The 72,089-nt window shown below is 34.1% G+C and overlaps 5 protein-coding genes across 12 annotated transcripts in view; 1 reads left to right on the top strand and 4 right to left on the bottom strand.

The window, feature by feature from the left end:
* Positions 1 to 6,310: 6,310 nt before the first annotated feature.
* On the bottom strand, positions 6,311 to 24,066 carry LOC132269052 (uncharacterized). Of its 5 annotated transcripts, none has more exons than XM_059770055.1 (8): positions 23,235 to 24,066; positions 22,000 to 22,073; positions 15,595 to 15,675; positions 14,636 to 14,728; positions 14,249 to 14,368; positions 13,046 to 13,117; positions 10,366 to 10,443; positions 6,311 to 6,781 (listed from the first exon to the last, which is right to left on the bottom strand). In XM_059770055.1, the coding sequence occupies exons 1-8, from the start codon at positions 23,329 to 23,331 to the stop codon at positions 6,554 to 6,556; spliced, it is 843 nt and encodes a 280-aa protein (XP_059626038.1). In that variant the 5' UTR covers positions 23,332 to 24,066; the 3' UTR covers positions 6,311 to 6,553. The 5 variants fall into 5 exon arrangements, with proteins under 5 accessions (XP_059626038.1, XP_059626039.1, XP_059626042.1 ...); XM_059770056.1 differs by having other exon boundaries at positions 6,311 to 6,786; positions 23,235 to 23,618; XM_059770059.1 differs by lacking the exon at positions 14,249 to 14,368.
* A 153-nt stretch (positions 24,067 to 24,219) lies between these two features.
* LOC132269051 (dolichyl-diphosphooligosaccharide--protein glycosyltransferase subunit 2) lies at positions 24,220 to 35,650 on the bottom strand. 2 transcript variants are annotated; one of them, XM_059770054.1, is made up of 20 exons: positions 35,519 to 35,650; positions 35,285 to 35,426; positions 33,872 to 34,064; positions 33,667 to 33,756; positions 33,356 to 33,418; positions 33,157 to 33,226; positions 32,930 to 32,994; positions 30,612 to 30,666; positions 29,949 to 30,076; positions 29,735 to 29,850; positions 29,311 to 29,380; positions 27,868 to 27,972; positions 27,630 to 27,719; positions 27,381 to 27,529; positions 26,755 to 26,866; positions 26,572 to 26,655; positions 25,725 to 25,805; positions 25,418 to 25,642; positions 24,691 to 24,813; positions 24,220 to 24,494 (listed from the first exon to the last, which is right to left on the bottom strand). In XM_059770054.1, exons 2-20 carry the CDS (start codon positions 35,422 to 35,424, stop codon positions 24,378 to 24,380), a joined length of 2,076 nt encoding a protein of 691 aa, XP_059626037.1. In that variant the 5' UTR covers positions 35,425 to 35,426; positions 35,519 to 35,650; the 3' UTR covers positions 24,220 to 24,377. The 2 variants fall into 2 exon arrangements, with proteins under 2 accessions (XP_059626037.1, XP_059626036.1); XM_059770053.1 differs by having other exon boundaries at positions 29,735 to 29,868.
* Positions 35,651 to 38,558: 2,908 nt separating this feature from the next.
* On the bottom strand, positions 38,559 to 41,085 carry LOC132269053 (H/ACA ribonucleoprotein complex subunit 3-like protein). Its single transcript, XM_059770060.1, has 4 exons — positions 40,949 to 41,085; positions 40,594 to 40,664; positions 39,904 to 39,946; positions 38,559 to 38,920 (listed from the first exon to the last, which is right to left on the bottom strand). The coding sequence occupies exons 2-4, from the start codon at positions 40,645 to 40,647 to the stop codon at positions 38,823 to 38,825; spliced, it is 195 nt and encodes a 64-aa protein (XP_059626043.1). The 5' UTR covers positions 40,648 to 40,664; positions 40,949 to 41,085; the 3' UTR covers positions 38,559 to 38,822.
* Positions 41,086 to 67,148: 26,063 nt separating this feature from the next.
* LOC132269055 (uncharacterized protein At1g03900-like) lies at positions 67,149 to 70,156 on the top strand. Its single transcript, XM_059770064.1, has 3 exons — positions 67,149 to 68,004; positions 69,205 to 69,492; positions 69,956 to 70,156. The coding sequence occupies exons 1-3, from the start codon at positions 67,522 to 67,524 to the stop codon at positions 70,022 to 70,024; spliced, it is 840 nt and encodes a 279-aa protein (XP_059626047.1). The 5' UTR covers positions 67,149 to 67,521; the 3' UTR covers positions 70,025 to 70,156.
* A 344-nt stretch (positions 70,157 to 70,500) lies between these two features.
* The window catches only part of LOC132269054 (protein CHROMATIN REMODELING 8), a 9,293-nt gene continuing 7,704 nt past the window's right edge, over positions 70,501 to 72,089 (bottom strand). For all 3 annotated transcript variants that reach the window (XM_059770062.1, XM_059770061.1, XM_059770063.1), the window contains exon 8: positions 70,501 to 71,578. In XM_059770062.1, coding sequence (XP_059626045.1) covers positions 70,892 to 71,578 — 687 coding nt within the window. In that variant the 3' untranslated portion in view covers positions 70,501 to 70,891. The remainder of the gene's footprint in view (positions 71,579 to 72,089) is intronic.

The raw sequence follows: 72,089 nt of genomic DNA on the forward strand, positions 1-72,089 counted from the left end.
TTTTAATCAAATTTTACAAATTCGCAAATAAAATATAAAGCTCAATAAGGACACTCAAAGTGTTCACATTACCACCCAAGTTACATCAAAGAGGGCCGAAACTAAAAACAATCTCTCAGTACAGAAGTAAGGTGTATACATCAGACATACAATCCCCGTCTGTGCACTAGGTTGGCCAAATAAATAAAGCTCAATAAGAACACTGTTAAGTGGTCACATTACCCGATTTCATTACAAATAGGAAGTATACCCAACTTCCATCTTAAAGGGTCTCATTTTTTTTTTTTCTTTTCTTTTTTTTTTACATAAAGGGTTTCATTCAACAGGACAACATTATCTTAATAGCAATTAAATTTTATTTAGGTTATGATTGGCAACATGAAATTGGAGTTTTAAAATTGAAATTGGTAGAATTGAAGAAACACAACTTAGAAAAATTGAACAAAAAATTTCTCCAATTCCATCAATTCCAATTTTAAGCTCCAAATCCATGCCGCCAAACATAGAATGAAGGCGGCATTAAGCAATCCAGAGGTTTTCAAAATACAAATCAAGAAGTGTTGTCATGCTAACAGATGGGTCTATTGGTAAATAGAAGAAGATTCCACATGGCATGATGTGAATGAAGCTGGAATGTCCAGCTTATTGACAAGAAATACAGCAGAAATGGCCATATTCCATAATTTTTTGAACAAGTGAATAACTAGTGTGATACCCCCTAATTTTGGAACACGGATTGATTAAGTCCGCGCACAAAATCAAGGGATATCAAAACAATTTAAGTATTTAACAAGCATAGAATACAAAGATGAATAATAAAGAATAAATAAACCGCTGAAGAAAACTAATAAATAAATATTACTTAATGATTCTCCAACAATTACAATTCGGAAATCCCATAACTCAAGGACCCCTTAAAACATTATCCAATAATCCAATATTATTTAAAAGTACACAAGATGAATAGACGAATGACAGTCTCCCAGCTGCGGATCCTCAACCTCGAGACTGGAACCTCTAATAACCTGAAAAATAAATCGTGGGTTAAACCCTACGAGCAAGTTCACTCTACCAGGCCTCTGAAAACCAATAAGCAGATCATCTCTGATCAAAACCAAACCTAATAAAGTTTTAACTTTAATAAAGCACGATATACTTGTCTATATATAATTATATATACTATACTAATCACATCCATTAATAGGTTTATTAAATTTCCATACCTATTAAATAATTATTAAAATAATATTCATACCTAGACCAATCTACCATTTCATTTTATAAAAACTCATTTGACCTTAATCCCATCCTAGTCAGTTGTTTAATCATTTAAACAACAAATTATAATAAAAGAAATACTCTATTTAATCCCAACCCGATAATGATTTTAATTGTTTAAATCACATATCCAAAATCCAAGTTTTGACAAATCATCCACGTCTTCCCCAATATTATTTTATTAATGTAAAATAATACACTAACCAGTAAGTACTAAACTATTCTCATTTAAGAATATCTAACCCTAATCCAATCCATACATACAACAACCATAGATGATATTTTAATCATCTAACACATAACAACGTAATTATGCTTTGGCAAATCAACCATGCCATTGTAAATATTTTTATTTATATATTGGCAATTCAACCATGCCTCCATAAGTATATTTATTTATACATTGGCAATTCAACCATGCCTCCGTGTATGTATATTTATACATTGGCAATTCAACCATGCCTCCACAGGTATATTTATTCATACATTTAATTAGCAATTCATCCATGCTTTCCATATATGTATTCTATTCATACAAATATTTAGGTAATATATTTAATCATTTGACAATTCATCCATGCCCACACTTTAACCATGAATTAACTTTAAAATTAACAATACGCTAAATCATACATAGCCATCACATGCATATTATACGCATATCATTAATTTAACAACCAGCCTATTAAGATATGCCAAATAAGAATGATAATATTAATCATCTTAAATGATTTATATATATATATACCTACACATATGTTATTTAATGTATTTATGTGTTTAACACCTTCTTTAATAATCCTTGATTATTTAAAATCAATATACATACATACATACATATATCTATATTCATCCTTCCATACAACTCATAGACAAATTAAACTATATATACACATATATAAATAATTATATATATATATATATATATATATACACTTCCTTCCATAACAAATTATTAATTTATTATATTTACACAAATTAGTGCAACTAAATATGTCAGAAATAGTTTCCTTTAAATACTCCATATTGGTTTAAATAGTTTTCCAACACTTTCTCACTAAAACATAAATATCTCCTAGTAGGATAGGAATCTGATAATAAAATTGGTACCATTGGAAAGAAGACGAAAAATCCTTGAATTTGAGCTCAAGAATGACCCAATTTCGATTTAAAATGACTAAGTTATGACCGTTTTAATTTCTAGTGTCGAATTAGGCCAACATAGTTTCCCACGCGCGCCCACGTGCTTACTATGCACTTGCACGCGCTGGATTCAAGCCTCCTTGTGTGCTGGTATTGGCTAAGCTCTTTCAGCTACCGTGAGCTCACCACACTGAATCCATCACTTCCTTTATGACGCATCCAATGGTCATAAATGAGTGCGCAAATGAACACGCTCACACTAGATTATTTTCTATTAACTATAATAGATCTAAGGTCCAGATCAGCGAGTGCACCATCTTCTCATGGTCTGCAATACACCAAATAATCCCATAGTTGACCAGACCACTTCTATGGTCCAGATACACCTGCGCACCAAACTTTTATGCGCCGCGATGCACCATATCAATTCACATAAGTTTAATTAATCAAATGGTCCTAATTGACGTATACACCCTATTATCCTACACCGCGCTGCACTGGATCAATTCTTTATTGTGCCGCCGCTCCACATGCGCCAGTTACCTAGTATATATATATATATATATATATATATATATATATATATATATATATATATATATATATATATAATTATTTTCCTAACAAATAATAGGAAAATAAATCCTAATAAATTCCTAAAAATATCAGAAAAATTCCAGAAAATTACAGAACAATTCTAGAAAATAAAGAAACCATAATTAACTCTCTTGGGTCACAAATCCACCTATAGATTGATTTTAAAATATACATAACACCTATATATATCAATTAAAATCCAATAATCTAAAAATCAAATATAATAGTTTATACTTTTTAATTATTCCGATCTAACCATAATTTTTAAACAAATAAATTTAATTAAAGCCTTGATACTCAAGGTGAAATCCTTATGAGTTCTAAGAAGAAAGTTAGAGAAAACTCGCCTGAAGGTTTCGAAACGAAACCGACGCTTTAAGCTTTAATTATCTCTTCCAATTCCGACGTCCTCCTTTTCAGATCCGACCTCCTCCTTGTCAGCCCTTCTTCTTCCTCTCTCTCTGTCTGTTTTACTTTTCTAACGTGTAAAACCTTTAACCCTAAGCCTTATGTGTATTTTTATACACCTTAAATTCCAAATCCTATTCCAACTAGTATTATGAATTAAAATAATAATCTTTAAATAATTTATATCTATAAACATATATATATATAAATATATATTCCTTCCATAATTAACTCATTAGTTAATTAAATCATATATACTTATAAATATCAATAAATATATATCTATATATATATCTTTCCATAACAATTATTAATTAATTATATTTATATATAATTATATATATATATATATATATATATATATAAATATAATTGATACAAAAGTGATCATTTAAATAATTAAATAACCACGGACCTTCATTAATTAACCCAATAAGGTTTCATACAAGCCCAAGACCACATCTTTTGGTCCAACTTTCCTTAAGCCCAATCCAATTAATTTAAATAAATAAGATAATTAATTAAATACCGAAATTAAAATAACTAATTACATGAAGCACATAAACAAACAAGAATTTATAACTAAGTCATATAATACCAATAAAATCAACACACCAATAATTCAATCAATAATCAACCACACAAACAATCAATCATCATACATAATCACGAAATATAACTTAATTAAAATAAGATAATTAATCTAGCACTCAATAAAATAAAATAAATCATTGAAAAATAAAATAAAATAATTAATCCTAATTAATAAATCTTTTAAAATTATCGGGGTATTACAACTAGTTACGCATCAAGGGTTGTAAATCAGTGGTACCTCCTTGCCTCCCAAAGTATAAGGTCAGGGTACAAATCCTTTAGGGACAATTGGGTGTAAGTTTCTTACCAAAAAAAAAAAAACTAATTATGCATACCACCACATCCATAGGAACAGTAAGAATTAGGTGCATTCCAATACATTTTTAGGGTTTTATTTTCCTGAAAACCAAATAAAATTTATATTCAAAAGATGTAGAAACTTCTGCCAACATTTAGAGTAGAAATCGTATGGGTGGAAGTGCATAGCAGAAAAAGAAAACAGGATCAAACTCCTCCATCTAATTGCCTTGGTGCAATTTATGCTACAAGTAAAACTGAACCACTCAGTTGATGGTAACATGGCTCTTGACTATATAGTTTATGGAGCTTTTTACTCAAGAGTAGCTATACAGGGTCACGTGCTCATTTTTCAGTTTATCAGTGAGTAGAAGCAGACCTCATCCAGTAAATCTTTTTGAGGAACTTGTGTTTGATAAGCTAATTCTTTAAAGAAACGTCTTCCTAAATCAATTCTACACCATCCATATTTAATGATTTGATCAAATATCCCTAGTCCAAACCTTGAACCAAATCAACAATTTTTTCAACTTTTAGATGGTTCAACTTCTTTGACAAAAGTTTCTTAACCGCTTCACTATGTGTTTTATGAATTAAGTTCCTTCCTCAAGATCGAAACTTCTTGTGCTACCAGATTGATGCCACAAACACCAGGATTGTTCAAAACAAAATAATTGAAACAGAAGGTACAATTATCGAGAAAGATAGGAGGAGAAAGAGGTAGAATTCCAACAGGACTAAGGCAAGTTCCAAACCCTTTGATAATGAGAGAGGAACAGAAATAAAGAAAAGAAAAAATAAAATAAGACAGAAAGGACGAGAGAGACGAGCATAATTTTATAAATTCAAAATCCATCACTCCGTCGCAGCCCTAATTTAAGCCTTTATCTAAGGGTATATCCATTTCTAGACACCACAAAAGCCACCTAACCGAAACCCAAAACAGGTATAAAAGACCCAAAATATAACTCCCAGAACAAAACTATAGCACCCAATAAATTATTCAAACATTTTCCAGTAAAAAACATATATCTAAAGAACAGATGCATAGAACTCCAAGAATTACATAAAAAAATTACCTAAAAAACTTCATTCTAAAACTAAAAAGCTTTACATTAAGAGTGTGTTTGGCTGTATGGAATTGGAATTTGTGAAAACTTTGGCTCAATTTTCTTAGTTGTTTTTCTCAAATTCCAATTTCAAGACTCTAATTTCATGCAACCGAACACACCCTAACAGCAAACAAGAAGTCAGTACTTCATTTTATTGCCACTGTGTTTCCTTGTACGGTGTGTCAGCATTAGTAAGTGATAAGTCCACAAACTGAAAAATCGCAGGTCAAGCAACAATCACCATGAATAGGAAGAATGAGTCAATACCTCATAAATGGTGGGTGGTAACTCTTGAGCAAATGACAAGACAATTTCTAAAAACCAATAGATGAACAACTAACAAAGGGACCCTGAGAAGCACCCAACAAAATCACAATTCTGACATCACTCACCTTGCTTTAAGGTGGAAAATTCATACTCAATACTCACCAAGTCCTCAGTGTTATTTGCCAAATTGAATTAGAGCCATCTAAGGCAAATCTTTCAATTTAGATAACTATCATTTCAAGTTTTCATATTTCACTTACAGCTTCAGTCTTTGAGCTATAATACAATTACAAAGTCAACTCCCAATCACAGTTTTAAAAAGAGTTTGACAAATATTTTTACAGAGCTATTAGTCTAAACTGGATGGATGTACACAACCATTGCTTTGTTGGATTTATCATAACAATATGGCACTGAATTAGGGCTAATTTATTTCATTTTTTACTTTGGAGGGATCAAAAGACAGCTAATAAAACAAGATCCACAAATCAGTAAAGAATAAAAAATAATAGGCCCAATACATTGCAGTTACCTATAATTTCAAATTGCCATACTGATTTCAATTGATCATGAATGGTCACAAGACTCACAATGTAAGTACCATAACAGTGAGATGATAAATTTAAATGAACAAATTTTTTTATTATTATTTTAAGAAAGGCCCAGTGGAGCAGTCACATCACCTTGCATTAATTCATGTTGATGCAAGCAATTGCTGAAACTTCAAGTCCGTGATTCCAACAAGGAATTATATAATACAAGTTGTTAAAATATGGTAATACGAAAGAGCAAGTAAACATCTTCTTAAGCTTGACAAGCAGTAGAGCAGAGCATCATACTTGCTAAATTGCGATCGGCTAAATTGCGATCGGTTGAAGCTTGTGTATTTCCTGGGTTTTCAATCCTTTGAGACCCGGATAACTAAGCCACTGGGTGTCTGGGCAGTTCCGAGGTGACCTGAACCAACCAGATCTCGAATGTGAAATCTCATATCCAACTGAGAAAATCGGAGACGCTTCTTCTCTAAAACAGCCAACATCATCTCTTTGTATTTCCTTCGGTTTAGAAAGGAAAGGAGTTCCTTTCTGCCCTAAAATGAAAAGCCAAAAAGTAAACACATTATGAATGGTTCTAACAAGCCTTTGCATTCAGATAGACCAGGACAGACTCGTCAAGAAAAGTCTCCCCCTTGTAATGATAAAAAAAATTATAATTCCAAACTAAAAACATATTCTTTTACTTCAATGGAATTATTATCCTCATAAAATTTCTCAATTTCATGCCTTTGGGTTGCCCCTCAAATTTGATGGATAAAACTCAACTTCAAATGATATATAAAACTAGCCTCCAAAAAGTTAATACTTAAAACTGCTGATAGATAATCTCGTACTTGTCAAAATACACATTTCGAGTAAATTTCCAACCACTTTTGTTAATTGATAAAGAACACAAAAGTTTGTATCTTTGACAACAAAGTCCAATACCCATAATAAACTATTTCTAATCATAAAAACACCACCTGTGACTAGTATGGAATCAAACGAGGCATTTACAAAAGGCAAAAAAGCAAAAACCACCCTCAACTATTAAAAATCAGCATTTTACCCCCCTGAACTACAAAATCGAGCAAGTCAGTACCTCAACTATAAAAAATGAGCAGTTTGACCCCTGGCAGTCCTTTCCGGCTCATTGCCGGTCACCAGCATTGTACATTTACAAAAATGCCCATTATAATTAACATTTTAGAAAAAGCAAAAAAAATTAAAATTGTGAAATACCATCAATACCCTCACAGTTATTCTATAAGTGTAAAATTGAGTTTGACTAACCAAAAAAAAAAAGTATTATCCAGTTATGCTTAAAATCAATATATATATATTGAAGACAATAATTTTGAGGGGAAAACCTAAAAAAATATATATAGAAAGAAGCGCGCATTCTCGCTACCAGCGAGCGCATAAAGCGTTTAGAGGAGAGTCAGCAAGCGCTGCGGGCGGATCAGGAAGCCCTAATTGTTATATATATACACACACACACACACACACACACACACACACACACATTACATATATCAAGGAAGACTTTTACAAATAGTGCACAAGGAACCGACGACGACGACGAACTGTAGGGACTTACCGGCGAGCACGCAAGTCTAAACTGACCGTCGGTGAGTGAACCGGTGAGCACACGGGTCTAAACTACAGCCACGGAACTTACCGGTGAGGACGCAGGTCTGAACTGCTGCCATGGAATGAACAGGCAAGGCGCGGACTGAACGGACATGGAACTTACCGGCGAGCACGCGAATTGAATCAGCGATGAGAAACAGCTCAGTAGTGACGGAGTGCGAGCAAGCACCATTGGTTAAGTTTTGCAGATGGGTTGGGTGTTTGGGTTGCGATTGGTGTAAAGGTTTTGCAATTGGGTATTGCACATTATTTACGCGTTGAAGAAGATGAACAGTGACGGCATGAGGCTGTTTGTAAATTCAGAAATTCCAAATTTCAGGCAATTCTCTCATCTGGGTCTTTCTCAATCGCTCCAAAATCTTTAATTGGGGAAAATATGTGGTACTCACTCTGCAACTAAATGGTTCAACACACCATGGGTTGGGATTTTGGTGGCCACTTCGATCAAACTCTGTTTCGTTTATGAATTTCACGGACTTTATATCGTTGTCGAATTTCTTGTACAGTTTGGGGATGTTGTTGGAATTTGCATGGTATCTTTGCCCAAATCAGCCTCCGCTCCTTCCCGGTGCTTGACAGTGGTTGAGAGTTGATGTTGAGGCAATAAGGGATAGGCTCAATTGTGGTGACGCAATTCTGGCGACGTCGATGATCGTGGAGATGATGATGACGACGATGCCGATGACCTCTTTGTCATAATTGTATAACAAATTTTCAAGAAATTCGATATCAATCGATTATCTGTCCTAAAGTAAGAGATCGAAGCTTCAACGATTGATCAAATCAATGATTAGAGAGCTGAGAAAACATGAGTTGTGATATTGTTGTGGTAATCGGAGTCCCCGTCCAATGGTCGTCATTGGTTGGGGTTTTGCCGAAGGAAGATGTTGTACAGATTTTACCCAAAAATAAAAAAATAAAAAATAAAAATTGTTGCAGAGAGATTTGGTTCTTGGTTGCATAGTTGAGGTTTGGAGTCCATTTATAGAGACAGGGCTACAACGGTCATATTGTAAGGGCAGCTATGGAATTATATCAGAAAGTAACTTCACGCGCTCCATCTGTGCCGGAAATGAGCCGGAAAGGACAGCCAAGTGGTGAAACTGATCATTTCTGATAGTTGAGGGACTGACTTGCTCGAATTTGTAGTTCAGGGGGGTAAAATGCTGATTCCTAATACTTGAGGGGCATTTTATGCTTTTTTGCCTTTACAAAAAGCAAAATTGAGATGAGTGAACCAGGAACCATATGGGAGTTGAATAATTGGTCAATGACCGAGCATGAGAGGGCAGATGCCTTTGGTTTGAGTTCCCCTCCAACCCTCTTCCCCTAGAGGCTACTATTGGGGGATTCTTCCAAGATAAAATTAGCGCATGATATTAGGGCGTGATAAGTGTCCAGAGAAGATTACTTCCACCCAAACGGTGGAGACGCCCCTCTAGTCAACCAAAAAAAAGAAAGTGATGTAGTTTAGATTATTAGGATTATATAGCTTCCATTTTCTTTTATTTTATTATTGACAGTTAGCGATTGTTTGTTAATATTGGCTATTGATCATATATGACCTTGTAATTAAAGTCTTTTTGTGTATACATGAACTAATGATGTAGGGGTAGCAGGTGTCCACACCACTAAAGTAACCGGATGCTAGGCATACAATTACATTTTAGGCAAAGCAATACCAGAAATTAGAATCATATTTTTATTTATTTAAACACCTACCAGATGTTTTTTCACTTGTACACCTACTGAAAGAACATGACAAGATTACAGGCACAAGATATATATCAGAGACACGCTTAATAAGCTATTTTTTGCATCATTCTCATGGGAATGGAAATACCATTCGTCCAGTTGAGTAAAGGTATGGCTAATAATCAAACATTTGAAGGGACAACCATTATTTTAGAATGACCATTGCAGCCCTTTTTTTTACCAACCAAACATGGGAATGGAATGGTCAGAAATGACCACTCCACTTCACCGCTCATTCCTGTGTACCAAATGTAACCCATGGTAATAGAATTTTATGTCCCCTGCTATGAGATTACATAACTAGCTACTCTATAAATTGATCGATATAAAAAGATTATGTAAATTATGCAAATGAGGTTTTAAATGCCTTTAAATTTAAATAGAATAAAAATTGTCATGCTTTAGGTACGTACCATAACCATTACCATTGTGGCAACTAATAGATTTATTTACTAAAGAAGTAAAATACTTAAAACTTGTATGAACTGTATTGCAAACAGTTGTCAACTAACAAATCAACAGCCATCCTTAAGACTCAAAAAATGTATTATACAGATTAACAGACCAAATGACAAGCCCCCCTCCTTCTTGCCTAGTTTCCTAGCTTGTATGCATCCACTCATGGTAGTTATTTCAGTCTCACACCCTTTATTCATATAGGAAAATAACATCTATGGCATGTGTATCCTTGCCTTGTAAGGTATAGAAAATCCTCAAGCAAGTACCTGAGAGAGACCTTTGAGTACTGAACCAATATTTGGAATTGCAAACCAGTACATGTTTGGATCAATAAGTTGGCGAGTCTGAAAAAATGAAGTGACCGTTAGAAAGAAAAATAGCAGATGGAATGACCAACCCAAAAAAAAAAAAAAAAGGGAAACAAAATTGCATAAAAATCACAGAGAGAAATAAAGATAAATAAAGAGAATATGGAATACAGGAAAAGCAATATGATGAATATGAACTGTCAAAAGGGTCATCATGTTTGATAATGTTTTCATGTAACACTATTTCAGTATTTCACCCAATTAGGCTCGTTGACTACATAACCACAATGTCGGTATTTCCATTCGTGCACACACGCATAGGTACATAGTCAAGATTCTGTAGCACAATTTCTAGTGCACTCAAACATAAATATATCTCCAACAATTTAGAGTCGATATCCGGTAAAAGATTTTTCCCAACCAGCCTAAAAATGGGTGGAATGTATGAAGGGAAGGGTGACACAGAATCAATATTGAAGAATACTCTAGTGTTCATCAGAGAATATCACAAGAGGAAAATTCAGGATCAATTGATGGTGCAGATCACCTACGAAATTACAAGAGAAAAATCACTGTAAAGCAATCTGCTGATCTGAGATAATTTCATGGAATCACGACTGTCTATAATTTTTGATAAAATTTTATTTTATTTTTTTCCAACTCCAAAAACAATTAAATCTTGCTGCAAAACAATTCCATTCTCTTTTCTCTGCAAATCTAATTAAACCTTGCTGCAAAAACAAGCTCCATTTTACTCTCTTTCAAATTTCCAAGGTTTTCAGTCTTGTGGGTCTCTTATAGCCATCTCCTAGCAGTTGGGATTCAGGATTTGTAGTTGAAAGAATCTACCGTGCCTCTCGTCCACTAAAATTTTTTTAAGTTGCATGACACAATTTTATAAAAATTGTTTTCAACCCATGCTTAATAACCTGAAAGAAGCACCACATCCAACAACAATAACCCCTGTTCTAACAGAAAAACCAAATACCAGCTGAAAGATAACTGGGAACACTGGTCCATGCCAGTGTATCATGACAAAATCCGGCTTCTATTATAGAATATGAAGTTTTTCCTTGACAAGTTTATAGGAATTTTTTTTCAGTGGCTAGCATGTTAATTATCAAGGCAGACAACAACCAGTACTATACATCCCTAGTTTTTCTTGTCATTAATCGCATACAAGGCAACCACAAAAATTCCCTAGCTCTACATGATTGACAAACCAAGCAATACAGCATTTTTTTTTTCTTAGTTAGTACCCACACACACGCCTCCACTGAGACTCGAACCCCTAACCTTCCTCTGGGAAATAGAGACCTGGTACCGCCAGGCCATTAGCCTGTAAACTGTCATAAACAATGCATGACTGCAAACTGTCAAAACTTCGAACATCAATACTACAGAAGCAGGGTTCTTATTATGATTTTGGTCAATGGAATGGACTTGGAGCTTATCACAGGTGATCTGAATCTAGATCCGATAATCGAAAGGAACAACACAACTCTTATTAGAAGCAAAGACTTTTATATATTTAATATTTGATAATCCGACTATAAGAAATAATGAATGATTATTAACAATTAATTTTTTAAATTCTTTACCAGGAAAAAAGAAAAGAAATTACGAATAAATAAAATTTTGAGAACAAACTGAATTTATAATATTAAATACTTAACAATGTTGTAGTTCTTACTAATTAGTAACAATAATAGATAATTAATAATAACAAATAAAATAAAAAGATAGATAATGTAAATACTGTTATACTATATAATTCTAAGTTCAAATAAATTTTCAATTGGATTTTTTTTTTTTCATAAATTTCATTTTCGATTGGATTTGGACTATTACAATATTCGATCACCCTAAATCCAAGGTAGATCCAGTTGTTAATGGATCAATAGGGTGATTGTCACAATATTGGATCACCCTGCAAACTAAACCGTCACCAGCATGACAAACACCGATGCTGTGCAAAGTGAATTGACAAAAACACATCCCACAATAAAGCCCCTCTCAAGGCAGGGTCATCCGGGCTAACCCCTGACTCCAACCACTAAGTCAAAGAACCCCTGGATCACACGAAATTGACAACATGACAAAGAGATCACGCCACTAAGAACGTCAAACTCTTAAAACTCCTGAAGCTGTTCTCTAGCCTCAAGTAGATATCAATGTGTTAATGCCTATAAACTATGGTAGAGGTTTAAGGCTTCAGCAGTACCATATAAGTTATGACTACTTCTGTCACCAGTCTTTGATGTCAAGGTCCATGGCAAAGGCTCATGTCATGGTGATCTGATGGAGCTTGAGGACTACCTTTTTAATCTATTACTCATCTGGGGGAAGGAGATTGGGGTGGCTTTTCTATTACCATGTGCCTTACCTCTAAAGCATATTTTATATGCTGCATTTGTGAGAGGGTTTCATTGTGTGTGTTTTTCTTTGTTTGTAAGTCAACAGACATGTCCACAAACACCACTTTTAAAGTTGTGCCAAATTAGCACCTGCTAACAACGTTTGGATTCCAACATCCTCACCTGCATCACTAGAATATAGAGGACAAGATGCAATAAATCACAAGATTCGAACAACTGCACCGATTCCATTATTAATTAAGAATCCTAATCACACTTACAAGAAGGCCAGCATTAATTAAAAGAGAGACGTGTTCATCTTTAACCTTTCCACCAGTTGATAGAAGTGACAACTGCAATGCAGCAGAAAGTAGCAAATCTGTGAATATCAAATTGATAAATTGAAAAGAGTGCAAAAAGTTAAACATGAAAGCAAACATGTTTCCGCTATAATATTGAAGACACATTCAACAAATTAAAAAGAGCTTTCTAATGAATGCCATATAGATATAAGTTCAGAAAATGACTTGACTTTACTAAATCAATGACACCAAGTTGTCGTGTCATCGTCGTCGTCGTCATTCTTGCCTTTATCCCAGATGAAAGGGATCGGTCATACGAATTATCATTTTCGATTATTTCCTACTACACAACATGTCCCATCTTACATTTAATTTTTTAAAATGACTCTAAATAACTTGATTCCATGTAAGTTTTGGTCAGTTTCTTTGTTGCTTGCCTTCTAGGCAAATAACTCTTTCTGCACTTTCGGGTCTGCGTTGTATAGCCATACCGCATAAGTCTACTTTCTCTAGTTTTACCATTTATAGAAGTTATACCTAGTTTTCCCTCACACAGTCAGTGACACCAAGTACTAACTAAATATTCATTTGATAAGATGCACCACAAAATTACAAATCTAATTTTCATGCTGACAAGTATAGTTCAACAAAGGAAGAGTTACAAGCAAAATAAACAATAAGATACTACACTATCAGCAAAAAGGAAACATATGAGCAGACCCACTCAGGAAAGGGCACACTCAGAGAGCAGAACTGTTTAACATTTGTTGAGTGAATGAAATATTGACTATGATTTTTTTTTTTCTTTTCATGACAAGAATGTTAGATTAGAAGTTAGTGGGTACGAAGGCTCAAAGCCGGGATCCCTAGAGCAACGGGGAGCAACCCAATTGCTGGGCTACGAAGGCATTCGCAAATGTTGACTATGATAAATAAGTACCTTATGTCAACTAATAAGAACATTGCCCTATCAGGGAGGGGGAAAAGAGTAGACCATGTTAGAGGTGCACAGAAAGAGGATAGCAAATAAAACAACGTAATTATTTAATAATCAAGTGTACACAAATGCCATAGGTTTGTATACATATGCCAGTACTTGATGCATTCAAGGATATATCAGAATAAAAATAATCAGTCACATAGAGTTGAGCAAAAATACTGGTTCATGTTTGAGTCACTCACAAGTTCTTGATGTCCAATACTGGGGTCCAGCTTCGAATGGATAACATGTGTTCTAAACCACTCAAAAACTGCAAGATCAACTTGCTTTTTTGCTTCCATTCTTTTAACAATTCGATCTATCTAAAATAAAAGTAGGATAAAGAAAACATAGTTAATGCATTGCCAATTCGTCAAAGAGAAAATCTTGAACCACATATGCGGATACCTCATATCAAATGAAATAAACTATAGAAAAACTATTCATGATAAGCACAAACCTACGCATAATTACACACAAGTATATATTTACAAACTTTCATGAAGTATAGACATTCACACTCTAAACCAGCTTCTCAATAAAAGTTCAATATAAGAACAGTATATCTATAACAAATAAAAGCAACCAACCTGAACCAAATAGTCATCCAAAAACATTATGGCATGATCATCTTGTCCAGTATTTAATTTGAAAATGCGCAAAACTCTCTCCCTCCTCAAAGACTGCCAAAATGTACAAAATGATAATTTATAGAATAAAATGAGCCAATTGGAAGACACACACACACAAGATAAAATACTCCAATAAATGAATTCAAAAACAAAACCCAGTTTCCAATGCAAGATGCACAAAAATAATCAAAGTGAAGTAAATTTTTTGTCAGTGAGTCACCGTTAAGTAAATTTCCAACAAATAACTGCAGAAAAAGCGAGAGGAATATATACAATTTGATGAAGCCCTAACTTTTTTAGCACAAAGCCTAATACATCAATCCCTCCTATTCTAGTTCAGATTATGAACTGAAATTTTAAGAGGAAGTAAGTTTCACTGCAAACTTTGTCACCATGCCATTTTTTAGGGAAGCAATACACAAAGTTCAAGATAAATTTCATCAGGCTTATAACTGTAAGAACATTGTTGAAACACGTTTTAACTTTATCATTAACAACTTATATACTTCTATTTATTCAGAAGAGAGTTAGAATGAACCTATTTTACATGGACTCTTCAAAAGTAGGTGAAGGACCCGTGTCAGACATACAATAGTTAGACGGGTATAGATCACCACTTTTGGTTGGACATTCACCTAAAAAGTATATTCAATTATTCAATTTTATTATACTATTGCTTCAGAATCAATGGAATACCTATATAGAATGCTTTGTCATATAAAAAATTACTCTAGAAAATAAATAAAAATATTAAATATTATGAAATTTTAGCATAATTCCTGTGTCCTTCAGTTTAGGGATTTGACAAGCCCAACGCTATACATACCCACACCCAATACACAGATCCAAGTCCATGGAATATAGGAATGAACTGATATAATCAAAGAAATTTCAAAAAACATGCTGGATTACCAGACCTCTAGCTCCCTATCCACCTGGGTTCTGTCTTTCACACTGCTATACAACTGTGACTGCAAAATAAAAGGCTGAACTGAGACCTGAAAAAACAGAATCATTAATATAATGGAATATCACATTGAGGATAAAATTATCACTTCGTAAAATAACATACCAAGAAGATTCCACAAAGGTTCTTTATTTTAATACCTCTTCTTCTTTCTTTTTATTTTATTTTTATAATATAGCAACAAACTTTAATTATAAGGCAGGATTGCATGATTTTGCAATATCAAACTACCAAACCAACAAACAAGGCACTTGATTAGAAAAAGGAGCACAATGAACTTTTGTATAAGATCCTTAGCTCCCATTTCTCACACTAATACCAACAAAACCAGATGTCAACACAACATGAATAAAATTCTAGTGACTTGGCGCCCAAGACACAAACATAGGTATAAATGTAATAGATAGTCCTCAAAGTTATCAAAGCCTACAGATAACCAATTATCTCAGAAGTGCATTGACTATATTTTAAAGTCAAAATTTTTAACCACGTATTTAAATTTAAGAAAACAAGACAATGCTTAGGGACATGCACTGAAGCTTGGCACTATGAGAGAAATTGTTAAAAAAAAAAAAAAAAAAGAGGTGGCGATAATAATAAATATTACATGGACAGAGCCTTTTATGGCCAAGTGGCCTGAGGATTTTAATATAAATTATTTCATATATAAATTGGATTTTCCCACACAATGCATCATCATTGATAAACAAAAAATCATGAAAATTTTCTTCAAAAGTTTTACATCTAAGACCATGATATGATGTTAGGTAGAGTATTATGTATACAAAATGCTTTTTGTGCTAATAAATTAATAATTATGAAGGGGTTCATGGCGCTACCAACGTTTTGATTTGCGATTGCTACTAACAAAAATGAGATCATGGGTGTAACAAGGGTTTCGATCTTGCAACTTACACAAAAGGTACCAATATGCAACTTTTAACTTCAAAAGCCAATAAATATGGATTTTAAAGATCTTTAGTATATTTTGTTGAATACTTAAAAGGTAATTCAATATAATTAGTGACCCAAAAATTCATTACAATGCATCTAAAAAACATGAAGTCATGGAGAACCCAGTCACAAGAGAAAATTCATATCTGTAAACCAACTTAAGTTTCTCATACATGTCAAAATCGAAACAACACTAGTAGCTAACCTAACAGATTCCAAATTTAGGACATGTACAGAAAGTACAGATGAAACTCTAATACTAAAATTGACTATAACATCCTAAGCATCCTTAAAAAAGTCATCGTATAATCGTCTTAACATAAACTCCATGCGGTCAAGACGGTCGACAGTACTCTGCTTGAAGTCAACGAGAGATTGTTGCATCTCATCGAGTTTGCCCTCTAGCCTGGACAGCCTGGATGAGTTGGATGGTTGCTCTGGCTGTGATGAGGAAGACACGGAGCCATAGTCCCCTACGTTGGGTGCGCCGTGGAGGGGCTCCGGAAGGGGATGGCTCATCTGTTTGACTCTGACCTCTACCCTCTACAAGATATTTCAGCATTTGTTCCGTAACTTCCCCGCTCACATGGTGCAACATTACCCCTCTTGTGTGCCAAATGCTCCATCAACCGTGTAATACCACCGCAAATTTTTCTCCCACAAAATCTACAAGTAACTTTATGTCTGTCACCCTCAACAGGTGTACCAAATCTCCAACCTATGTCATCACTCATAACACCAGTGCCACTGCCCTCTCCACTTTGAGGTGGCATGTCCTGCAACAAATTACAGTACATATCTAAATCAAACATCTAAATGCTTGTAGTAGATCAGACTTCCAAGATCTAATCAAACATACAAACGCAATTGAACTATATGTTAGATTATTTGTAACCCTAATTTAGTATATATGAATTTGTCAAACTACCGAAATTCTATTAATTTGTAAATTAATTATACTTCATACAAAGTTTAACTTTTAAATTAGTCAAACTATTACATAAATAATCCATGTAACTAATACAACTTGCATCATAATAGAATACTCTAACATATAATTACTGCTAATTATAAATAGAGTGTAATTAGTGACAACTGATATACTAAACTAGTAAAATATAAAATAATATATTTATATTATTTGTATCATAGATTCCACGCAAATATGCATTATAGAATATGAATAACTTCACAAAAATATATATCAATACCTATGCTATAGAATAATCTATATTACATATTAATGCAATCTATCATTATGCTATTATGAATTATAGAATGTGAATATACTTCACAAAATTATATATCAATACCTATGCTATAGTTTAATATATATTATAAATTAATGCAATCTATCATTATGCTAAATAAGCATTATTATTATATGAAAAAATAATAATAAACTATTAAAAATACATTTATCAAATAAAAAATTCAGTGAGTACAATAATTAAACTTTGAAAAAGAAATATAAATAAAATATAAAGTCTAAGTGCAAAAAACTTACAAATCAGCAGATAAAATATGCAGTAAAAATTACAAAAATAAATAAATAAATAATAAATAAATAAAAATCCAGAAATAATAAAAATTATAATTTATAACTTGTCTAAGATGTGTAACACAAAATAAAATACAGTTTACATGATTGTATGAATGTTAATCACTTATCTCTCTGAAAAAATTCAAAAAAAGTAAAATAAAATAAAAAAAAGAGGTCGGGAGCTTTGGACCAAGACTCACGAACAAGGCTTATGAATATAGCATAGAACATTATCTTTATGTTAAATCTAAGTGAAAAGGGGGGAAATTTGAAAAGCAAATGAAAAATTTTCAATTATTTGAAGTATTGGAAAGCTCTAATTCAAGATGATACTCAAATCTTGTATTTTTTGAAGGATTGGAGGATAAATCTAATACTTTGGGAAGTGTCTGAAAGCAGTTCTGGATAAAAGTGAAAGAAAGTGAAAAAGAATATGAATAACTTCACAAAATTATATATCAATACCTATGCTATAGAATAATCTATATTACATATTAATGCAATCTATCATTATGCTATTATGAATTATAGAATGTGAATATACTTCACAAAATTATATATCAATACCCATCATATAGTTTAATATATATTACAAATTAATGCAATCTATCATTATGCTAAATAAGCATTATTATTATATGAAAATTTAATAATAAATTATTAAAAATACATTTATCAAATAAAAAATTCAGTGAGTATAATAATTAAACTTTGAAAAAGAAATATAAATAATATATAAAGTCTAAGTGCAAAAAACTTACAAATCAGCAGATAAAAGATTCAGTAAAAATTACAAAAAAAATTCCAGAAATAATAAAAATTATAATTTATAACTTGTATAAGATGTGTGACACAAAATAAAATACAGTTTACATGATTGTATGAATGTTAATCACTTATCTCTCTGAAAAATTTCCAAAAAAAAAAAAAAAATTAGAGAGATCGGGAGCTTTGGAACAAGACTCACAAACAAGGCTTATGAATATAACATAGAACATTATCTTTATGTTAAATCTAAGCCAAAATGGGGGAAATTTGAAAAACAAATGAAAAATTGCCGATTATTTGAAGTATTGGAAAGCTCTAATTCAAGATGATATTCAAATCTAGTATTTTTTGAAGGACTGGAGGATAAATCTATACTTTGGGAAGTGTCTGAAAGCAGTTCTGGTTAAAAGTGAAAGAAAGTGAAAAAGAATGCGGAATGAAGAAATTTTTATACCCAGGGAGCTAACAGGAGCTATAGCCATTACCGCTGCAAAATGAGTCCATTATAAAAACATAACATCTACTACCGTCCGTTACATCCAATACTCTTCCTGTAAAGAATGAGTTGCTCGTGAATTTTAATGACACTGATATATCGATAACGACTCAGATGCAGCGCCAGCCGAGTTAGTTAGAACAGCCAATACGATGCAACTTTGCCAAGCCTTGAAGCCTTGGGTGCCACAGACCATGCTTATTTGGTCTACTAGGCATCTTTACTATGCTTATACACTCAAAAACATAATAAACAAGATTAACGAATTAAATAATACATATTGTAAATTACTCTGAGACACCCTGAGGTTTGCTCATGTCACTCTCATATGAAACATTTTTAAAAAATGTGGTCAACCTCTCCTGAGGTTTGACAAAGTAATAAAAATGAATTACCAGAATTACCCTTATCAGAACTAAAAAAACAGAATTAACACATTTGTAAAATGAAATTACAATTTGAAGCAATATGTCTCTCCACCACCACCATCACCCTTACACCTCCAAACACCCCCAAATGCCGATCTCATTTTACCCATTACCAGCCACAGTTTCCTCCGGCTCCGTCCATCCCCATCGCCTTCCAAAATCCCCAATTAGGCTACTCTATCCTCTCACAAGTCCTAACAATTTAATGTAAATCCCAATTCCTATTCTTGGGTTTGGAGATATATACATATATTTTTTACAGATTGCGCTTCAATTATATATTTATATATAATTAATGTTCATCGCGTTACGAATAGGCAGTTTTGATTCCATTTGCATGGAGAAAGTGAGAGCAGCTATTATATATATGTGTGTGTATATACTACTCAAACTCATGGGTCATTTGTGTCATCTTCTACTTCGACACTGTACCTGCTATTTCTCTCTACTTTCACTCTATAGACATCCCATTCGGGACTATCACCATCAATTGGTATTATCAGGGAGTTGAGGGAGATAAAAGGCTAACCAGAGAAGGAGAGAGAGGAGTAATTACATAATCACGAATTGAAGAAATCTAAGTCCGTAAGCCGACTTCGGTTCGGAGGAGGTGGTGGAGGGAAGACGAACCAGAGAGGGCAAGATCAGAGGAGGTGGTGGAGGAAGGGAATTTTGGGTCCAAGATGTTTGGTGTGGAAATTGCTATGGTGGTAGAGAGAGAGAGAGAGATAGAGGGAGGGAGGGGGGGGAGGTGTGGAGGCGGCACCAGCCATTATCAGGTGGTGGTGGTGTTGCCGCAACGTTGGTGGAGATATATGTATATATGTGTATTGTATATTAATTTATATGTATATTAAATTTATGTATTTTTTTTTTTTTTGGTTTACATCATAAGTATTATGTTTATTAAAATCAAGGGCATTTTTGAACTTTTATACTAGACATTAACGGTCCTAACGGTAATATCTCAGACAAGGGGTGTCAAAGTGATGTTTTCAAAAGTTTCATCGGAGAGTGATTTGAGCAAACCTCAAGGGTTCTCAGAGTAATTTACCCTAATAAATATAAATAAATAACACGTTCAAAATGACCACAAAATGTTGTTAAATAATGACACAGTTTTGATTGACAATACTAGATAGATGCTAGTTCCAGGTCAGAACTATAGGCATCATCAAGAATGAAACTCTAAGATCAAAATGTCTTGGGGTGAACCTGTCACAGGCAGTAAAATGTATGCAATGAAAATTTAAGAAAGCTAGAAGTAACATTGAAGTGATAGGCAATCAAAATTGAACAACAATGAGGCAGCAACTACCATCTTTCACTGTACAGTCATGGAAAGCAATAAGAGCAGAGATTTAGGTACTATCACGCAAATTCTAATGGCCCACTTTAGCGGAGCTTGTGCCTTATTTCTGGTTACATTTTAGCTAAAACTCAGAAATAGCTAAAATGCATCTTATTCCATAAGCACATCAATTGGAACTTATAGATCATGGCATATGCTTATTCAATCCATACAATTATAGATCATGACATATGCTTAAAGAGTAGTGGTTTAATGCATCTAATTGGAGAAAAATACTGTTAATTTCAATCCCCAAAATATGTTTTGACTAATTCCTACACTGAATAAATTTGAAGGAAAAACTTCAAAGAGAGAAATACAGTTGAGAGTAAATTCAATCCCCAAAATATGTTTGACTAATTCCTACAAATAATAAATTTGAAGGAAAAACTTCAAAGACAAAAATCCTTATTTACAGAAACAGATAAAGGGAAAAGGAAAAGCTTCCAGCACAAGGTAGCAGCAGGTATATCTTATGGTAAAACCACATGATGTGGATCCACATGATTCTTGTTGTAAAGATTTTTTCTTATTTCTTTCCAATAGGTATTAAGAGTTTCATAATTTTCTAAATTAAGCTTTAATGTGTGTGCCAGTGTATCAACTTCTTTCTAAAAATCAAGTAATTCACCAAGGCACCAAAACTTCTGACATAACTGACCAATATCAATAACTTCTTTTAAGATGGATGCAAGCAAATTCATATTCATATTTACAAGTCCCAAATTCTACAGCTAGGCAGCCCTACACATACAAAAGCAATCACAGATACATACACACATGTACATGTGTATGAGTGTATCATAGATATTTACCTTGTCAATGCGAGGAAATTGAGCACGCATAATGCGAAGGGCCACCAACGTATCGCTAAATGTGAAATTTTCCTCTGCATTCAGATAGATGTGTCAAGGCAACAATACACAGATTTAACAAGAAAAAGAACAGAAAAAAAACATTATGCACCATTCCAAAACTCTTATTCATCATTAGCATCTACAATTACTGTATTAGTATTCCCATCATAATAAACTGACTGTTGACATTAACCTTAAACCAATTACACTAACATTATAGTCAACCACCTTATACAAAGGCCCTTCTGAATTTCAGAACATATTTAGCTCTTTATCAATCTCCATCGCATTTCGTAAAACATAGAATAAGGAGTGTAACAGTTCTAGAGTGTTTCTTCAATATGTTCCTCAACGATATCGGTATAAAAGATTTGCTAATACGCCTTTTAACCATCTTATTCAAAAGAAAAAAGTTGCTTCATTTTTATTTTTATTTTTTTATATTAAAAAATAAGTAATACAAGAAAGTAAGTCTAGCATTTAAAGGACCTCGTCAGACCCCAACTATTTAATCTATATAAGCCTACCTCGACTGTATTACATTCTTTAGAATGTGACATTTGCACCCCAATTTGATATACCTTTGCCTTAATTATTGTCTTCTATGGTTTAGTAATTGCCTGTAGTCCTCCCTAATTTTTATAGTAAATGATATTTTATCCTGCCTACTAACAAAACCAAATATTCCTTCATACGCTTTTCCCTCCCAAACAACAACGAGGTTATCGCCTCCTCTCTAATCTACTAAGCCTACATTCAGGACCGGAGGCAGGATGTAAGGTGGGGGGAAATGAATTTGGGGGGGCAATAATGCATTTTTTTAAGAATTTCAGGGGGGGCACAAGTAATATTTTAATAATTCAGGGCAATTGCCCTCCTCTGGCTTGCATGTAGCCGTGCCTGTATTCACTTCCTGTCTTTTCTCTCCACAAGAGATACATATCGTTTTTCTTTTCTTCTCTGTCAATGTAAAGCACCAACTCTAATCATACTTCGTTAAGAGATACTAGAGCATTAATTTAAATAATAAGAATAGCAGGACAAAAATTCAACAAAAACATTCTAAAAGAAACCAAATTAGGCAAACTAATTAAAAAAAAAACAGTGTTTAACAATTTGAGTCGTCAAATTCAGCCAAAAAAGAATTCAAGAACGGGATAAAGATTTAGAGAGAGTGTATGCAGCGAACTGACCGAGTGAAGGAGTTTGATCGATGTCTTCGCTTTTAGTTACAATATCTTCCTCTCTCGCGCGTTTTTTGCCCGTTGATGATCCTGATGTCTGGTCCATTCGTTGTCTGATCCAACTCCTTAGGCAGATTCGAAATGATCCAAAAACAACCCTAATTTCTTATTCGGTGATGGCATCAACTCAAATATTTTTTTATTTTCACCTACGAATACGGACCATTCTATTAGTTAAAACTTAAAACCCTTTGAAATTGAATCTAGAGACCGTTCTCAAATTCAAACCCTATTTCCGTCAATAAAAGCCGCGGTGTATCACAATAATACCTATAGCACCCTCATTATAAGTCGGTTTGGAATGCCAAAATGTATACCAAAAAAAAAAAAATTAAACAAAAATTCTTTTTTAACCTTGCAAAACACTCTACCTTTTATTATTATTATTATTATTTTTTTTTTTTTAAGGATAGAAACTCACAACCCCCCAGTTCAACAAAAAGTATATCAAGAACGCAATCCCCAATTTAATTCAATTCAATTCATAATCTAGTTTATTTTTACCACAATCAGTTGTTCCGGTTTGATAAACAACGAGAATGGAAGGGCCTTTTTTTTCTATTTTATTTATTTCTGTTAAGTGGTCTTCATTAATTACAACTACCACTAGTTTATCGAAGACTATCTTCCTCGAAGTTTCTCCAAGATGCACCTTAATTCTTGCCTTAGACCCGTCAAGGAAAGAAAAGACCAGAACAAAATTAGCTTAGCCTTTATTTTGAAATATTAGCGTGCTAAACACGTCCATCTTTTTAAAACGGATCTAGTACACTTGGTTACCCACAACAATAACCCCCCTCTTCCACGCACAAGTAAGCTTTATGCTTCCCAGATCTCAGCTTATCCAACTCGACAACCCTGTGCGGTAACTCTTCCATGAAGTTTCTCCCAAACACAACTTAACGCCTACAATAGCCTCATCAAGGAAAAGAAATAAGAGAACATGGATGCAGCTTTTCTTTAACAATTAGAGTACTAAAAACATTAACTGTTACATAGTTTACTCGAATTGTCCTACAACAAAATTGAATCAAAATGTTGTAAACCCACTATATGTCTCTTTAAGCAAGGTGTTTCCTCAATTCTCTTAAATCAGGCAGATTTCAACTTGGCTGATGTTGAGGCGAGGTGGGAAAGGGTCCTGTGTCCCACAAACATTAAGAAGATCCCCAATATTCCAAGTGCTTTCAATGTCGTAAATAGATCCAACTGCGTGCAAAGAAATAACAAATAATTACAGTCAAATAGCGGAGGTGGTGAGAGCAAGGGCTACAATGTCTTGAGAAGTCAACAATATATATTGACCAGGTAACAAAGATTTAACTTTTTAGTTGGAAACCTCGTGACAGACAGACAGGGCTCCGAAGTCCAACAAAAGAAGACGAAAGAAGTTAGTTTCACAGACCTTCAACCAGAAAAGAACGTATAGAGAGAGAACCGCTGCAATTCCAAAATGGAAAAGGATGGCAAATACGGCAGGGACTGTTGATGTGGGGAAGCTCTTCAGGTTCATGCCAAGACGCAATAGCTGTCAAAGAGATCAAAAAATATGCAATGTAAAACAATATCTGAAAAGCAGTTGGGAAGTTGGGTAGTCACTAGTAGTTAAAAACAAATATCTATCTCCATTAGGAAAGTATAGCATCACAATAATAATAATAATATAATATAATATAATTAATAAATAAAAGATCGAAAACCACCAATATGGGCAAAGCTCAAAAGATAAATATCAGCATGTTTTACATAGGAGAATTCAACCAACTTGTTCCAATTTACTACATACACGCACGCATGACATAAGTTTTCAAAATGGAACACCATAGTAGTGGAGCCAGTTCCAAACCCACATTATATACTGACCAACTCAAACCAACTTAATCTCAGCCAAAGCATCAGGGATATATGCTTTTTCTCATGCTTCTCATATTCAAACAGATGTGCAAGAAATCTAGTTCTCAGAAATGCCCACATTAAATGGAATGCATTAAGGACCTATACACCTAGGACTCACCTCGATAACCCCTGGGCCCTGGCTCAAGCTATAAGAAGGTGAGACGGCTTAGGATTGATTAAGCCTTCCGTTTGAGAAAGTCCTATAATGAATCTAGAGCCAAAAAAAAAGTACTCACCCCAACCAAGAAGCCAATGAAGGGCAAGAAAATAAGGCCCAGGAATGTAAGAGAGAGCTCTTGAGGTGGAAGCTTTTCTGCAACCCTGAAGATGTGGGTTATCTCAGCTTTGGCTCCATATCTTGAGTAAGGATCAACAGATTGCAGAGGAGGGCGGGCCGCCTTCTCAGGTGGTTCTGGGAGATCTAATTCAACATGGCCCAGCTCTTGTAAGAAAGAATTCTCCTGAAAAAAAGAGAATGACATGCTTAGAATGTGAGAAATGATAAAAATAAATAACTAAATAAATAAAGAAGGCCGTACTTACCATGACAGCATCACCAACTGTAAGCTGAATATCATATCTACCCGAGAGATAGAAGAACTTCTCAACCAACCCAAGAAAATCCTAAAAAAGAATGCATTTCCAGGCAACATAAGGAAAATAATTAAAACAATAAAAAACAGGTAATAAGTTTCACCAAATTCAGATTTAACTCTCTTTTAGAACCAAATCGGACCAGATTATGTTAAACTAGTTGATATCCATTAGCAAGTGTTGTTACAACACAAGCTTGTAGCCATATCATATGTGTAACAAGAATGGACATGACGCAGCAAATTGCTAGTATAACTTGCTCACACAGGATCTGAAGACTCTTCAGTCAAAGACCAGTCAGGGATCTGGAGAAGAGTCGACCACAAGAGGAGGTGAGCGGAGTAAAGGACAGAATATATACAATCCCAATCCGCTGGTAGTTCTTCCTCCTTTGACAGCAGAAGGAAGATCACTACCAAGGCTTAGTCAGTGGGAAGGATCTCTTCCTCGAAAGTCTACCAACGTCACTTCAGTTAAGATCACTGGGCAGTGACTCTTTTCCTTTCACAGTCGGTTCAGTTTAGGCTTAGGCTTAAACTTTGTACAATCACAAAGTTAAATAGGTTCTAAACATGCATTGCAACAGGTTTCCATCAGGGAAACTAAATGCAGAAAACATGGAACCCAAAGATAATATTGACAAAAAGGACAAAACTCGAAAGTTTAGGCTTAGGCTTAAATTTTGTACAATCATGAAGTTATATAGGTCCAAACACGCATTGCAGCAGGTTTCCATCAGGGAAAATAAATGGAGAAAGCATGGAACTCAAAGATATTATAGACCAAAAGGACTTACGAGTAATATCTCGAACTGTTTCCCAGAGTTCACCAGGACAAATATGTGCTCAACTTTGGTCTCGTGCCTCAACTTCAGGAATGCCTGCACGCAAACAGAGATTTCAACAGATGGAATGTGTGGAATAATATCATTATGGAGGTAAAACATAATAATAATAATTAATTAATTAATAACATAAACCTGATGTGGCTTAAATGCGTGTCCAAGTGGAGTGGTCAATTGGAAGGATAAATGCAGCTTCTGAAGGTGGTTTGCAAATAAAGAAAGATCACCCTCTCCAGCTAAATCTAGCCTGGAAAAACAAACCACAACATGAGCAGATAATATTTTGTCAAAAGTAGAAAGAAAAATAGTAACATATAGTGACAAGATTAAGTATAATATTCAAAAGTATCTTATAAGCACTACTGCCTAATACATTTCCTTTCACAATTACATTCTTTTAATTTCAAGTAGTACATTTCTTTTTCTTGTCACGCAATAAATCTCTCACCAACTGTAACATGACATTTAGACATGTAAAGTTTCAAGAATGTGATTCCATGTACAATTAATCCAAAATCTAAAAAATCACTACAAAAAAGTACCAGTGTTCGAATAAACAGGGTTGGCGAGCAACATATGGCATTACAGGGAATAGGAAAATGCACAACAGTGGAAACAAGGAGACTATGCTATCACAAGTTGAGAAGTATAGGTAGACAACTAGACATCAAGAATTTCTGAGATTAATGAAAAAGAGGGAGGGGGCCAGAGAAGTAAAAAAATAAAATGATGTCCACATTCAAGAAATGTATATGACATACTTCTTTTGAGTTTCTACACTCCCAAGATCACTGTCAAGTACAGCAATTTCTGCGCTGTCAATTCTGATAACACCCGTAACATATATTGTTACTCTTGTTCTGCCTCCAGTAGCATATATTTTCTTGTGTTCTGGATCATGAAGCACAATCTAAAAACAGAAAAGGAAAAAAATATCACAAATTTAAAGAGGAAAATGATCTACTTTGATATGTCTGAGATGAAGGGGAGAGGAGAAGGGAAAAAACTACCTCAAAAACAAAAACATAATTCCCAACATCAACACTATCCGGCAAAGCATCCAAGAAATGAACAGCTTGTTCAGGATCAAACCCAAGATCCTGAATCATGGAAATGCCAGTAGCATTCAGGTGTAAATCAGGCAAATTATGCTATCAGCTGGTTAGAGAGTCATATCCAGGGTATATATAGTAGTAAATAGAAATAATGTGCATCTGACGGAAAGCAAACGGCATGTTCACTCATTACCTGGCTCTCAATAATAGAAACATCCTTTGAACTAGAACTTGAAACTTGCGTGAGTTTTACTGATAAAGGAGGCGCGTTAGATCCCAGCACAGTATTTACTCTAACCTGAGAAAGCAGGACGACATCAAGCTCAGAAATAAGTATGGAACATATATAAGTTAATCAATAAAATTCTGCATAAAATGGTACTGTATATTTTAGAGAACCATGTAAATAGAAATAAGATGCACAATTGAAGAAGCAAGGATTTATGAGACAATTGAACAAGCAGTTGGTCAATGAATGTGAATAGCAGACTGTTTGTACATTAACCAAAAAATAAAAAATAATAAACAAATTGAAATCTGTGCTTAAAATTTATGAAATCAAAAGCCACATAAAGGAACCCAAGTGCAAAGTGGGTGGAGGGGTAGAGGGAAGTAGGGGACTCAACAAGGCCACAAGTAGGGGTGGCAATTCGTGTTCATGGGTCGTGTTCATGTCATGTCATGTTGATGTAAAGGAATTATACTAAATAGGAAAACCCAAACCCAACCCATTTAATAATCGTGTCAAGAATCCTCAACACTAACACAATCCGTTTATTAAACAGGCAAACGTGTTAACCCGTTTAATGACCTGTTTATCAAAACGAGACATTTAATATTTAATCAAATGCTAAATAATAGAAAAAAATTGTCATAATTTAACCCAAATATTCAAAATAAAAAGAAAAATCATAAGGCATAGACAAGGTTTATGTTGAAATGACTTAACTATCCATAGTAATTGGGTTTAAACAGGTAACATATCCATAGGTCATATTCACGATTATATCATGTTGAGTTAAATAGGTCATAAATGGGTTACACAGGTTGAACCCCTCGACCCTAATCCAACACAGTTAAGTAAACGGTTTAATCGTGTCGACCCTTTTATAACCCAAACCCATTTAACTCGTGTCGTGTCGTAATTTGCCACCCCTAGCCACAGGTATGCAGAAATAAAAGACAAAATATATCAACTATCAATAACTAAAGGACATCAAGACATGCCTTTTTTTTTTTCTCCTGAACTGGTGTGGGTGATAAAATTGTGCATAGGCATTTGTATTTTTTTGCTGATGGTAGCTCAATAGTGTTTATAATCTTCCAAATGGCTTTATTGCCTGATTGAATCCATCTTGTCATGATGGAAACACAATATAGATCTATCCCGATTACATTCAAAAATATAAAAATAAAAAAAATAAATAAAAATCAACTAAGAGAAAGAGAGTCTCATGAATGCTGATGAAGAATGTAGTGCACCAAATATCCAGAACAAGGCAGACACAGGGAAGATCATAGCATAACATATGCCAACATACTTAATAATCAAGACTTTGCCCACAATAAGTAAGAGAAACCAACATTCTTGATATAAAAAAAAAAAGTTATAAGAGATCAGGTAGATATGAAACACCTTCAGCTGGTCTTTTGCAGTCATCGAAAGCACAGTAGATGGAAGTGATAAAATCAATGGAATGGTCACCCTGCAAAAATTATTTAAAATGCTCTTACTTAAGATAACAATGGATTAATGCAGTAAAAAATCACAGAGCATAAGAGTAAATTAATTTCATAGATTTCAAGATATATTTTGGTGGTATAGATGCCACATCCAACTCTTTCCACTTTTCGTTAACAAGCAAGATATAAAATAAAAAGTAAAGAGCCAAAACTAAAGTAAAAACTAATTACTAGATACACGACATTTCAAGCATTATCCAAGCAAAAGTAGTAGGAAAATGCATGCTAAAACGAACTCTTCACACATGCAAACGAAAAGGTCACATCATTAGACGATGTTAGTGAAAAATGCCAGATGGAGTGCATTGATTACTTGCCTATTGTTTTCCAAGCAAGCTAATGCATCAACTTGGTGATACAAGTCTTTGGCATCGCCAGGAATTCCAATGCCAAGCAAAAACTTTGCCAAACCCAGTATTTTGTTCCCTGGAAGCTGCAAATTTTGCCAAAGCTTTAGAAGATATTTTAGTAAATTAAAAATTAATGAAAGCACTGAATAAACCCTGCAACATTGAGTATGCTCCTACTCACATTTAAAGTTTCAGAAGTAGAAGCTGCAAAAGCTGTAAGCCCGCGAACTACAGACGATGTAGCTGAAAGAGGACCCTGATGTTCTTGTGTATCAACAAGTTTCTCATCAAAATAATAGGCCCCATCATCTACAAAATGACGAAGGAGTTAAATATATAGAAAGAAATAGAAATAATATATGATCTCCAAAAATCAAATGTGATACATTGCAACTCCACTTCAAATGTGTTAAATATACATGTGCAATAGAATAGTCATTCATGTCTTCAAGGGCATCTCTACTAGAAACATGCATGAAGAGAGGAAGACAACTGAAATCAATTTTGACAACACACTTCTTAAAATTAAAGATCTTTAGCTCTGAAGCCAAAGATATCTCAGGAAGGATTCAGCTAGGCCATGTGAACATGTTCATTGTCCACCATATATGAAGAATTTTAAGATAAATGCAAAAAATGACTACAACAGCTTGATGGCAAACATAAGAAAAGTGATTAACTAACTACTACAAAGATGAACGAGTGCAAGTAAAGACTTCTTTTGTTGATATAGAACCTATTTAAGTGCGCTGAATAAAATACGACAATCAAGATGCACAAATATATATATATATTCGGGAGTTAAACTCCAACAAATGCACACTTAACAAAACAAACCACATACCATATTTCTCAATACTGTCAAAAAGCTTCACTATATCATTTTGTAGCGTAGAAATCTGTCAATATTAAGCAAATGTCAGGTTAGAATATGGAAATAAACAAAAAAAAAGTTTGGTTCAACTGTAGTGGAAAAAAAGTAAACCAACAAATACAACATCAAACAAGATGTACAAGTGGATAAAATTACTCAGAAAATAAGAAAAGCAAGTAAATCAGTATATGAACAAAAAAGATCGACTCCAAAACATACGATATATGTTCTCAATTTTTTTTTTTAAATATTTTTTTTTCCTTTTTGACAAGTGATTCCATGTCTTAATGCAACAATTGTTAAGAGTGAGACATCCAGGGTTAAAATAGGGCAGTATTTGAAAGGATGGTTTAATTCTTCAATAATAGGTGATACTCTTTGTCGAATTACATCAATAGGAATAAGAGGCTACATTGTGGCCACACCTACAACATATTTGTGATCTTCACGCCGATATATGACAAAAAACTTAGTAATGAAAATTACAAAATAGCCGTAGATGTTCATCGTAGAGATCATGAATTCAATGGAGGCTATGTCATCGTTCGTGCATGGACTGAATATTACCCAAAAGACTCCTTCAAACAATTGCAAATCCAATCTGCTGGATCATATAATATCATTCATAAATTTAGACCAAATTCAGATTTACTTTTTTAATAAATAAATATACCTAATACATATTTACTTGATTTTCCATCAATAACGGGCATAACCCAGTGCACGAGACTCCCAACCTTTGTGGGGTCCGGGGGAGTGATACCTCCGCATGCAAAGACACTTCTTTTCTGTTTCGAATTCATGACCTTACCCTCGTATTTGCATGCCCAATCCACTGGATCATAAGATACCATTCATAAATTTAGACCTAATTCATATTTACTTCTTTTTATATATAAATTGACCTAATACAAATTTACTTAATTTACCATCCAGTAATGGTACAGCCCAGTGCACGATACTCCAGCCTTTGTGGGGTCCAGGGAGGGATACCTCCACGTGCACAGAGACTTTTTTCCCATTTCGAATTTGTGACCTCTAGGTCATCATGAAGCAACCTTACTATTGAACCAAGGCCCGCCCTCATATTCGATTTACAAATATGAGTACTAATCCAAGTTTACATGTGAAAGACTTGTTCCCTTGTCAAGACTCCTTTTCTATCGGTAATCCTACAGGCGGAGACAATTTTTCAGTACCAGCACCTATTCCTCCACCCTTGTAAGATCAAGAAAGTTGGAAGTAATAAGCAAAAAGAAATTTACCCTAATTCCCCAAGCCTTTATCAAATTTATGCTATTACAATACTCTATTTGTTAGTTGAACCTACACACCCTTAGAGCTTATAGTGGCTTCTCAATAGAACATTAGAACTGTAAGATAAAAACATACTATGAGACCAGAAGCACGAGCAATTTTTATGATATCGAAAGGGGGTTGGGTACAACATTTTCTTTATTTTCTACAAAGCATTTCTAGGGAAGGATTGGGATGTATATATGTATCCACTAGTAACTGCCAGGAAAAAATATTTCCAATTTAATTTACACAAAGCAATATTCTAACCTTTAATTATCAAATTAATTGTTTAAAAATGGAACTTCATTCTTACAAGTTAGTAGGGCTTTAACCTCGGGGCCCACTTCAATATTAGCCCCCAAGTTACACCTATACCACAGACCGAAATATGGAACTCCACACGGTACAGTAGTTTCCAATAGGGCTCAGGTGAGCACAGATGATGGCCCAAAGACTACCCAAACACACGGGTAATTAGTGAATCAATTGATGGCCAATAATAGATAGTGTTGCCTGTTTGCTACCTTAGCACTGATATGTTATAAACTTCATTATGAATGAAATTATGAATAAATTGGCAAAAGAATATAATTTCCAAAAATCCATTTTGCAATAGAACATGGGACAAATATTCCTTCATGACTTTTTCCCCTCTCTAAAGGGTTGGGAAAGACGTAGTTTCCAAGTCCAGACAATGTTCTACCAGCTAACAAACCATAAGAAACCACCAAAATGGACAAAGTGTGCTTGCAACCAGAGCTGCAATGCTAAACTCACACTTACTAATCATCCAATCGGAGCAACCTTGAGAATATCAATATCCTCACCTAAGCATGACTAACACCATCCTATGTCGTGTATACAAAAATATGTGCCAACAATAACTGATATATGAACTGATCCAATGAGCTTGACAATGTCTTGCAAATGAGTTACAAGAATCACAGACTTTTAATCCAGAGCAAAAACAAATATATAGTTCAACTCACCAGAGAGTGATCAATCTCATTAGATGTTAATGAAACAACTCCAGCAAGTGCTTCAAGAGCTATTCCTGCAAGAAGATTCATAAAGCCAGGCAGATGAGTACCAACCAAGTAAGGCTTATGGGAAAGACAGGAGTTCAGTGCAGCAAGAAAATACATATATTTTATTTACAATAGTCAACAACAATAGAATAATATAATATCTAGCTTCACTGGAGACACATAATTACCAGCAGCATAAGTACTAGACCCAGGGTTATTAAAACTATAGCGCCATCTTCCATCACTCTGACTGAGAGCCTGCAATATTTTCCAACATGAATTTAATCACTCACAAAACAAGTTTGACATTCTAAGAAAAGCACGGAAAACCAGATATAGAAGTCCTCTAGAGCGTCAATATAACACCATGTAGCTGTATATACCAACCTTTATGGATCGGAAAATTTCTTCAGCATCTCCAAGAAGTACATCAACTTCAGAAGATTGGTCCTATACAGAAAATCAATGAGATACAACAATATGCAAAAAGTAGGACGTAGATTAAATGTAAGAATTTCAAAATGATTCTTCAACAATAATATAAAAGAAGATAAACAGCAGACTGACAAGTATATAAAGAAGTCTATAAGACTGGAAAAGAAATTACTTGATAACAACATTTGTAATTTTATTAATTGGAAACATTTAGATCATAAAGCAGAATTAAGAACTAAATCAGTATCCAGCGTATTAATTACCTTGATGAGCACCAAACTTCCTATTGAGTAGTAATAGTCAAGCAGCGAACTTGCATCATTGACAGATGCTTTAAGTCTCGAAGCGATGCCCTTACAGATAAGAATTATAAGCATCAATGCAACACATTGGCATATCTATAGTACACAAAGCATAAATGAACTTCAAACCAAGAACAACTGATTAGTGCTTGGAGAATAAAAATACCGCAAAAATTTCCTCATTGATCTGGCAATTTAATAGCCCATTAACTCTCAAAGCATGTAACAAATCCTTCAAACTTGAAGACGATGACCCAAGAGCATCCACCACAGATGGGCAAGTGGAAGCCCTTACATCAGGCTTTTCCTCAATTCCGAGAATTTCGAACATTCTTAAAGCCTCATATGTTTCTTCTAAGCTGTAAACATATAACAAATCAAATAGTTGTTTACCACTTCGCCCTCAACCAGCGAAGTTCAAAATTCACTGCTTCTTAAAAAAATTATTGTTAAAGTGGAAGATGGAATATGCAAATATATATACTAATACGGTTGTTGCTTTGCACATTAAACTAGAACTGGCAACAACCGATGTCATTTAAAAAACAAAAACAAAAAAACAAAGAGAGAGAGAGAGAGAGAGAGAGAGAGATAGAGAGAGAGAGGAAGGGGAATCATATGCATGATTATAACAGATAGGGGAAAGAAATTTGAAAAAATATATATATAGAAATGAAAACCAACACACCAGCTACTGCAAAGATAATACAATGCAGGGACGGACTTAAAGAGGCTCCTGCCCCCCTCAAAAAAAAAAAAAAAAAATTAACACTAAATACTAGGAATTTTTCCATATTACAATTATATATCAATGAAATTTTAGTGTACCCCCGAAATTATAAAAACATTTCACTTTTGCCCCCCTTACCCAATTTCTTGGGTCCGTCCCTGATAATATGAATGAGTATGAGGATTGCCTCCATGCTCTAAGCTCCAAAAATGAAAGTAGAAATTGAAATGAAGTTAGTAGTTAATCAATGTCTTGCAATGAGTGTAACTAATCAATCGTTTAGCCCCAGAACAAACTAGATGCAGTATGCTACGTTACGTAATGCGATAATGACAAAAATGGCAGGGAAATGGACGGAAGCAACCATGTCGCATGATGTGCCCTTTATAATCAAATAAGAGTGTAGACAGCAAATCATATTCTTATCCAACCACTTAATTATCCATTTGATTGCTGAAAAAGAAAGTAAAAAAGAAAAAACGAAAGGCATGACACAGTTTTTCACTGAAACCACCCATATGAGCTTATACAACAATCTGGTTTATTTGAGTTGAGTCTTCGAAATCCAAACAAATTACGAAATCACAAAAATTCAATATTCCACATCCTTATCTTATCGAGTGTTTTATAAGCAATCGAACGGAAAATCTTGGAAGAATTTATACAAAATAACTAAAATTAATAAAGAAACGCAGAACAAGTAACAAATGGATCAAATGCCGATTTAGTCTTCTTCTAATCAGGACAATCATCAAATGAAACTAACAATACAATCCAAAAATAATTCGAAAATAACAAAAGACTCGATGAGATACAAAGGGAAATGGTTTAATTAGGGTTTAGTTTGACCTTCGGAAGGATCCATCGACGGGCGTGAAGAGCTCTAGAGCGGCAGATCGGTGAGACTCTGAGATCGGATGGAAGAGCGCGGCATCACAGATCAATGCTACCGCTAGTATTAGAACCAGAAATCCTAAATTTCTGGCCATTCCTAGGAAAAAATTATAAAATGAAGGAGAAAGATCAAGATTATATTTATTGATTCATAGGAACCCTAGAAATCGAATAGGTGCGAGATCATACCACAAACTATCGAGACGACTTCACTATGCGCGAGTCTTTAGTCGAGTCTGCGCCAGTGCACTCAGGAGGGATTGTTTGGACTGTTCTTGAAAAGACTGAATGAAGTGAGAAAATATTACTTGGCGAAAAAAAAAAATGAAGTGAGAGACTATACACTCGAATTACAAAGGGACCCTTGTTGGTATAAGATTTTACCGGATATATCCTATCATCACCATCAATAGTGTTTGGACGCATGATGGCAGTGAATAGATCTAATGGGTTAAGTGTTAGTTCGACGTAATCCCATTTTCATTTAGTGTCATGTCAAACTCTCGATTCGGAAGTGTTCGAGTGAACCTTTTCAGATGGAGTTTTTTTTTTAATGGTGTTAGTTCAACTTACGACTGCAAATGAATCTAGAGGAGCTGAGCTTTAGGTTGCTCAGGCTCAGACTCGTGATGAACTCAAAAAAATCTACTCGGGCTCAGCTCAGCTCATTTAAGAAATTAAATTAAACTGGTATTTAAAATGTGCTCAAGCTCGTTTGCAAGCTTGTCGGGCTCGTTTAGTAAATTATTATTTTTTATTATATCCTTCCAAAAATTTAATAATTCCAATAAATAAATAAAAAATAAAAACAGGTGTAAACGAGTCCTTAACAAGTTTATTGTTCACGAACATATACAAGCCTTATATAAGTATATGTTTATGAACATAAACAAGCCTACACGAATTGAGCCTAACATTGATCGGGCTCTGCTCATTTAGTAAACGGGCTTAAAAATTGAGCTCGAACTCGAATTGTTTACTTAATGAACGACCTCGAGCCCAAACCCTTAGCAAGTCAAGCCCAAGCTGCTAATGAGCAGCTCGGTTCATTTGCAGCCCTACTTTAACCTAATAGTTTTAAGCTTTGAAATCAAATTTTAAATTACTCTAAAATAGAAGAAGATATTATATAAAAATTTAGCAGAAATGGATCCCAGCAAATTTCTCTCACAAAATGATTTGTTAGATTTTCCCTATATCTATTCAATAGACTTACCCTATGTACTTCACGATATAGGGTTTAGTCTCGATACAATTGAAGTAGAGCATAGTAGAGTTGTGGATCAACCAAATGCAAATTTCAGTAGGAATTTTTTTTTTAGAATGTTAAGTAGGATGTGCTGTACACATAGACCTAGGTGAGGAGATTTTTGAGTGTAAAGCTTTGGAAGTGGTTAGGGAGGTTAATCAGAGATTTCCAAGCCCATCGAATCTTTCACTGGTAATTGATGATATTAAGATGTGGATTATGCAAAACAAGAGTTACGGGAGATTCCCATGTTTTTTGCAGGAAGCAGCAATATTTGCAATAAAATTCTTATCTTTTTGTTGCACAATGTTTCAAGTCATAAAATAAATAAATAAATCAGTTTGGTTGATTGTTAAAAATATGGTATTTAAATTATACTAGAATTTTTTTTTAAAAAAAATTAAATTAAATTTGCTAAAGTCGTTTGATTAGAGTAAGTCTTTTCTTGCTTTGTGATTTTTTTTTCATTAATACAACTTGCTTGCTTACCTAAATATATATATATACAGTGGCGTTCAATTGCTCTCCAATTGCTCCCTAGTGAGTATAGAGTAGCATACTCACTTTTAATCCTCACCTTATAATCTAATCCTACGGTAATTAATTAATTAATTAATCAGTGTTTTTTTTTTTATATTTAAGGTAATTGCTTCTATTTTTTATTACCATTATGTATGATTAATAGGAAATGACAAAATTAGACATATTTTTAATAGAAACAAATTAAAAACAAGTTGTTTAGGATTTCCATCTTATCCGAATTCTTGAAGCATACCAATTAAAAATAAAAAAATGTAATTATTTTCAATTCCTTCGACGATAAAAGGTTAAAAGTCAAGCACGTCTGAAAAAAATAAAAATAATGAAATTTCCAATTCCATTAAATTTGAATTGCCACGACCATTTCACCTCCATTACTGCTACCCCGCCACTGCCACCACCTACCCCGCCACCGCCGCCATTTGAATTGCCACGACGCAATGGTGACAACGGTGGAGGTGGCGGCAATGCCAGGGTAGGTGGTGGAGGTGGTCCACTCCCCTTCTCTTTCATATTTTATATATTGGGTTACATGATTTGATGATTTTGCTTGTTTTTAAATTCATTTTTATGCACACATGTACAAATAAACATATTTTGAGAGTACTACAATCCTTTGTAATTGGATTATTCAGTAAGTAATTGTTTCATAGACATAAATTAATTGCAAAGTTGAGAAGGGAACGATTGTGCTTTAATTTTTCAACTGGTATGCTTTGAGAATTTTTTCAACTGGTATGCTTTGAAAATATAGGAACGAAGGGAATTGAAAATAATTAATTTTTTATTTTTAATTAGTATGCTTTGAAAATGGGAAGGAATTCGTATATAAGAAAATCCTAACAAATTTTATTTTAATTTGTTTCCATTAAAAACATATCTAGTTTTGTCATTTCCTATTAATAATATATAATGGTAATAAAATAAAAAAATGCAATTGCCTTAAATATAAAAAAGAAACACACATTAATTAATTACTACTCTATGCTCTCCAGGGACCAATTGAACGTCATAAGACATAAATATATATACCGTCGCTAGGTTGCTTACAATTTCTAAAACTGTTGTCAATTTTTGTTTGGTACTAATGTTGTAACACTTATAACTAAGGCTCCCTTTCTATGAGCATAAAATATTTTTTTTGTGTTTTTTTAGTGTTTGGTTATCGTAAAATAGTTACGACAAAAAAAAATATTAAAACCTAACAAATACTACTTATTTATCAATTTTCGACAAACTATTTTACACACTCCATCTGATAAACTCGACCTAAACCTTTGTCAAATACCGAAAAATAAAAATAAAAAATATTTTACCTAAAAAAAGGGAGCCGACGGTTCGATAAATTTCCCAACCACAAGGGGGTTGACTGCACGAGTAAGTCCCTAATGAGGCAAATAACAATTCAGCGCCAAGCCAGGCAAGAAAAAATCAGGAAACTTCGCCAACAATTCCAAGGTTTCTCAATTATAGTAATGCTCAATATAAAAGGCCATTTGATTTCTTCAATAAACCAAATGCAAAAACACCTTTTACTGGGTTATTGGTTTGAATTTGAATACTGGTCCACAAACACAGGCACACCATACTGGTATTAATTTGAACAGCTACAAAAAAAAAGTCACGTACTTCACACACCAACTGGCACCAGAGAAGGAAAGCTCAAGCCACAAAATACACTCCAAAGGGAAGGCCCGGGAGTAATCAATACTTTGGAGGTGGCTTTTGGGTTGGCAGCAATCCAAATCGCTTCTTCAGAAGAACTCTTTGCCTTGAGTATTTGTCATCAGGGGAGAAGCGAGCTGCAGTTGAAAAAAAAAGTGTAAAGCAAATAGACCAATTAAACAGGAATATTCATCTTTTTCTTGAGAATTTCAATTGAATAGGAACTGTATTACACTATTGTTGTTCAATAATGTAAGACAATAAGACTGTCAAAATTAGGATAAAGACATCACTGAGTAGCATATGAAGATTACCTACATACGTTACAAGCATGTGTATCATTTAAAGATAAAAAGAAAACAAAAGAAATAACGAACGAAAAAGAAAAATCTTCATGCAGAAGCCCTGCTTTTGCTAGCTAATTTGCTCCCACTATTTGCAGTGTATTGCCTCAACTTAAAAACAAACTCCATAAGATAAGAGCTAATAAAAAGTCTGGCTTAAAATTTTCAGAATGGAAATTTGGATGCATGATCATAATTTCACTTGATGCTAGAACCATATTAATCAAAAAGATCTAAAACAGAATGAGATGACACATGTTAAGATGATGATGCAAAATATAAACGAATAAGTTGTAGTTGTAGAGACATGGGAAACATTCAAAAAGATTAAAAAATAAGTTTAATATGACCATTATAGACCATCCGACCCCAAGTTGTTGGAAAAAAGAAGGCTTGATTGTGGTTGTATTATAGACCATCCAGAGATCTGCATTTGAGTTGGGCAGATCCACTCAGAGATAGCCATCTCTCTTGAGGAGAACAACTTGGATTAATAAAAATTGCAAAACACTTAACATTTTTGGCATCAGTTTGAACTGTTTTACAATAAAAATAAATAAATACAATAAAATAAAAGAGGAACCAGACCAAGTTCAAAAGAAGCTAAGCTGGATTGGGTTTCATTAATTATTTATTTATTTTAGACTTCCACAAGTATCGCCTATATATTCGGTCTGAATGCTTATCAAATGTTATGAAAAGTGTTATGGTAAATGTCAAAAACTCCCTTTCCCAATTCTAATTCCTCGAGCAAATTCATCAGAAAAATAGATTACCTGGATGAGCAGATTCTGTAGCCAACCCAAGTGGTGATTCTTTCTGCATACAAGAATGCAAGACCATGTAAAAGCTGAAACCAACCAAAAATATTAACTAGCCCAGACAAATGTGTTAAATTAAATAAAACATAGATGTTGCTATTGGGTAAGTAGCAAAGATGCTGTTGGAAGTCTATTCAGAATATCAAGCCACAAGTTTTCTATTTCCACAAAGTGAGTGCTTCCACTAAATTGTTGCCGGAAACATTTTACATTACAGAATGTACAAATTAGTTAGACGAGAGAACAAAAACCAATTGTGAAAGCAATGCAGTCAAAGCATAGAACTATAGCCAAGTTTACATCAAGGTTTCATAGAACCAGCTGGGGTAAAAATAAATAAATATATATATATATATATATGAAACCCATCACCTAGTCTAAGTTCACATGTATCTGTGAAGTTCTTTCAATTTTTTAATCAAAATCAGTTTTTTTTAAATCAGTTTTTTTTTTTTTTTTACCTACTGGATTAAACATTGGCAGATGACTGAATAAAAAAAGCTACAGAAATTAACAGACTATAACACTATTAGCATGAAATTCTACATATAACAACATCAATTTAATTCAACCTTAAATACTAACATTGAAAAATGATATCGTTTGACTAAAGTTAAACTGCAAGAATGAATCGATATGGCATACCTTGGTGGTGTACACTTTGTCTCCATTCTCATTTATGTAAAACTGGAGATACATTATTGCAAATTGATCAGCTGCAAAAAGCAGAAGAATACCATGAGATTTATTCAACAGAATATTCATGAATAAGAAAATCAAACTAAAATCAACTTTTGAAACAACATAAAAATAACTGAGAATCTTGGGAATATTTAAAAAAACTTGTAACCCAGTATAACAATACATTCCACTCATATAAACTTATACATGATTTTTTAAGTTATCCTCCATGTTACTGTGTTTTCTCGGTAAGCAAACAAAGTAGTGAATAATAGAGAACAGGAAAAAAAAAAAAAAAAACAAACAAACAAACGATTACCGGGAGAAAGGCAATAACTGGCGAACTTTCGACTTCTGCGACCCAAACCAGTAAAACCCTAGAACTTCTAATGAAGCCCTAATTAAGTTTTGTTTTTATACTGCAACAGCAATGTTTTGAAACCCGAATAATTCAAGACCGAGGAAAACGGCCGGGTGTGTGATATCTACTCAATTGGATTGAACCGTGCCGTCATGATGAGGCAATATGTATAAAGCAGAAAGGATAATAAAATAATAAATTCATATTTTTTTCAGAAGATAAAAAATATATAAAAAAAATTGTATTCACAGTGCACTTGAAATTATTAATTAATAAATTAGCTCAAGAAAACTAAATTACTTTGGATACTAACATTTTACGCATACGACGCTTCATTTGTTCATAATTAAAAATTAAAATTTATTAAGTTAGACACATAGCCAATAGGCTCGACACTAAGTCGACATTTATATGTATAAACACGTGTAGAGTAATCAAGACAGGTCGAAATAATATAAACATAATAAGCTGGTTAATTTAAATAAAAAAAATTAGCATTGTATATATGATCATACTTGTACATTTAAAGCAGAGACATTGTAATAGAAGTAGATCTGTTAATGGAGCGGATCCTGATGATTTGATTTGTCGGATATGAATTGAACAAAAAATTCGATAACCCAATTACGATCCGAATCCGATAATCTATTAGCTTGACAAATCAAATATGGATTATAATGATCCGATCTAATTAAAATTATACATATAAATAATTATATATATATAATTATTTATCAATAATTTTACATATTTATATCAATACTCCTATTAGAATTGTATTAGAGGTAACCCAAAAATAAAAAATAAAAAAACTTACAGTGTTATATATATAATAGTGTGGTGTTTTATATATAATAGTGTGGTGTTTTACTGTCTCGTCAATGTTATATATATTAGTTATATATTACTAAATTTATATATGTTAATTATTTATCATTATATTCATTTGGTTGCATAGTTATATTATGTAGCATTATGTATATTAGCAATTCTCCACTTCATTTAACTTTATAATTATATATGTTAGTAAATACGAATTTAATCCGAATTCGAATCTGATTCGATCCGAGTCCGAGCTAAATAGAATTTAAATTAGGTCGACATTCAATCCGAGAACCCGTCAGTGATCCGAATCCGATAATCCATTTGCTTAACAAATCGGATATGAATTTGATCGATCCGATCCGAATCTAATCAATTGACAGACCTAAATGAAAATAGTGGAATAATGATGTATCTGAACTAAAAATCATTACAAAAATGACATTTCATTTTTTTAAAGGTTAATTTCACTCACACCCCTTCAAGTTTGGCCATATTACACCCTTAAATATTTTTCGAAAATAACTATCACTTAGTCCATTTCTATATTTCCGTTAAAAACTCTGTTAAATGGATGGGAAAAGACAACTTTACCCCTAATTTTTTTAATCACATTTATTCCAAAATATCAGATTACTTAAATACCCATTATACCCCTACACCCACCTACCACCACCATCCACATCCATCACCATGGTTGCCGCCACCAGTCCTCTTTTCTCTCTTTAACCTTTTACCACCACCCACAATCGGCACCTCCACACTACCACCCACAATCAGCACCTCATAGTTTTGAAATAAATAAAGAACAGAGAAACGAACACGGTTGCTAGATGGGATCCTCACCGTTGTTTGTGAACTTTTCCCTGATTTGGGTTCACGTAAAAAATCACAGGGTGGTAACGATGGGCGGAATTGGGGCAGTTGTGAAAGGGAAGGGTTGCCACAGCGATGATGGGCGGAATTGGGGTTGTTGTGTGTATATATATATGTCTGTGTAGTGGATTGGAGCTGCTGTGTATGTGCGTGTCAGGGAAGATGATGAAGGGGAAGGGTCGTCGCCGCGATGATGGACGGAATTGGGGCTGTTGCGTGTATATGTGTATATATATAGACATGTATATATATGTCAGTGTGTATATATATATATATATATATATATATATATATATAATTTTGTAAATTTACAAAACTGTGGTATTTTAATATAATTTTAGGTTAAAATGTTATTTTGACAAAATCGAAGGGCATTTAAGTCATTTTACATCATGGCATAACGCTTCAAGTAACAGTTGGGGTGTGAGTGAAAAAACGGAATAAAAGTTTATAATGTGAATTGTAGTTATTTTCGAAAGATATTTGATAGTGTAATGTAACAACCCACTCTACCACATGGTATGATATTGTCCGCTTTGGGCCTGAGCCCGCACGGTTTTGCTTTTCGGCTTTACCCCAAAAGGCCTCATACCAATTGGAGGTGACACACTTACATATAAGTACTTCACCTTTCCTCTACCCAGGCGATGTGGGACTGTGCACCCGTAGCTTGCCAGTGTGGTAGCCTGACAGTGTCTCTCGCACCCGCCCACGGCACACCCGCCCACAGGGTCATCACAATCACCCCCCCTTTGGGGCCCAACGTCCTCGTTGGCCACACTTCCGGCTGGGTCAGGCTCTGATACCATTTGTAACGACCCACTCTACCACATGGTATGATATTGTCCGCTTTGGGCCTGAGCCCGCACGGTTTTGCTTTTCTCATACCAATTGGAGGTGACACACTTACATATAAGTACTTCACCTTTCCTCTACCCAGGCGATGTGGGACTGTGCACCCGTAGCTTGCCAGTGTGGTAGCCTGACAGTGTCTCTCGCACCCGCCCACGGCACACCCGCCCACAGGGTCATCACATGTAATATGGCCAAATTTTGGGGGGAGTGAGTGAAATTAACCCCTTTTAAAATTATGCCATAGCTACTCTTAATATATAAATTAGAAATAAATTAAAATTCTATAATATTTTTATTCGATAGACTTATATAAATAAAAAATCATATTTGTATGAAGTCATGTTCATCCGTATTCGTAGCTTATTTGTTAAAAATTTAGGTGTCCATGTATTCATATGGTGTATTCATGTCCATGCTACCTGACTATTTAATTCGTTTTGTTAAATAAAAAACAAGTAAAGTACAATGGACATCATTTTATTAATAAATTTAAAAATAAAGCTATTTGTATCAAGTCATTTTTGACGATTCAAGGACAAAACAATTTTGCATCAACAAATTCGACTCAACAAACACAACACCACTCAAATAAAGAAATGCACACGTGTGTATGTGTAGATTGTTAAGCCATGTTGAGAGTCATCTACCATTTTTAATATTGTTACTACATGGCCACAAAAAGTACCAATAACCTATATTTAAGTAAGAGCAAGGGCGGAGCTAGAAATTCGAGGTTGGGAGTGAGCTTGTTCTATGTAATACCCCTAGTTTTTAAAAGGATATAAAAGGGATTTCATTATTTATTTTATTGTACTTTATGTGTTTACGTGACTATGTGTTTATGTGGCTTCATGTTATATGTTTATTTGTTTTAATTGTTTATTTGATTTAGTTGGGTGCTAGGGTTTTGATTAATTGGGTGTTGTATGGGTGTGGTTTAATTGTAATTATTTGTTATGATTTAATTATTTTATGTTTTATTTTATTTTATATTTTTTTAAAAGGATGAATTTTGATAGTAATAATGAACCACTCACTTGAGTCACATGGACTACTTGGAAAAGAGTTTTTATGAGTACGGATATGTACCCTTATAGGGAGAGTTGTATATATATATATATATATATATATATATATATATATATTTGTGTATATATGTATAATAAGGATATAGTATTATTATTATTATTAATGGTAATAATATTAGTATAAGAATAGTAAGTTATATATATATAATTATATTATATAGTATATTTATATATATATCACGTACAGACATATAAATATATACGTATTCTTACTTTTATTTTATTTTGTTTTCTTTTCCTTTGTACAAACTTATGTTACACATAGGATCAGGGTTAAATCATACTACCTATATATATATATTTAAATCTGTAGAGGAGGTGGCTGGTGTAATACCCCTAATTTTCAAAGGGATATAATTGAAATTTAATTAATTGTTTTAGGTGCATTTTAATTTACTTAATTGATTATGTGTTTAATGTGATTTCATGTTTATATTTTATTGACCTAGTTGTTTGATTATATGTGTAATTAAGTGTTTTATTTACATAGGTATTAAATGGAAACAATTATTATTTGATTTTGGATGTTTACTTTAATTAATTGATTCATTGTTTTATTTTTTTTAATTGAATTTTTGTTTGTTTAATTGTTTCTTTAACTGTATTTTTATTTCCTGTAATTGAATGATTAGTTTTTAATTGTTTAAATGTTTTATTAGTCTTTTTAAATGGAATTAGTTGGATTAACGTAGTATTTCTAATTGTAATGTTAAAATAGAGTTCTAGTCTTTTATGTTTCATGCCGACTGGACTGGGAATTAATTAGGTTTTCCATCGCTGATTAAAATTGGGCTTAGGGTTTGTGTGACACCCCCAACATTTTCCACGCATAAGTTGAACAGGCTTATACACGAAAAACGAAGGATATCAAAAACAATTGGCAATATACAAGAATGGAATACAAAATGATAATAATAAAAGAATTTAGACAGGGAAGGAATACTAAATAATAAAACATCCATCCATCATTTATTTAATATAGTACTCCGTTACAACTTGGAAATCCTATGTCAAGGATCCCTAAATATAAATCCTGAGAGTTCAACGTCAAAAGTAAATAAAAACTGAAACTAGTAATACATAAAACTTCTACCCTGAACTGGATCGTAAGAGTAGATGAATTCGGATGGTGGTCCCACACTGCTAGCCTCAACCTTGGAACGGGTACTGACCGTATCCTGAAATAACAACAATGGTGGGTCAACCCCACAAACAAGTCCTCTCTACTATGACCCAAATCAGAGAATCAAATAAATTAATCATTTTGAATCGGATGGGTACTATATCTGTATACATCCTAATGGAACTACCCAATGCATAATATGACCTCAACCAGAATAGACGGTGATCACTTAGACTCACACTAGGTGGTTAAGTGTCGTCTTTCCCTACCCAGGAAATCAGCTATTATACATGGTGCACGATACTGACAACACAGACTATAACGAACTACACAGTGATAACACCTCTCAATATACTGATGAATATACTGAGCATATCAATTAGGCAACACATGCCAATAATATTACTAAATATACTGAGTACGTCAATTAGGCAACACATACCAATAATATTAATAAATATACTGAGTATGTCAATTAGGCAACACATGCCAATAATATTAAACCACATACCCTGACAGCCACACATCTGTCTATCGCAACGAGTGCATAAGGTATAAATGAGTCTAAACTTATTAGCCAGCTCACATAGTTCTATATGGCAACACATCCATATAATATAAATGCGACATAATTAAACAGTCCATTTATTTCCTGAAATGCACACAGCATAATAATCATGGTTTATATATCATTTAACAGTATAAACATCATATACTATATAATGAGCATATCAATTAGGCAACACATGTCAATAATATTAATCCACATATCCCAACAGCCACACATCTGTCTATAACAACGAATGCATAAGGTATAAATGAGTCTAAACTTATTAACCAGCTCACATGGTTCTATATGGCAACACATCCATATAATATAAATGCGACATAATTAAACAGTCCATTTATTTCCTGAAATGCACACAGCATAATAATCATGGTTTATATATCATTTAACAGTATAAACATCCCATAAGATATCATGGATAATTTATATGACTAAAACCATGGCGTTATTTAATTTAACAGTAATGTTTGATACCATTTAATAAAATAATAACACTATTTATATTTAACAATATCGTTAAATAAATCACATTCATATCCGTAATGTAAACAAGCCAATAAATGTTTAGAAAAGATTAATCGGCCATAAGAATAATTAACAGGTAATAAAATAATAATTTCGTGGCCCGTCAAACCCGTAAATACCAACACAGGCCCTAAAAATCAAAGTTTAAGATTCTGAAATTTACAAAAATGGCCCTAGGGGTAGTCTGGTAATTTCCAGTAGCTGAAAAGGCCCTTCACGCGCCCCCACGCGCCGCCCTAAGCTTCCCCACGTGCCGCCAAGTTTTCCCACTCTCTCACGCGCCCACACGCGCGCACACGCTGCCACGCGCGCGCAATGGTCCTTTGGTGACGTGTCGCTTCCTGGTTCTCCGGTTGCATTGCCTTGCTATGGGTGCGCTACATTGAATCGATCCAAGGCTCATCCCTTAATCCAACGGCTCCTGACTTGAGTACACCATGATATTGTGTGCTGCGCTATACCGAATCAATCTGTGATTTAAAATCCAATCTAACCGTTACTGATGCGCGCGCATAGTAAGCCTTGTGCGCCGCATCACATGGGATCACTCCGGTCACTTTCCTCGTTGCCGGTGGCCGGAAATCTCGCCGGAGCCTCGCCGGAAATTACAGAAAAATCTCGAAAAATTCTAGAAAAATCCCTAAAGCCTTATTTAATTATTTTCAGCCATTATTAATTTCATAGGATATTAAATAAATATATACCATCCTATATAATTAAAATTTCACAAATTTAATAAACTAAAATTCATAATTTATTAAACTCCTTACATGGTCTCTATGCTCTAAAATAATATAAATAAACTAAACAATTAATTTATTAATTCAAAGGGGAAAAATAGATAATAACTTGCCTTATGGATTTAAAATAAATCCGCCGGTCTGCGCGTCGTCGGGTAAATTCCCTACATCGGTCCAAGCTTCTTTCTTTCTCTCTCTTCCTTTCAGTCTTATACAAGAACTCACTTTTATTATTTCCTTCTTCAACCTACGTGAATCCTCAACCAAAGGGCTAACTTCTATATATAAATAATTTATATAATTTAAATATTACAAATATCATTTTACTAACCATCTAACTTCCCACCTACATTTACTTAAAGCATGCAATCCAAGTCAAGTACATTGACTTAACCAAAAATGATACCATTATGTCAAGTTCCCATCATGACATTTGATCATTTGATTATTATTATGATTATTACTATTATTATTAGTATTATTATTATTAATATTCCTAAACTTCCCTAACCACATTCCTTTAATGCCATGCCCCTAAGTCCTCTTTGAAATCATCTCATTCAACCAAGATAGTGGAAATTCTATCTTAAGACTAAGTTGGCATCATAACTTTGTTTTAATAATACTATTCTTATTATTACTATTATGATTAATTTATCACTATTATCATTATTATATTATTATTAATAAATTATTATTATTATTATATTATTATTATTATTAATCATTATTATTATTATTATTATTACATAAGAATACATTATAATCATAATAATACTTTATAACACAAATATAAAACTTTAATTAACTAATATTGCTTAATATAAACATAACCAACAAATAAAATTATTAATAATAATACATGCACAATTAAATGAATAAATTTACTATTTTAACATACACAATTAATTTACATGCACAATTAAATGAACTTAATATAATAATGTAGCATGCACAATAATAGGTAAAGAAATCTATACATAAATGAATTTAAATAAACTAAGCTCTTTAATAAAATACGGGGTATTACAGTTTGATTGGTGCCTATATATATGCTGTTGTACATCTTCAAAAGGGTTTTTAGAACCCTATGCACGTACAGTATTATAGAGAGAAAACAGAGAGAGAGAGATTGTAAGGAAAAAAGAGGGATTTGCCGTTAGGGTTTCGGCTGCGGATTAAAGGACGGACCTAGGAGGAGGGAAGGTCGAACAGCAGGAGGTTGATAGTGAACGGACGTCGTCGGAAAGCTTAGAAAGACGACGACAAGGTTTTGAATCAAAATCTCAGGCAAGTTCTATTCTGTCTCTTTCTCATTGACCTGTGTTCTGTGCATACCTAGATGGTCTCTAGGATGTTAATTAAATATTAATTGAGTTTTTGCATGCGTATTATATGTCGAATTAATCATCTATATATGTTTAATTTTTGTCTGAAATAATTCTTGCAAGTTTGGAAGCTCGTCGTCTGTTTTTACGGCATAACAAATTGGTATTGTTTTAATCGTTGTATGAGTTCCAACTGTTGTAAACAAATCATGGAGATGCTACTGGATATATATTAGTCTGTTATGACCAGTGTTAAGGAGGAACGGAAGGGCAGGAAAAGGTCGGAGATAAGGCAGATGATTAAAAAAGAAGCAGGAAGTGGACCAATTTGCTCAAAGAGGGAGAGAGCCGGCTCCAGGAGGTTGGGAGCCGGCTCCCCCCCTTTACAGAGCCGGCTCCAAGGGCTAGGGAGCCGGCTCCATGATCCTTGGAGCCTGCTCTGTTGTTTAAAGAGCAGGCTCCCTTGTTTTCCTTTGTTTTGACAATTTCTGGAACAGTTTTGGGCACTGTTTTAGACGTGTTTGGGATTTTGAATTTGTTTCAAGGACTGGAATGGGAATTTTAAAAGTAACTTCATGGGATTTTAAACTCTCTAATTGCATAATTTGATCCGTAGTACAAATAGAATAAACAGTATAAAAATAAGCAACTTTGCACGCCGCTAATGGATAGGAATGACTGAATTGTTTAATCTTGTTTTAAAATTTTAACGGATTGTAGCATGAACTCTAAACATGGTATTATGCTGTAATTGAACCCACAGTGCATAATTTATCTCTATATGCTAAGGGTTTTCACCGTGTGAAAGTTTTAAGTAATGTTGCACACGGTTGACGGCTGTTGTAATACCCCTAGTTTTCAAAAGGACAAAATGGGAATTTAATTTTGCATTTTGGTTTTATTTTATTTTTATTTGATTATATGACTTAGTTGTTTGAATTGATTGTTTTATTTGGGGAATTTTATTTTATGTGTATTTGCTTAGTTGCTTACTTATTAGTTATGTGTATTTAATTTAATTGTTGAATTGTTTATGTGTGATTTAATTTAATTATTTTATTAGTATGATTTAATTGACGTGTATTGTTGGTTAGTTTATATAATTCATTTGTCAATTGTTTATTTAATTTTTGTTTGCTTTATTTACAGTTATGCTTGGGTGACTCATTTGGTTTATATTTTAAATGGTCATGGATATAGATTAGGGTTAGGGTTTTCTTTTATGGATAGTATTTAGCCGACTTGTAAATTAGTCAAAATTAAAAGTAGGTTAAATATAGAATGAAGGCCTATATATATTGAACAAAATAAGTCTGCTAGGGTTAGAAAACCGAATGCACGTATTAGTTTTGAGAAGGCAAAACAGAGGAAAAAGGGGCAGTGACCAAAGGAGGAAGGGAATGTGTTAAGTTTGCCGGAATTTGCAGACGAAGGTTGAAGGTTTCAAACTGAAACCTAGAGGCAAGTTTCATTCTCTCTTTCCTGTAAACTTGTGTTCTGTGTATTCTTTTTAGTCTCCAGGGACTAATTCAACTTTTAAAATTAATGGTTGACGCATAACGTATCAGAATCTGTTTATGGTTTAAAACACTGAAATTGGTTCTTGCATAAAACTATGTTGATTAAGGTTTTAAACTTCTATAAATTAATTCGTAAGGAATCCAAGGAGTTTCTAGGATGGTTTGGACTATAATTGAACACTGGAAACTTAAAAACGAAAATTTGATACCAGATTATCAGACTGTAAATTTTGTTGTGTCTAAAAAAAAAAAACTGAAACCTGTTTCTTGCATAAACTATGTTGTGTTTGGTTTCGATTTTTGTCAATTGGTTTACACTTGAATATGAGGGGTTCCTAGGGCTGTTTAGACTCTGATTGAACCATGAAACTTTAAAAAAATTCAGAACTAAAGGTTAGAGTTCACCAGTAGCAGAGAGGAAGATCAGAGGAGGAGGGAGGAGGCTATCGAGGAGAGAGCCGGCTCCTTAATGAAGGAAGCCGGCTCCCATGGAGAGAGAGCCAGCTCTCCATGTAGGGGAGCCGGCTCTAGGTGCTTTAGAGACAGCTCCCATGATGGGGGGAGCTGCCTCTCTTGAAGGAAAACACCTACGGGTGTTTTCGAGTGACTTTCTGACTTAAGGGGGCCAAAGGAAATTTCTGGAAAATGAAGGGGAGTTCTAAATAATTAGAATTCACATATAAGCCTCTAAAAATAATTAATATATAATAGTGTAATAATCTTTGGAGGATTCATGAAACATAAACTTTGTATTGGCATGCTGTGGAAGAGAGTTTAATTTGCTAGTTTATGTTAGCGAACTTAAACGGACTGCTAAGGAATTATGTGTGGAATGGTGAATCAATTATATATACAACTTAATGAAGGCTGGAAAGGTTGGTCTAGGATCTGGTTATAGATAGCTTGAGCTTTAAATCCTAAGTCGCATGCTGTCAGAAGTTGAGGAGGTGTTACGTGCCAGTTGTGCTTTACCATTTAAATTGGAGTAATATGAAACACCATTAGGGTTTTATTTACGGTGCGGATTGGACTTCTGCGTGTCATAAGATCATGCACAGGTTTAAAGATGGAGGATTAAATAGATGTCATATGATGTAGTTACTAATTTACACGCCGTCAAGGATTAAGGAGAAGTTAGTTACTAACCTTTGTTATATTAATGAACTAGTATGGAAAAGGATGGTTTGGGAATGCTAGCATAATGTGCTCAGGTTTTACTTCTAACAATCATTATACCGTGCTATGGATGTTAATTGATGAACTATTTCAATTGCTGTTTATCAACTGTATGGATGTGAATAATATAAATTGTTTATCAGTACTTTAACAGTTTATTTGGAGGATTTATGATTCTAATCATATACTGGATGCACAATAGGATTTTAATAATACCTGTTTTCTATTATGCTGGTTCATGGATATACTTGATGTTCTAATGAATGTGCATCACTGGTGGATCATTTGCATTATATGTACCGGTATGGGACGGTGACATATCAGGGATGGATTAGATCAAAAAGCTAAGTCCTACCCCTCCATACATACGGAATGGATTAACTAAAAAAGTTAAATCCTACATGGATGCATGTCCTGTTAACTAAAACAGTTGAACGACATAACAGATGTTTGTTTTATTTTTCTGCATTAGGGAAGAATTTATATATATATTTATGGTACCGTGATACGAGCTTGAGTCTCTTGATCACGGTTAGGGTGCGTATATTGCAAAGGTTGAGTAGCTAGATATAGCTAATGTTCCCTGGTAAGTCTAGGTACTTGACTGCTGAAAAGCGTATTTTATAGGTCACCTTCTACCCAGGCTGAACTATGTTATAGGTTAGTGAGCATCCTATAGTGTGCATATATATATATGGACTATGGTAGATATTGTCGAGCTATCAAGGATGTATCTGCGTATCGGGTTTATGTACGGATTGTAGTAGATTGGAACTTGCATGTGGGCCTGACCCACTTCTATTTTTCAGGTATTCGCCAGTACCAGGCTTAGAGTTTGATCGTGTTGATGCAGATACAGACACTCACTCTTCCGGTTACATAAGATTTCCTTTTTATTTTGGTTTTGGATTTTAATTCTATAAATTTATTTAAAGTTTTGGAATTAGGGGTCCACTAGGTGGATTCCCGAGTTGTATAGATTTAAATTATATTAATTTATTATTTAAGGTTCGAGGATTTTTATTTTAGTTTTCTTTCAGTGCATTATTATCTTATTCTTAATTCAGTTTTATTCTTGCTTGTTTATATATTGATTGTTTGGTATCCCTCGGATCTGTGCTCGGACTTGATCACCCGTGGCTCTAGAAACGAGGGGTATCACAACTGTAAAGTATTTAGTTGCTTACATTTATTTTAGCAACCTAAATAACTGGAGTAGGATTTTTGAAGTTGTTTTGGTTGCATAATAGGGTCTTATACATATTAGATTCTGTTATATTTCTCCTGGATTTAATTGAAGAATTAATTACATATTTTTTGTCAATTACATGGATGTTGGTCTGGGTTTTAATTGAAGAATTAAAAAATTATATTCTGTCAATTACTTGGATGTTTTTTGAATTGATGAACTATTAAATCTTGTCTCATCAATTACATGGATGGATTCTGGATTTTAAATTGGCGAACGATTAAACATTGTCTCGTCAATTACATGGATATTATTATGGATTTTTAGTTGATGAACTGTTGAAATTCCGTTTTTATCAACTATATGGATTATATGGATTTTATTTGATGTACTATTTAAAGTGTTGCATTATTTATAGATCATATGCATTATATGCATCGGTATGAGACGATGGCATATGGAGGAACGAATTAGATCAAAACGCTAATTCCTACCCATTCATACATACAGAATGGATTAACTAAAACAGTTAAATCCTACATGGTTTCATATCCTGTCAACTAAAACAGTTGAACGACATATTGGATGGTTGTTTATTGTGATATCCCCAGATTTCTGAATGCGGGTTGGCCAGGCCCACGTCCGAATACCCAAGGATATCAAAACAAATTGATAATAAACGAACATAGAGTACAAAAGAATAAAGAAGAATAAATAAAATTCTGATAAGAAACTAAAATGATAATCTAATAATAAATCTCAAAATATATTTCCATTAATTAATAAACTCTTCTGATACAACTGATCTTCCAAAATACTGTGTGGACCCCTAGAAAATCTATACTGTGTGGACCCCTAGAAAATCCAAACTAAACAAATGACAGCAATAACTATCTAAATCAGGAAACTGAATCATAAAGGAACTCCTATGTAGCATCGGAAGAATGAAGTAGACTGATCCCCGTTCAGCACGAACAACCTCTACTCCTGACGAACAGCTGAAAAATAATAGTGGGTCAGGCCCACAAACAAGTTATACTCTACTACAATCCAAGCAGAGATTCGATACACGTATACATCCTAGTCAATCCAACAGTAACTAGTAGTCCGTATATATATATATACACACACTAAAGGAACCTCATTAGACTATAGGGTTGTCTCAAACTGAATAGTAGACAACATGCAAAACGCACATATAGTGGGCATGAATACCTAGACTTACCAGGGTACACAACTACACTATATCTAGCTACACATCCCTGGCGATATACGCACCCTAACCACTGATCCTGAGACTCAAGCTCATATCATGGCACCATACTTATATATATATAATCTAGTAACCATCCTATTCAGTATAAATTAATCCTCCATAAGTCATTCAACTTGTTCAGCTGACCTGACTTAAATATAAGTAGGATTTAACATTTTAGTTAATCCATTCCCTTATATAATAAATTAATCATCCATAAGTCATTCAACTTGTTCAGCTGACCTGACTTGAATATAAGTAGGACTTAATATTTTAGTTAATCCATTCCTTTATATAAAATAGGTAGGACTTAACTGATAAGTTAATCCGTCCCTAGAATGCCACCGTCCCATACCGGTGTATTAAATCACACAATTCAATAATTGATGTAACGATTAAGGAAATACATTAAATAATCCAGAAATAACTATGATAATATGATATCAAGTTATCACAAAATAGGAATGACTTATTATTTATTTAAACTTCCTATATCATATGTCCTACACAAATTGAATCTTATACATGATGATATTTTATTATACCGTCAAATAAGCATTCTCCATATCCAATTCATCCTACACATTTAATCTTAATTGCTAAAACATTTTAAAAGATTAAATCCATTCGTTTATTTAAAACATTCAAATAGCAAGTATCATTATGATTGAGTCTATGTAAATTTATTTCAACCAAAACCTAATTCCTATTTAATGTTCAGGAATCCTAGACATGTTTCTACGTTCCATCATTCCACAGATATGAAAAATACATAATGTAAACATATAAAAATTCACATCGGAAATCAAATCAAAATCATGCATTCATCAATTCATAATACAAGAACAGATATGAACCAATTTCATAAAACCTATGTTCTAATCCAATTAAACATGCATAATTATTTAATTTTATATGTTTAATAAATCCTGAAATTTCTTAGGCACGTACGGAAACACGAATCAAAGGGAAAGAGATAGAATAAGAACTTGCTTTAAACTTTCAGATCGAAAGTTAAACTTCTTCTTCCTTGATCTTCTCTCTACAGGGTTTTTTTCTTCCTTCCCTCTCTAACTCTCTCTAGAATATATCACGTGAATATTTCTAACCCCCTTTTACAACCTATAACTATATATTTATAGGCTAAATAAAATAACCCTAACTCTTTTTCCAATCCAAGTCAACTTAAAAAAAATATATTAAAATATTAAAAAGGTAAGTAAAATATGTTACGTATATAATTTATGTATATGTTTATTAAATAAATAAATTATACACATTATATTATTTATTAAATGATTATCCAATAATACTTAAGTTACCATAATATTATAAAGTAATTTAAAACATAATACGTATCAAATCTATGTATATTTTTATTATTTAAATATAAAACATATACATCAGATTAAATATTACTACCCAAGTTACCATATAAGTAATTAATAAATTACTTTCCCTTTTATATATATATTAAAAAGGTAAGTAAAATATGTTACGTATATAATTTATGTATATGTTTATCAAATAAATAAATTATACACATTCCATTATTTATTAATGGATTATCCAATAATACTTAAGTTACCATAATATTATAAAGTAAATTAAAACATAACACGTCTCAAATCTATGTATATTTTTGTTATTTAAATATAAAACATATACATCAGATTAAATATTACTACCCAAATTACCATAAAAGTACTTAATAAATTACTTTCCTTTTTATATATGTATATAATATATATCTATATATATACATACACAATTATCCATGGGTAATAATCCATACACATCCAACCTCCTATCCAAGTAATTCATGGGACCCAATTGGTTGGCCCATTACTACTAACCATAACCATAAAAGAAAAATAAAATAAAATAATAAAAGAAAAGAAAACATTTAATTTACAATTAATCAAAATACCATTTAAGCACATAACCTAATTAAACAATTAACACATAGACAAATACAAATAATACATAGACACATAATCAAATAATCAAATAATACCTAATTCAATTAAACACGTAAGCAATTAGTCAAATAATCAATTAAATAATTAAAAATACAATTAAAACAAATAAATAAATACCGAGATTATCCTTTTAAAATTAAGGGTATTACATTTATATTTCTGTGTTAAGAAGAATAGGGATTTAATTAAAACATTTAAATCATAATTATATAGTGTCTGGACGACGAACAGTTGACCGACACAACATTGTATTTGGATGGAATTTATATATCTAATTATGGTACCGTGATATGAGCTTTAGTCTCACAGTCAACGGTTAGGGAGCGTATATGTAGTAGGAAGCGTAGCTGGCTATGTTGGTTGAGGTATACCCTGTTAGGCTTAGGTAGTCATGCCTACTCAGGTGCGTTTTGCATGTTACCTTCTATTCATGTTGAGACCCTCATCATAGTCTAGTGAGAGCCCTGTAATGTGGATATATATATATATATATATATATATATATATATGTATAAATATATATTTGTACGAACTATATAGATATGGTTGAGACGTCTATGATGTATCTGCGTATCGGGTCTCTGTTTTGATTGTAATTAGGATAGAATTTGTTCGTGGGCCTGACCCACTATTATTTTTCAGGTAACGGACGGTTCCAGGTCCGAGAGCTTGTTCGTGCTGAGCAGAGACTGTCACTCATTCTTCCAATGACGTAGGAGTTTTCTTCATGGTTTAGCATTGGATTTCCTTTAGTTGTTGTTGTTCAGTGTTTGAGTTTTATAAGGGGTCCACCAGATGGATTCCGAGTTGTATTAGAAATGTAGAAGTTGAATGTATCAGAATAGTTTCTTATTTATAAAATTTATTCTGAGGTTTCAGTTTCTGGATTTTCATTTTAGTTTTCTTTCAGCAATTTTATTTATTCATATTTATCTTAATTGTATTCTGTGTTCGTTTATTACTAATTGGTTTGATTTCCTTGGGTAATCGGGCATGGGCCTGGCCAACCCGCATCCGGAAATCCTGGGGTATCACAGTTGGGTTTATTGCGTGAGTTATATGATACCTATAGAAAGAGAAATAACAGAGAGGAGAGAAGAGAACCCGAGAGAGGAAGTTAGGGTTTTGGCCAAGGATTGTAGGCCGGCCTAAGGAGGAAGGAAGAGGGTTTGTTCGTAGGTAAAGCCAGGAGCAACAGAGAGGGTTCGACAGTAACCAAGGTCGCCGAAAAACTAAGGAAGAAGAAGGGAAGGTTTCAATTCGAAACCTAGAGGCAAATTTTAGTTCTATCTCCTTCCCTTAGATTCGTGTTATATACATGCCTAGGTAGATTCCAGGTTTTAATGGACATTAAATTGATAACGTATGCATGCTAAATCAGATTAAAACAGGGAGTTTATTAATGAAATTGAATTTTCTTGATGTTGATTGTCTTTACATAAAATCTAGTTTTAATTTGTGATCTAGATGTGTATGGACTTTATATAAGTATCTGGGATTGTTGGGACACAGAATAGAGGCTTAGGACTATTAATAGTTGCGATCAGAATGTCCGAAAGTCACCGGAGACGAAGAAGACAGAGGATAGCAGAAATAGAGGCTGCTCTACTTGGAGTAGAGACGGCTCTACTCCTGGTGCTTTACCTGGGATTCGAAATTTAGCTACTATTTAGGTTTTTTGGGATTTCAGTGATGGTTGGTTGATGATGGGGGGTTTAAAATAATATTAATTGACATGTTTAAATCACAGGAAGCATAATTTACATGCATATGCTAAGGATTGGAACAATATGAAATTTTATATAAATTTGCATATAGTTATTTGATGATTTAATTGCTTAAATTTCTTCTATCAATTTAAATGGATATTATATGATTTTGATCATGTATTAGTAGTATAATATGCTCAGTTATTTACCTGATTTTTATTATGCTAAGGATTTAATCAATATGAAATTATAATTGAATTTGCATGTTAATAGTGGAGGATTTAATTGCTTAAAATTAACTTAGCAATTAATATGAATGTTATATGGATTATTTGATGTATTTAGATTATTGCATCAATTGTGGATTTATTTGATGTATTACTTTGGATGCTGCATCAGTTATGGATCATATGGATTATATGCACCGGTATGAGACGATGACATATTAGGGACGGATTAACTAAAAACGTTAAGTCCTACCTATTCATATAACAGAATGGATTAACAAACAAATGTTAAATCCTACATATATTCATGTCAGGTCAGTAGGTCAGCTGAATCAACTGGATGACATACCGGATGTTTATTTTATGTTCTGAATTAGGATGGATTATATATATGATTATGATGCCATGATATGAGTTTGAGTCTCAGGATCATGGTTAGAGTGCGTATATGCAGTAGGATGCATAACTGGTTATGATGGTTAGTGGTGTACCCTTTTAGGTCTAGGTACTCATGTCCATTTCAGGTGCGTTTTGCATGTTGCCTACTAGTCAGGTTGAGACCGCCTTGTAGTCCAGTAAGAGTCCCTTAGTGTGTATCTATATATATATACGGACTACTAGTTATTATCGATTGACTAGGGTGTATACGTGTATCAGATCTCTGCTTAGATTGTAGTTGAGTAGAACTTGTTGTGAGCCTGACCCACCATTATTTTTCAGGTATTCTTCAGGTATAGATGATTGTTCATGCTGGCAGGGATCAGTCTACTTCACTCTTCCGAGTTTATTTAGGAGATTCATTTATGTTTCATGTAGACAGTCAATATTGTTATTCGTTCAGTTTTGGATTTTTTTAAGGGTCCACACGTTATGGATTCCCGAATTGTATTAATGGATGATTAATTGTATCAGAATGATTTTATTATTAATAAGAATTTATTCTGAGGATTTTGGATTCTTATTTTTAGTTTTCTTTCAGCAAATTATTTATCCTTATTTTATCATATTTGTATTATGTGTTCGATTATTGCCGATTTGTTTTTGATATCCCTGCGCGTTCGGGCGTGGGCCAGGCCAACCCGCATCCGGAAATCCGAGGGTATCACATTCTATGTAATTAAAGTTAGAAAATTTTATACATCAATTGTAAAAATTCTTAAATTTGAGCTTTTAAAAATATAGTTAAAAGAATCCAAGTAATATTACTAAATTTTAAGGGGACGTAAACTAAATTTATTTTCAAATTCTCTATTTTGGGTCAATATAAAAGTGTTTTGAAAAAAGTAGGAGGGCCAATTGAAAATTTTAATGAATGTTAAAGGCAATACTTACAAAATAATTAATATTTAGGGGTATAAATAAAATTGTCAAGAATGTTGGGGAGGGGGAATAACCCTGCTGACCCACCCTAGCTCTGCCCCTGAGTAAGAGGGCTCGTTATCGTTCCTTTCTTCGTCATAGAGAAACACCGTTCCTGTTGGATACGTCGTTCCTTTAAAATTTCTTGGATAAAAACCTGAAGTGTTAATTATACTGTTGTTCATAAGTAAACCTACCACTAGTTTAGCATTGACAACTTATTTTAATAGTAACGAGCCACCGTTTGAAGAGCTCGACTAACACAAAGGAGGCATAAAGGCTTGGAACTGAGGAAGGAAAAGTCTGAACTACCCTTCCTTCATCATTTTGTAAACTCGAGAATATGAGAAATAATGGTTAAGTGGTTGAGTTATAAGGAATCACCTCATCAGAAAATGAGTGAGTTATTTACATTAAATCAAGAGCTACAACACATGGTCTAGGCAAGGGAGATAGAATGCTTAATACCTAACAATCAAGCTAGGGGAATAAAAACCAAGCGGCCATTAAATGTGCTAATTGATGAATAAAACTCACATTTAATGCAAACCATCATCATAGTTTCAAATAGAGGCATTAGTTTGCCTCGAGCCACTGTTAGATGTTCAATTTATTATAGATTAGGTAAATTAACCATCAGGTAGAAAGAGGTTTAGCTCCCAAATAGAGTCCCTCGTGTTTGAAAGGTTGACCTATTCGAGAATTTCCGGATCTATGTTTATTTTCAACTCATCGAAACATTTCATCGATTACTACACCATTCCTCATCTAGGTATCCACCATAACCCTTTTCTCGTTTGAAAGCTTGTCATTAACTTACTTTAAGTCTATGTCATCCTAAGGGAAGGATCTTATCAACGTCCATGAACAGTGACGAACCCTGAAAATTAAGCGGTGGGAAAACTTATATAGTGGTTCATTTTTGTGATTTTAGTAGGAGCATCTTCATAAATTTCTCAAAAATTTTAAGTACACAAAAAAAAAAAAAAAAAATTCCTAATGGGTCCTATTGTGGGTTTGTGCTTATCCATGAATGATTAAAAAACTTGGTACTATGATATAGCTTTGATCTTATCAATTTTATTTAATAAGAACCTACATCTACAATCTGTATAAACCAGATTTGAAAACTACATAAAATAGTACATATATGATACTAACTTCAAATATTTGTGTAGGATGAATAAGCAACCTGGTGTGTCAAACATTTCAAAAAGGCTTGATAGGGTCTTGATCATTCCTCCCACAAGGCATCTTAGACCATTCCTCTATGATCACAAAGCTTGGTAACCCAAAGCCATTGAGGAAAATTCCATTTAGATTTTTCAACTGCTGGGCTGATAATGATGACTTTATTTCCCTTGTTCACTTACTCTGGATTAAATATGTGGGGGGCTGTACCATGTACCAAGTGGTTACAAAACTAAAATCCCTGAAGAAAAACTTTTCCAAGGATTTTGGGTCAATCAAGGTTGAAGTTCAAAATGCAAAGGACCTCTTGGATAAATGTCAAATTGCTCTGGATGCAAAACCTGACGACAGTTCACTAAGATTTCAAGAGAAGCAACTGAGCTCCAACTACACCAAACTTTGTGTAGCTGAAGAGAAATCCTACAAGCAGAAATCTATAATCCAATGGCTCAAAGATGGTGATTCAAATTCTTCATTCTTCTTCAAATCAATTGTTCCAGACAAAACAGGAACAAGATCACATCCCTCACTTCTTCATCTGGTGTACTGCTGGACACTAAGAATCTAATCAAAGCTGAACTGATTAACCACTTCACAACAACATTGGGAATGAATCTTCATCCCTATCCAGGTATTGAGTAGCTATCCCCATTTATACATCAAACTTTACCATCACATTTCCTACCATCCCTTTGTTTTATTCCCTTTGATGAAGAGATTAGACAATGCATGTTCTCTTTAAACAGTGACAAGGCTCTAGGGCCTGATGGCTTTAATGCCCTATTGTTCAAGAAAAGTTGGTCAATCATTGGTCATGAGGTCACCAAAGCAATTAAGGAGTTTTTCAGTAAGGGTAAAATCCTTAAAGAAATCAACACAACCTATATTGCATTGGTTCCAAAATTATCTAATCCTTTAAGTCCAAATGACTTCAGGCCTATCTCATGTTGCTCAACCTTATACAAATGCATATCCACTCTCCTTGCTAACAAACTCAAACCCACACTGCCTTATATCATTGGACCTACACAGTCAGCCTTCATTCAAGGCAGACACATTGATGACTCCATTTTCCTTGCACAATAACTTCTAAATGGCTACCACAAGTAAACTTCTTCTCCAAGATATGCAATCAAGATTGATATCAAAAAAGCATTTGATACTGTATGCTGGGAATTTCTCTTTGACAGTCTTAAACTACTTAGGTTTCCCCCTCCCTTTCTGATATGGATTAAGTCATATGTCTCTACACCCTCATTCTCATTATCAATCAATGGTGAACTGTGCGGACACTTCAGAAGTGTTAAAGGCCTAAGGCAGGGTGATCCCCTCTCACCCTTCCTATTCACAATTGTAATGCAATGCTTTTCCTCAATTGTTTCCAGCTTCATCTTTGAAATGACCTTCAAATATCATTGGAGGTGTAAGGAACTAGGTCTGTCCCACTTCATTTTTGCAGATTGTTTGTAATACCCCTAATTTTAAAAGGATAATCTCGGCATGTTAATATTTATTTTATTGCATTTCTATTTGTTTAATTGTTAATTTTATTTGTTTAATCGTTTATTTGCATTTATTATTTGATTTATTTGAATTATTTAATTATTGTGTGTTATTTTCTTTAATTGTTTAGTTGTATTTTCTATTTAGAATTCACCTGTTTTAATGAGATTAAATTAGTTGAATTTTATGTTGGTTTTTCTATAATTAAATTAATTGTAATTAGTTAGTAACTTATATACGTGACATTGCGGTTTAGTTAATATTTAAATTAGGTTTTAGTTTTCTTTTAGGATTCACGTGGAGGTCGACTAGAATGTAATTAGGGTTTTCAATCTTTAATTCTAAATGGACCAGGGTTTAGAGACATTTGTACATATATATATTATTATATGGGTTTTGTCTAGGATTTACAACTAAAACCACGAATAGAGGATATTGAGAGGCAGAGAGGGATTTTGAGAGATAGACGGAGAGGTTCAAGGAGGACGGGACGAAGTGCTTTTGGGTTGAACCAAGAGCAACAGAGGAGTAAAACGGTTGACTGGGAAGTGGTCAGAAATTACAGAGATGGTGGTTTAGAGTTTCAAAACTGAAACTGAAGGCAAGTCTCTGTTCTACTCTTTCCCTTAAACTTGTGATCTGTGCATGCCTAGGTAGGCTCTAGGAATTAAACTAATGTTAAAACACATTTTTTATGTATGTTTAAACAGTATTTAATTTCACTGAATTAATCTGTTATGAATTGCTTAAACTTTCTAATTAAATTTCTGCTACCGTTGTTTTCAAAAGTTGTGTTCAATTCGTATCATGGTTGTATATTAATGGTTTAGGATTAATATGGGACTGAGATTGAACCATAGAACAAGTAATAAAAACATTACAGAGGCTTTGAACTTCGCCGGAGGCGAAGAAGATGAACACGTTAGGCATCACCGGAGAGCCGGCTCACCACAAGGGTGGAGCCGGCTCCACCAAGGGAAGAGACGGCTCTTTTGTTTGGGGGAGGCGGCTCCTTCTTCTATTTTTTGGTTTTTCGTGGTTCTGAGTTCGGTTTGGCCTGTAGGGAGTTTTCTAAGTTGTTTCAGTGGCTATGGATGAGGTATATAATTGTTACAGAGATGTAAAAACTATTGGAAAACATGTTTATATTAAGATATAGAAGACTGAAATAACATAAGGTTAAACAATGAACCTGTATGTGTAAGGTTGGATAATTAACTTATATTGCCTACTGTTTTAGCAACTTGGTTTCTCTGCATGATCTAAAATTGTTAATCATGTCTCAGCTGTGTTATAAGCATATAGTTGTTTATCTAAAAAAAAAAATATGTATGCTTAGATGGGATTAACTGATGTTTAAATCTATTGTATATTGCATCAGTTATGGTATTGTTTGGATGAGTTAATTTCTTAGCCTTACTTATCAATTTAAAGGACTGGAATAGGATTTCTAAATCTTATATTGGATGCATAATTTGGTCATACACATGTTAAACTGTACTTATGCTTATTTTGGAGTTTGGTTGATGGGTGTTTATTACTGTTTGTCAACTATGTTGGCCGGAGGATTGTATGCACCGGTATGGGACAATGGCATACTAGGTAAGGATTAATTCAAACATTAAGTCCTACCTAATCTGGATTGAAGTTTGGATTAACTATAAAGGGTAAGTCCTACTCATATTTGTGTCATATCAATAAAATAATTGAATGACCTATTTTAGTTTCTGGATAGATTGTTATACATATATCAGACCACTATACCAGATGGATGATATTTTATATTAGGAGTATACGGACTTTATATATATATCATTATGGTGCCATGATATGAGCTTGAGTCTCAGGACCATGGTTAGGGTGCGTATATCACCTAGGATGGATAACTGGACATAAGTGTTGTTCCTTGGTAGGTCTAGGTACATATGACCACATTATGTGCGATTTGCATGGTATCTCTACTCAGGCTGAGACAGACCTATTGGACTAACGAGCATCCTATAGTGTGTACTTATACATATATGAACTACTCTAGATATTGTTGAGCTATTTAGGATGTATCTGCGTATTGGGTTTTTATATGGATCGTAGTAGAATAGGACTTGCATGTGGGCTTGACCCACTCTCTTATTTTTCAGGTGCTCATCAGTTCCAGGGTTAGAGTTTGGTCGTGCAGAGCAGATACATACATTCATTCCTCCGACTATGTAGGACTACTTCTTTATTTAGCTTGGGATTTTGATTTTGCTTATTTCCTTTCCAGTTTAGGATTTTATCAAGGATCCACTTGAGGGATTTCCGAGTTGTTAATTAATGGAGTTACTTTGGAGGTTATGGATTAATGGATTTTAACATTATTATTTTGAGGATTTTTAATTAGAATTCTTTTTTGCTTTATTATTTATTTCTTATTAATTCGGTTTGTATTATGTGCTTAATTATATATTAATTGTTTGATATCTCTCGAATCTGTGCTCGGACTTGATCACCCGTGGCTGTAGAATCGAGGGGTATCACATGATTCTCACATGGTAGCATTCCAACTCTGCACACATTGTTAACTGCCATTGAAAAATTCCACACTTTATCTGGTCTACAAATCAACCACAGCAAAAGTCATGTTTTCATATCTGGTCTAACCCCTCAAATGGTGTCTGCCATCTTTGATTTTCTTGGATTTGAAAAAGGAAATCTTCCTATGAGGTATCTGGGAGTACTATTGGTTACTACTATACTCAAAGCTAATGATTGCAGAACCTTAATTGATAAAGTAACATCTAGAATTGCACATTGGACAAGCAAAAATCTCTCATTTGCAGGTAGACTACAGCTTATTAGAGCTGTTATTTTCTCAACTCAGATGTATTAGAGCTCTAAATTCATCTTACCAATGAGCATTATACATGAACTTGAGAGTATCTTTGGTGCTTTCTTGTGGTCTGGTCTAACATTGAAAAAGACATGTGCCAAAGTTGCTCGGAACACACGCTGCCTTCTTAAAAGGGTTGGGGGTCTTGGTCTACCAAATCTGCAAACATGTAATGAGAGTGCTATTATGAAACATTTTTGGCACATTTATAGCTCAAAGGACATGCTATGGGTCAAATGGATTCACACCTATCTTCTCAAAAGTAGAAGTATTTGGGATGTCAAAGTTCCAGGTCAGTGCTCATGGAGTTGGAGAAGGCTTATTGGCCTCAGAGAAACAATTTCTCCCCTTGTCAAGTTAGAAATTGATGATGGAACCTCAGCCAATTTTTGGTTCGACAATTGGAGTTCTCTTGGACCACTTCACCACTTTGTTCAACCACAACAAATTGCTGGAATGGAGTTTGGAAACATGACAAAATGCAACTCATTCATCACCTCCAACACTGGTCTTTTCCAACAGCCATCTTTAACCTCCTACCACAACTACAAAACATTGACTCATTATCTAACCCAAAGCCCAATAACAAAGATAAATTCTTTTGGATCCCATCTAACTCCACTCAGTTCTCTATCTCAAAGACAATGAAAAACTTTAACTAGCAACACCCTACCCTTCTTTGGCCTCACCTGGTCTGGTCCAAACTTCCATTCCAAAACAGTCTTTCACACTTTAGGTTGCCATACAACACAAACTACCAACACTCAACGGAAGGTGTACAACACACATCAACTCAACATTGTGTATTCTTTGCAACACTGAAGATGAAACACATGATCATCTATTCGTTTCTTGTACATTTGTCAAACCCTTGTGGGGCTTTTTACAAGCAAGATGTGGATTCTACATTCAACCATCCTCTTGGGCAGAATTTATTGTTTGGGCATCTCATCATTGGAGGGGGAATTCAGCTATCAATAGCACTGCAATATCCAAGTTGGGACTAGCAGCTCGTCTATCATATTTGGACTGAGAGGAACAACTGAATCTTCAAAAAGAGAACACTCAGTGCAAATTCACTCCTTCACCAATTCTTGAAGATAGTTCGAGCAAAGTTATTTTCCTCTACAATCACTGATTCACTTCACACCACCAGAATTGCTTTGGAATGGAATATACCTGAAGCAGTGATTCGTCCACCTGCAAAACCACCAGACTGGAATTGCTGAATCTCTTCACCACTGCTGGATATTAGCTCCCTGATCACCGGATTGTTGTGTTGATTAATTTCACACATCACTATTGTTGGGCTGCTCTGTATGTATACATTGTTGATTCTTCCCATTGGGCCCTCTGGGCTGTGTTTGTATAGCTTAAATGAGTTAGCATAGGGCTAACTTTTAGGCTGTATCTTTTCTTCAATTTCAATGTTAAATTTAACTTTAAAAAAAAAAAAAAAACCTAGTTTAGAATAAACTTCATATTGTGTAATAATGTTAAAGGTAAAATTGATATGCAGATCATTACATTCATCCATTAATTAACTAATCAGCAAAGGTAGTTGAGCCAAAGGTTGGTTAAGAAATGTAGTACTGTACCGAGGAAAATATATGTTTATCTTCTTTGATTTCCAAAGTAGTTATTATATCTTCTTCTATATCATTATGCCAATGTTAATACAACATGCTATAAATAAATAACCAACAATATTTGACTTCTTATTTATTAAGAGCAATCTATTGTTAACTAATCTGTCATTGTATCATCATTAGACCACATATTATTTTTATACCGTTTAAAAAAAAAATCAAATATTTATTTTTCAAGATGAATTCAATTAATACAAAATCTATTATGCTATGTCATGTTTAAGAACACGACACTTTGAATTTAAAATTAAAAAAAGTTCAGTTAAAACTTATATTGTATATATTTTTTTTAATTTCAAATACATAATATAAAAAATATACTAAGATTAATGTAGTCAAATCATACTAATAAGTCCACCTCAGCGTAACGAAAAAATTATGGCTCATAATTAGTCTATATATACACCCTCTTCATTTGTTTAGTACGATCAGTACTTGTTTTGGGGCTCGGCATCAAATTACAGTAGATAGAACGTAGGAAACTATCATGTCTTGGGTAAAATCCGTTGCAATTACGCAACGTATTTGTGACCTGTTAATAATATTTGTTTCAGATCCATCCACCTATCACAGCCCAACTCGCCCCCCTGACCCAATCCAAATCCACTCCAAACCGATCCAATTGTCAATGAACCTGCGACTCTCTCTGTCTTTGCCAAATGCCCACACAGTAACACGCTTCCAACACGTACGTCTCTGCAACGCAACTCATTGATACCTCCCTCTCTCCCACCCCACCATAATCTTCTTCAATCCCAGGTCCACATCCTCCTCGTCACTCTCAACGCCTAATTCAATTTAATTTCCCAACCTCCTCTACCTCTCTGCAAGCCCCAAAATCAGGGCTTGCTTCGCTCTCAAATCACTCCATCTCTGCGAAACAAACAAACCCTAATTTTGAAATCAACAAACCCCAAATCTTTCCTCTAATTCAGCCAATTCGCAAACCACACAACCCACATTGCCGATAGATAACGATGTCGTTCGAGGAAGAGGAATCGTTCGAGCACACATTATTGGTGGTTCGTGAAGTCTCCGTATTCAAAATCCCACCTCGATCCACGAGCGGTGGGTACAAATGCGGCGAGTGGCTTCAATCGGACAGGATTTGGTCGGGTCGCCTCCGGGTCGTGTCGTGCAAGGACCGTTGCGAGATCCGGTTGGAGGATCCGAACTCCGCCGAGCTCTTTGCGGCGTGCTTCGTACACCCCGGTCAGAGAGACAACTCGGTGGAGCCGGCGCTCGACTCGTCTCGGTACTTCGTGTTGAAGATCGAGGACGGGACGGGCAAGCACGCGTTTATTGGATTAGGGTTTGCAGAGCGGAATGAGGCGTTTGATTTCAATGTGGCGTTGTCGGATCACGAGAAGTATGTGAAGAGAGAGCACGAGAAGGAAGCCGGCGAAGCAAGCGACGATAGTCACATCGATATTCATCCGGCGGTGAATCACAGATTGAAGGTAACAATGTGTATATTTTAACAAATTTTATAGCATGTGTTATTGATTGATACACACAATGTCTATATTCTAAGTGGTAAAAGACTAATTTAGGATCAAATGCATGGAGTTATGTATGTTATGTTGATGTTGCTTTGGGTACTTATCTATATTTGTCAAACGAGTTCGAGATTGTAATTGGAATTGACTTTGGGGTGCATAATTGAAAATTTCCAGAATATCATTTGGAATTCTGCATTTAAGAAAAAAAGTTGCTCTTTCGGATTAAGTCGTTGCATACTTGTCATTGGTATGATAAGATGAGATTTTTAATGTCAATTAATGGTCATTTGACTTGAAAGTGATAGCAGTTCGACTGCAAAATAGTGTAAATTAAAAGTGAGATTGGCAAATTACAATGATGATTTGTGTTCAATTGGATACAAGTTCCCTTATTCAGGGAAAAAAGAAAAGAAAAGAAAATATGTTTTCTTGATTTTCTCAGCTAATAAGGACAATAACATTATAATGAAGTGCTTGATACACTCTGGTTTCATTCTACATAATATGAGGCCTAGAATTATGACCCAAATAGATTCTAGACGCTTGTGAATAACAATTTATGGTAGTTAGCCTCTTAAAGGAATTATTAATCAATCATATAATGAAATGGAAAATTTACAAAAGTTGCCCCTTTTGGAGAAGTGAATCTCTAATTTCCTCTCTGTTTGTTGTCCAAATCATTTGGGGTTTGAATGGAGCTTCACTAAATACAGTAGATGACAAGAAATGTTTGTGAAGTCACCCCACTTATAAAAAAAAAAGAAAAGAAGTTACGCCACTTATAAATAAATAAATAAAGTTTGTGGAGTTACACAACTGGATTTCTACTTTGTGGGGTGTCACTTGCCGGTGATAGGGGCAAGGTTCAATTCCCAGTTGGGGGCATGGATGACTTATGAAAAATTATATGCAACCTGCTTACTTTGTAAGTTCACAAATGGTGCACCATATATGTTAGTTATATTAAGTATTAATGTCTTATTTTTTACATTCATGGACGCGAGTGGGATAATACCCTTCACACATTGTTTGGTTTATTTTTCTCTGTTCTCAAATAAAAGCTTGTTCACTCTGGTTTTCAGTCATATTATATGTGATTAGACTGTTGCCTTTGTTCTCCTTCTTGATGGAAATGACTTTGTAATTATTTGGCAATAGGAAGGGGAAACCATCCGGATAAATGTGAAGAACAAACCATCTGGTGGAACTGGCATGCTTTCAGCTGCTGGGTTGTCGGGGGGGCTTTCTGGAACTGGAAAGCCAAAAGCACTGGGTCTTGCACCTCCACCTACTGGAGCTGGGAAAATTAGGACTCCTCTCCCACCTCCACCCAATGATCCTGCTGCTGCTCGGATTTCTTCTGCCAACCATGGTGTTGCTCTCAAGGGACCTAAGGAAAGTGTGAGGCACTCTACGGATCCTTTCTCCGAGCTTTCTCAACTTGAGGTATTCCTTTATTTTCTCTTCTTAGTTCTGTTCTTGTTTAGGCGGGTTATTTTGCATGTTTTGAAAGTTAAAACTTAAGTTCCTATGCTGTTTAAAGGCAACTTCAGGTGGTCTCCCTTTTCTATATTTATTTACTTCTACTTTTTTTTTTGTTGTTTTTTCCTCTGATTTTGGAGATTGTGTTCTTTGTGTTCCTGTGTATTTAGGTAGTAAACCTCAATATGGGACTAGATAGTAGAATAGAGCAACTTTCGGTATTTAATAGTATGTTGTTTTACTGCTGCTGCTAGTTAGAACCCTATAAGAATGTCATAGGCTGTTGACCTGTGACATTAGTACCGCAATGACATGCCCTGCTGCCGCTAGTTAGAACCCTAATTTCCTGAATCCTGATCTATATTAAAAGTTCTTGCATTTGTAAGTGAATATGTTTAGTTCAGTTACGGTTGTTGTTTATCTGCAGAGAAATCTTCCTTCCACAACTGGATCAGGATCAACCAAGTCGAATGCAGCTGGGTGGGCAGCATTTTGATTGTGGGGAGTGTGATATGATTGAGATATTTATTTGTTGTTATGTTGAATAGACAAAAAGGGAAATCAATGAGAATCAAAGAAACTTGAGGTATCTAATACCATTTCTGAAAAAATAATGTTTCTTGGAAAATGTTGATATGCTTCTTTTTGAATTTCTAATTTTTATTATTGTTTAATAAAAAAAATAAAAATAAAAATAAAAAATCTTTCTGGTTTTTGGTTGGATGATGCCAAATGCATGCTGCTTTTCCTTTCTGGTTTTTGCAAGGCTGATGCATATTGTCACATTCTTATGTGCAGCTTGTATCAGCTAAGTTGGCTCATCTTAATGGTCATTTTCTCCAACAACAAAAAAAAGAAAGAAAAAGAATAAAGAATAAAAAAAAGTAACTTTCAGCTGCAGTTGTACTTGTTCGAAAGCTGTATGAACCAACAGCAGAGGGGTAAAAAAATAAAAATACCCTTACCAAAAAATAGCCGATCAACAACTTTCTAAGATTTTATGGCATAAAATCAGTCTACAGTCAATAAATTGCAGAGTTTAACTCATATGCAAGGGGAAAAAAATACCGCATTGTCAGTTTTTTACAATGCCGCAAAACTTGGATGAGCAAAAAATGTACAAGAAAACTAATCTGTACGGTAAAAAGATATCATCTGTCGTGTAGTCTTGTACAAAATGAGGCACACACTATCACCGAGACTTCATGTGCCCAAGATAGAAGATGTAATTTTAAAGCGTAACCTATTTAATTTTTTTGAGAGACCAAGAAGTAAGAACACTACGGCAGCTCCAGAATAGTTCCATCATATGCTGAAAAGAAGAAGCAAGCAATCAATGCTTTCAAAGGCCACATTGAAAAAATTACTGTTGCTGATACTCTGGTTTTATTACCCATTTAGACCCATTTGGATCTTTCTCCAAAGTGGCTATTTCCTTCAAAAGATTCTTGAATAAAGGAAGGTCCTTTGAAGGTATCCTGTCCTTGAAGTGCTGCACTATGCTGGCTGAACTGGTACTTCCACCTCTTAGTTGTAGAAACGTACAGATCTGGCGAATCAACAATTCTGGCTGCACCCCAGATAAGTTGAGAGACGACCTAGAAGGCTCATTGTCCACAGCTCTTCCTCGGCTTGCAGAACTTGAAGCTATGCCAAACTGATGTTCAAGCCCATCACCAACTGCTCTCTCCTGGTTTCCTCGAATCCTAGCCAGCAGTTCAGCTGAGGATAATACTTTGCCAGCAGATGCCCCGGCTGCAAAGCCATTTGGCCTGCTAGCTCCATTGCTGGATGATTCTTCCAAAGGTTTTGAATTATTGATCAACTGGGAGTTTATGGTTGAGCCGAATTTCAGACGAACAGATGATGGTGCACCAGCAGCTCCCGATTTCCCAGTCCAGGTTGGAACAGATATACTTTCTTGGCTTCTAAGCATTCGTGACTGGCGTAATGCTTCTGCTGCTCTCTGTGCAACTTGGGATGCTTGCTCCTCAAGCCTAATCTTTTCTTCATCATGGGCATTCATAATTGCATCATGGTTCATGGCACTCTGAATAATAAGGATGAAAATGATCAACATGGATGGAGGAACTATTTAAAATTACATATATGGCACCTTAAGGTCGCATATCAATAGAACATTAGCAGGACCATGATAATTGATGTTAGATGTTGCATTTTGTGGAAAATGCCAAGAACCACGCACGCAAAAGAAAAGCTTGACAAATGGGCTTTTTGTGAGACAGATAAATCCGGCAGCCGAGGATTATCTGATGAAGTTTTGTTGTTTTGAATCTTTTGGTGGAGGGCTTTCAAGAACACATTTTTATTGCCATAACTGAAACCAACATTTAGTTGGCTACTACCCAAAACTCACAAACAGCACCTAACAGTTTGGAAGTAGTGAAGAACGATTTTTTTTTTCAATGAAAGCCGAAGAAGTTATCAACTTGTTTCTAATTCTCTGACTGCAAAAAAAATTCCAGAACAAACACTACAACGACAGGTTTGACGAGACAACAGGTTTGATGAGACCTATACTTCTTGCAAAAATGCTCCAG

Source organism: Cornus florida, unplaced genomic scaffold, assembly GCF_030987335.1.
Source record: "Cornus florida cultivar Cherokee Brave unplaced genomic scaffold, ASM3098733v1 CherokeeBrave_3.0.0_Hap2_Chr08, whole genome shotgun sequence".
NCBI classification, from domain to species: Eukaryota; Viridiplantae; Streptophyta; class Magnoliopsida; order Cornales; family Cornaceae; genus Cornus; species Cornus florida.

Coding starts and splice junctions, on each gene's coding strand:
- LOC132269052 (XM_059770055.1), bottom strand. CDS start 23,331: ATGGACCAGACATCAGGATCATCAACGGGCAAAAAACGCGCGAGAGAG. Junction 22,074..23,234: donor CGATCAAACTCCTTCACTCG/GTCAGTTCGCTG, acceptor ATCTGAATGCAG/AGGAAAATTTCACATTTAGC. Junction 15,676..21,999: donor AATTTCCTCGCATTGACAAG/GTAAATATCTAT, acceptor CTGTTTTTTCAG/GTCTCAGTTCAGCCTTTTAT.
- LOC132269051 (XM_059770053.1), bottom strand. CDS start 35,424: ATGGCCAGAAATTTAGGATTTCTGGTTCTAATACTAGCGGTAGCATTG. Junction 27,720..27,867: donor TTTCTATTATTGAGAGCCAG/GTAATGAGTGAA, acceptor TCCATGATTCAG/GATCTTGGGTTTGATCCTGA. Junction 25,806..26,571: donor AACAGTTCGAGATATTACTC/GTAAGTCCTTTT, acceptor ATTCTTTTTTAG/GATTTTCTTGGGTTGGTTGA.
- LOC132269053 (XM_059770060.1), bottom strand. CDS start 40,647: ATGTATCTCCAGTTTTACATAAATGAGAATGGAGACAAAGTGTACACC. Junction 39,947..40,593: donor ACAAAGTGTACACCACCAAG/GTATGCCATATC, acceptor TCTTGTATGCAG/AAAGAATCACCACTTGGGTT. Junction 38,921..39,903: donor TACAGAATCTGCTCATCCAG/GTAATCTATTTT, acceptor TTTCAACTGCAG/CTCGCTTCTCCCCTGATGAC.
- LOC132269055 (XM_059770064.1), top strand. CDS start 67,522: ATGTCGTTCGAGGAAGAGGAATCGTTCGAGCACACATTATTGGTGGTT. Junction 68,005..69,204: donor CGGTGAATCACAGATTGAAG/GTAACAATGTGT, acceptor ATTTGGCAATAG/GAAGGGGAAACCATCCGGAT. Junction 69,493..69,955: donor CCGAGCTTTCTCAACTTGAG/GTATTCCTTTAT, acceptor GTTTATCTGCAG/AGAAATCTTCCTTCCACAAC.